At 33.6% G+C, this 69943-nt stretch overlaps 10 protein-coding genes and 1 non-coding gene across 15 annotated transcripts in view; 4 read left to right on the top strand and 7 right to left on the bottom strand.

Annotated features, from left to right (window-relative positions):
- LOC8280500 overlaps positions 1-2135 on the bottom strand; it is a 5284-nt gene extending 3149 nt beyond the window's left edge. Inside the window, exons 1-5 of the mRNA XM_048380346.1 lie at positions 2131-2135; positions 1972-2037; positions 937-1061; positions 759-853; positions 65-270 (exon numbers count right to left, since the gene is read on the bottom strand). Of these exons, the coding sequence (XP_048236303.1) occupies positions 65-270; positions 759-853; positions 937-1061; positions 1972-2037; positions 2131-2135 (497 nt within the window). The remainder of the gene's footprint in view (positions 1-64; positions 271-758; positions 854-936; positions 1062-1971; positions 2038-2130) is intronic.
- Positions 2136-2939: 804 nt separating this feature from the next.
- LOC8280499 (transducin beta-like protein 3) lies at positions 2940-10920 on the bottom strand. Its single transcript, XM_002520018.4, has 14 exons — positions 10403-10920; positions 9939-10121; positions 8902-9051; positions 8406-8623; positions 7942-8227; positions 7071-7205; positions 6831-6949; positions 5698-5854; positions 5370-5616; positions 5216-5292; positions 4242-4361; positions 3886-4016; positions 3633-3807; positions 2940-3538 (listed from the first exon to the last, which is right to left on the bottom strand). Exons 1-14 carry the CDS (start codon positions 10697-10699, stop codon positions 3188-3190), a joined length of 2646 nt encoding a protein of 881 aa, XP_002520064.2. The 5' UTR covers positions 10700-10920; the 3' UTR covers positions 2940-3187.
- A 2862-nt stretch (positions 10921-13782) lies between these two features.
- On the top strand, positions 13783-18612 carry LOC8280498 (inositol-tetrakisphosphate 1-kinase 1). 5 transcript variants are annotated; one of them, XM_048369872.1, is made up of 3 exons: positions 13785-15214; positions 17039-17110; positions 18289-18612. In XM_048369872.1, exon 1 carries the CDS (start codon positions 14031-14033, stop codon positions 15060-15062), a length of 1032 nt encoding a protein of 343 aa, XP_048225829.1. In that variant the 5' UTR covers positions 13785-14030; the 3' UTR covers positions 15063-15214; positions 17039-17110; positions 18289-18612. The 5 variants fall into 5 exon arrangements, with proteins under 5 accessions (XP_015575228.1, XP_048225829.1, XP_048225827.1 ...); XM_048369870.1 differs by lacking the exon at positions 18289-18612 and adding an exon at positions 17222-17550 and having other exon boundaries at positions 17039-17115; XM_015719742.3 differs by lacking the exons at positions 17039-17110; positions 18289-18612 and having other exon boundaries at positions 13783-14878; positions 14979-15421.
- Positions 18613-20307: 1695 nt separating this feature from the next.
- LOC8280497 (transcription factor MYB53) lies at positions 20308-22244 on the bottom strand. Its single transcript, XM_025157496.2, has 4 exons — positions 22162-22244; positions 21691-21969; positions 20844-21590; positions 20308-20713 (listed from the first exon to the last, which is right to left on the bottom strand). Exons 2-4 carry the CDS (start codon positions 21954-21956, stop codon positions 20677-20679), a joined length of 1050 nt encoding a protein of 349 aa, XP_025013264.1. The 5' UTR covers positions 21957-21969; positions 22162-22244; the 3' UTR covers positions 20308-20676.
- A 15917-nt stretch (positions 22245-38161) lies between these two features.
- LOC8280495 (norbelladine synthase) lies at positions 38162-39798 on the top strand. The gene is made up of 2 exons (XM_002520014.4): positions 38162-38500; positions 39375-39798. Exons 1-2 carry the CDS (start codon positions 38317-38319, stop codon positions 39683-39685), a joined length of 495 nt encoding a protein of 164 aa, XP_002520060.1. The 5' UTR covers positions 38162-38316; the 3' UTR covers positions 39686-39798.
- Positions 39799-41727: 1929 nt separating this feature from the next.
- Positions 41728-43048, top strand: LOC8280494 (norbelladine synthase). The gene is made up of 2 exons (XM_002520013.4): positions 41728-42147; positions 42532-43048. Exons 1-2 carry the CDS (start codon positions 41853-41855, stop codon positions 42834-42836), a joined length of 600 nt encoding a protein of 199 aa, XP_002520059.2. The 5' UTR covers positions 41728-41852; the 3' UTR covers positions 42837-43048.
- Positions 43049-43987: 939 nt separating this feature from the next.
- LOC8280493 (THO complex subunit 7A) lies at positions 43988-46195 on the bottom strand. Its single transcript, XM_002520012.3, has 3 exons — positions 46016-46195; positions 45089-45712; positions 43988-44378 (listed from the first exon to the last, which is right to left on the bottom strand). The coding sequence occupies exons 2-3, from the start codon at positions 45680-45682 to the stop codon at positions 44244-44246; spliced, it is 729 nt and encodes a 242-aa protein (XP_002520058.1). The 5' UTR covers positions 45683-45712; positions 46016-46195; the 3' UTR covers positions 43988-44243.
- A 1478-nt stretch (positions 46196-47673) lies between these two features.
- LOC8280491 (protein EXORDIUM-like 6) lies at positions 47674-49282 on the bottom strand. Its single transcript, XM_002520010.3, has 2 exons — positions 48616-49282; positions 47674-48268 (listed from the first exon to the last, which is right to left on the bottom strand). The coding sequence occupies exons 1-2, from the start codon at positions 49112-49114 to the stop codon at positions 47862-47864; spliced, it is 906 nt and encodes a 301-aa protein (XP_002520056.2). The 5' UTR covers positions 49115-49282; the 3' UTR covers positions 47674-47861.
- Positions 49283-49826: 544 nt separating this feature from the next.
- On the bottom strand, positions 49827-55534 carry LOC8280525 (histone acetyltransferase MCC1). Its single transcript, XM_002520009.4, has 7 exons — positions 55303-55534; positions 52768-52852; positions 51940-52160; positions 51687-51831; positions 51188-51287; positions 50858-51086; positions 49827-50216 (listed from the first exon to the last, which is right to left on the bottom strand). The coding sequence occupies exons 3-7, from the start codon at positions 52044-52046 to the stop codon at positions 50039-50041; spliced, it is 759 nt and encodes a 252-aa protein (XP_002520055.1). The 5' UTR covers positions 52047-52160; positions 52768-52852; positions 55303-55534; the 3' UTR covers positions 49827-50038.
- A 757-nt stretch (positions 55535-56291) lies between these two features.
- TRNAH-GUG lies at positions 56292-56363 on the top strand. Its single transcript has one exon. It is a non-coding gene; the product is annotated as a tRNA-His (tRNA).
- A 45-nt stretch (positions 56364-56408) lies between these two features.
- On the bottom strand, positions 56409-60501 carry LOC8280489. Its single transcript, XM_002520008.4, has 12 exons — positions 60173-60501; positions 59974-60081; positions 59795-59852; positions 59187-59267; positions 58969-59040; positions 58625-58869; positions 58446-58517; positions 58027-58146; positions 57857-57938; positions 57676-57722; positions 56806-56887; positions 56409-56679 (listed from the first exon to the last, which is right to left on the bottom strand). Exons 1-12 carry the CDS (start codon positions 60391-60393, stop codon positions 56596-56598), a joined length of 1272 nt encoding a protein of 423 aa, XP_002520054.1. The 5' UTR covers positions 60394-60501; the 3' UTR covers positions 56409-56595.
- Between the last annotated feature and the right edge of the window lie 9442 nt (positions 60502-69943).

The following is a 69943-nucleotide window of genomic DNA, read 5'->3' as shown; positions in this document are numbered from 1 at the left end:
TTGAGCTTGTAAAGATGAGTTACTCGAGGCAACCAACCAATAAATTTAAGAAAGGTGAGACTACCTTACTGATGTAGCAACATAAACTGTCAACGGACAAGAATCATGGGAAATGGCACGAGAGGGAACTTCCCAGAGAATATTGGATAAACTCAATATGGCAGAAGGACTGTCACTTATTACACGAACTTTTGTGCCACATTTTGATGATGAACCAATAGCCCCATCATGGACATAAACATCTGAGACAGATGATAGGTGTGTTGTGACCTAAGAATGAAAATAAAGATGGCGTTAGCTGTAGCAGAAAAGTAAGCATTGAAATTCTAAACTATGGCTGCAAGAGTCCTCGTGCAGCATCTTAAACTATAATCTAATTGGTATGTTTCAGCATAGATATTTATGAAGACTCTTCAGGGTTATCCTCCTTCGGTAGGGTTTACAGAATGTTGGCAAAAGAACACTAACTCCAACTTATGGGAATTAATGGTGGGAGATTTTCATAATTAGCAAATTGATGAAGACATTTTTAGAACTCAAAATTTTCTAACGATACTGGACCTCCCTAACTAAATTATTTTAAGAAGAAAAGCATTGTTCTGCCTCAAATTCACCCAAAAATATTAGACACAGAAAAATCTTAACAAGGCACCGAGTAAATTTCATGGTGGGAGACACCAGAAGTGCTAAATAATAGGTGAAAGCAGATACTAGGACCACTTGGATAAAATGTTAAAGCTACAGAGTATAACACATGCCTGTTTTAGCAGTTTACCAAATTGCTGCTTTGAAATTTCAGAAGTTCCTCCAAGGACATTTCCTCTAATATGAACTGGAAGTCCTGACAAAGATTCTGATAGGAGACCAAAAAAGATCACAAGAAATACAATGGTGGTTTTGAATAGTAATACAAAACGAAATTGTGCAAAAGTTCACCTGAAATGGTTGCACCTTTCTGGTGTAGTTGAGAAGAGTTCAAGTTTTTAAATGCTTTATCTTTGACAATTACACCTTTGACAGCTAGAGCCCAATTAAGACCATATGAAAATCCAGAGCCCTCCCTGCAATAGAAGAGAAACATTTATGAAGCATGCAACTCCGAAGTACAAACATGTAGGGTATCATTAATTATACACAATTAGTTTGCTAACGTTCCCATTCACAGAAAAGACTTCATCATAAATAGAACAAGATAAACAGATTCATAACTTTATGCCGTCAGTGAAGTTATAGCACATCTGCAGTCTTACCCTGCATCTACCATAATCCACACAAGAATGGAAAAAAAAAAAAATTGTCATCAATTTAAGTAATGAATAAAGATAGAGATCTTTCCATTCAAGTTTTGATATCCTCCTCTATCAGATCAAATTCAGGCATAACAATTTAAAACATTCTAGGGTTTTGGATAGTTAGGACCAGAAGGCAACATTAAATGATAGTCACTATCAGAGAAATGCAAATAATCAATCACAAACAGACTATGTTTGACACTGGGAAGATCTTGATTAATAGCTTCTTCTACTATTAAAGGTTATCACAATTCTGCCAAACTTTTCATTTTCTTCCTTTCCTTTGAATAAGGGCAAATTTTAGCCTGGCATGGTCATCAATAATCATAACATCCAAAGAGGAAAACAAAAACGACACTCTTGATATCAAATGCCATACCTTATTACAATAAAAAAATTAAGGAACAGAAATGCAAAATAGTGAACTGGTACAGAATCCTGTAAAAGTGATATCATACACGAATAACATTCAATTATAAGCAGTGCCAAGAAACTAACTTTTTAAGTATACTAGGAAAAGCTAGCCAGACCATACCTAAACACATCAACACTTCCCATGAGCAGAAATTTATAAACAGGATTGTTGGAACTATTACAAAAAATAAATAAACATTTCCAGACAGATTCTGAGACAAGATTCTATCATTTTTATTTGTAGCGTCAACAAAAGAAGATTCACCTACAAAAAGTGACTGCTTCACCTTCCTGCTGCACCAGTTGAGCCGAAACTGTATTCTCCAACACCCTGAAACGAGGGAGAGAGAGAGAACAACATTAAACGCAAGCACTGTTGATCAAGAATTAACAAATATAGATGATAAACTGGTGCACACCCCACGACATTTAAAATTTATTTCTATTGTTTCACTGATTAGAAATTACAGTTAATCAATACCCATTTACTGGTGCACACCCCACCACATTTAAAATTTACTTCTATTGTTTCACTGATTAGAAATTACAGTTAATCAATACCCATTTACAGGTAAAATTAAAAGAAAGAAAGATTCATATCATGAGGTTTAATAAGTACTAAAACCCTAGAAAGATATTAAACATACTGATACAGGAACAGATAAGCAATTAAAACATGGTTAGGAACTACTCTCCCCAGTATTACACTAAAGAAGAGAGTAAGAGTGTATTAATCCTCCTATTATTCAACAAAAAGATGTCAACTACAATTATTAGCATCTGTATAGAGAGGAGTAACTCACGCGTCTTGAGGAGAGCAAGAAAGGAAGAGAACCAAAGGATCTTGAAGAGATTGAGCTCTCAAAATATCGTTTCAACATCCTCATTTTCTTTTGTGAACTCCGGGACAATGAAGTCCAAGCTGAAATATCAATTCAATACAGAGACCCGAACCGGAACCGACCAAAAAAAAAAAGAAAGGAAAAGGAAATTTTCGAAACTGAACGAACAGCAAGTATTGATCATCTTTTACCAAAATAGGAATCTTATTATTGCCTTCTTTAGCTTTTATTTTTATTGATAATTTTCCTTAACGTAGATCATGTGAGACCTAGTCTTTAATCAATTCGCTGATAATAGTTGCCTCCAATCACAAGAAAGTCATTGATCATTAACCCAGCCAGAAAAAGAAAAAAAGTCATTTACGGAAAATCTGCCAAAGGGAAACCGAAATTAATGGCTTCTGCCGATCAAATCAATATCTTTTACAAATAGAAATTGCCAAACCGTACAATGTTTATGTTACAAAATGTTTCAGAAAAAAAAAAAATATTGAGCTGTATGGTGAATTCTCCAACGGAGAAATGGATATTAGTTTCTACAATTTACACTGTCAAAATTGCTTTCTCCTCAATAGCAGGAGGCGAATTCTCCAAAATAAAGTAAGCAGGCTGCAGGAGCAAAAGTATCTTTCAACTCTTTTATGCCTGTAATGGAATAGCAGCTACGCTTGTGTAAGCTGTGCCCTTGACTTTCTTATGTGAACCGTCTTTAGCTTTGTTTGATTTCCGCTTCTTTGAACGAGTTTTCTCTTTCAACACTTCAGGTTGTTGCTCCTCTTCCTCAGCTTCTTCTGCTAAAAGCATGGTTTCCTCATTCGTAACATTGGTGGGTATATCTGTTTGTGCAGCTTCAGTGTTCGGCTCAATAACTGACATTCCTATCAGTGTATAGTCCACCAAAAATGTGCTTCTTAGTAATCGGTCTATCCTGCTGAAATGCCTCAGGGAATATGGGATTAGACCTTCAAGAAGTTCCCCGACCCCCTTTATCTGACAGACAATATCATTGAACCACCTCATCATCAAATGCTTTCTCTTGTAACCTTGAAAAATCAAAAACAAAATATAATCTACAGGTAATCACCTCAAGAATCTCTGTTGGAGGAAGGATGTTGAAAACTTGAAAGAGAACATATTGTGCAACATGGCATAGTTTTGGCTTTGTATTCCATTCCCGAACATACTCGAAAAGTAGACGGAATTCCTCTTTGCCAAGAGCACGAAGCGCATTCTCTATCTGATTGACAGCGCCTCTCTTCCTGCAGGCATTTGGTAAGATACCACGGATACACAACAAATATACATATGTTTAGAAGTGCCATCAAATCCTGGCTAACCTGCAAATTTGGGAAAATAACTCAAAAAGTTTATGAGGTCTGCGAAGTTCAAATGCTATTTGGATAGCTCTAGTGTAATCAGCATATAACAAAGCATTTTCCAATTCCTGACCTTTTAAAACCCCTTCCTCCTGCACATAAATATCAAGGTGGAAAAGAGAAGACAGTGAGAAATGTTCTCTTGAGTAATAAAGATTCATTTCTCAGCATATATCCAACATAGATATGAATCTGCTATATCATGTCCAAGCAGTGAGACAACATGATACAACCCACAGAAACATTAGGCTCGCACTTTTTTCTCTTTTGCTAAATACAAGCTCAAATAAGGCACTGACAAAATTGGAGACAATTACCTCTTTACGGAAGGCTTCTTCTTTATCAGAGGCAGTTGAATCATACCACAGATTGACCAATGCATCACCACCACCAGTGGCAAACATTTCTGTCTGTTTTCCTACGGCCAAGGCCCAAACCTGCAAAGAGGACAACAACCTTTCAACTCTATGAATTAATTGTGCCAGGAAACAAACAAACTTTAGAATATTTATTTGAGAAAATGTAAACCAAATAAATAAATTGGAAAAAGAAAACAAGCTTACATTATATATATATATATATACACACACACACACACACATATATAATAAAAAATGAGTTGGTAGTTTAGTGCATCCCAAACCTGACTTCAGGTGTTTATAAATTAATTAGCACATCTACTTGGAAATCGCTTGTCTTTACATGAGTTTATAAATGGACAATATATTCCATATCACCTTTTGTTAGGGAATTTTGGCCTTCCAATACACTGTGGAAACAACTCAGTTTTATTGTGTTTTTATACCTACTTTTTCTAACTCCATCCCTTCTTTTACCTTTCCGGTTTTATAGGGGACTTTTTACCAAAGAGTATTTAGCCAATATACATAAATTTACCGATTTGAATAAGAACTGTTCTTAAAAAAAGATCATGGTAGTGGTGGCTGTTTCAGTTCGATACCATTGCACCATTTCAATAAGCATTCAATTGACAATACTGTTACTTAAAACCTTAATCAAATCAAATGGAATTCAGGTTAAAATCAAGATTACTGTGCTGTCTACCCAAACAAATTGATAGGCACTACTCTTGCAAGATGGTAAATGCCATGTATCTTTTAACTTTTGCTAGCAAGCAAAATGACAATGCACAAACGAATACAATTTATAGTGTTCCAGAAACACATATCCTATGATATCTGAAACTGGGGATGTCACAAACCAGATTCATTTGACCAAAGATAAGAATACATAGGGGAGAAAAGTTCAAAAAAAAAAAATGATCCATCACCTTATCCTCATGTTGATCATATGTGGCTATGCATTCATTTGTTTTTACAGTCCACAGCTTTACTAAACCATCAGCACCTAAAATCAGTCATCAAAAGATTTAATATTACCTCAACAAATACAAGAAGTCTGACAAGGCAAGTAAGAGTCATTACCACATGAAACAAATTGGGTCCCGCGAGTCAAAAATGAAGCTCTTAATACGCTTGATGTATGCCCTTCAAATGTTTTTAAGCAAGACCCATCAGCTATAGCCCATATCTTTATTGTTTTGTCGCCAGATGCTGTAATGACACATTGGTCAACTGGTGAGAACTCAACAGACCAAATTCCTCTTTTATGCCCTTTGAGTACAACTACAGATACTAGATCTGGAAGCCTCCATACACAGGCAGTCCGGTCCTGAACAAAAAGAAAACGATTTGTCAATTAAAAATAAAAGAAAACTAGAGAACTATGTGCACTGATTTATGTCATACTGACTTGAGAACCACTACAGACTAAACTATCATTTGGTGCAATGGCCAGAGAATTTATATCTTTATCATGAGCTGCTACAACTGCCTTTGCTTTCAAATTAACAAACTGGTCTGCATCTTCGGAGATACCATCCAAACTCCACACCTTGATGGTACGATCACTACAAAAGGATGTTATATGTTAGTCAAGACAATTCTATTGACTAAAGCAAAATGAGAATGAAAAAGTTTTGAAGGATTTAAGAAGACAAAAAAGAAATTGAAAAATTAAAGCATACACGTATTCTGAAACAGCATTAATTTCACAAGCTGGAGAAAAAGGCAGGAATCACATAAAGCAAATGATGAATTATGGCTACCTAAGGATTATAAAAGTGACCAAAAGGTATGAGAGAGGGTATTAACTATCCAATATTTTAAAACTAAGATCTAGTTATGAACCCATAAAGTGCTCGTCACTGAATATTTAAGCACCCTAAAAGCAAACTATAATCTCTGACCTTAACTGAAGATTCTGCACTCTATTCTTGTAGTAATCCACAAAAGAAATATTTACGGGAAAGTTACAAAAAGAGCTACAAGTTTCATTATAAAGTTGATCCTTAGTTTTCTAATACAAAACAGTAACAGACAATTATTTTTGCAAGGGCAATTACTGTTGCCAGTGAAATGGCTGCTGTTGCAAGTGAAATGGCTGGCAGCCCTAATTTTTAATCCCACTCTTACAATTAGTAAGGCTTTATCATTAATCTCTATTTTGTTTTAAGCTAGTTAATGAAGTTGACTGATGATAATGAACATGAATCATGGATCTGATATCTTTATTTGATGTATTTATGATCATTAGTTAGTTGTTTAACTCCCTGAATATCTAGTCATTTAAAGCATGCTGAAAATTTTCATAGACGAGATTGCACAGTGGCAGGCCACGACTATTATGTGATGGCCCGTTCACAGCACACAAGACCATGAATTAAATCTATGATCATGACTTCTTAAAACCACCGGTATACTAGTTCTGTAAAATTCCCTAAAGTAGTTATTTGTAAAATTTATGTGCAGTTTACATCAGATTATATGAACTGTAAGATAATACTATAGTAATTGGAAAATACATTTTCCAGAAGAAGTGCTCACCTGCTACCACTAACAAAGAAATTTTTCAACTTCTTTGAAAATGCAACAGCTCCAACACCTCCCATGTGACCTGTTCCAACACCAACACAATTTCTACTTTCTGAATCCCACAACCTTACCTATATAGAGATGAAAACAAGTTCAGAGGAAATGAGAGATTACTATAGTCTCGTAGAACATACTAAGGTCAAAAAAATATTGCAAATTATAGCACTCATCCTAAAGCATTATAGAACTTACAGTGTGGTCCTTGCTTCCTGTTACTATAAGTGCCCTTCCAGATCTTGACACGCAGGTGTCAAGGCACAAAACAATTTCAGTATGACCAGGCAATACATAAGAGCACGACATAGATTCCAAGTCATACACCCGGATCTGTATGGAGCAAGTTGTGACACATGTTATGAAAGAGAACTTCAGAAAGAAACTAACAATTGATAGCTTTTATGCAAAAGTACCATTGTGATATTTCATGACGAAAATTGAATATTAAATACTCAAATAAAATAATGGACACAAGAAATTAGGAAAATCACATTAGATCAAAGAATAAAGAGATCCTTTTCTTTTTTATAAGCAGTTATACTATAAGTGCCCTTCGAGATCTTGACACACAGATGATTAGGCACAAAACACTACCAGTATGACCAGGCAATACATAAGAGCACGACGTAGATTCCAAGTCATACACCCGAATCCGTTTTGAGCAAATCGATATACATGTTAGGAAACAGAACTTTAGAAAGAAACTGTACAACTGATAGCTTTTATGCATAAATAGAATTACTCAATTCTGACATTTCATGATCAAAACTGAATACAGAATAGTCGAGAAAATTCATGGATGCCAGAAATTTGGAAAATGATGGTACAATTCTCAAGAAGAAGAAACCACATTAGATCAAAAGAATAAAGAGTTCTTTTTCTTTCTTATAAGCAATTAGATCATCCTAACCTTATTGCAAACAATAGAGTAACTGATGCCTAACATTAACCAGATACAACATAGATTGACCAGTACCAACTTTTATAGCTAAAGTTTGTTCCTCCATACATCAGAGGACAAAAAAAATTTTAAGAATTCGGTTAAACAAATTGCCCAACAACTTACCTGTTCAATATTTGTGGCAACAGCAAGACACTTTTCCTCCTCACCCAGAAACCTCATATCCAGAATCTCCTCATTATACCCAATAAGTCTCCTGTTCAATTCTAACTTAAACTTCTCTTCAGGGTGTCCCACTGCCAAATAGAGTAAAAACTGCTGATCAGCAGTCACACACAGCACTCCCTGATCTGAAGGAAGGATCACAGAAGCAGTGAAGCCTCTTTTTGACTCATCTGTGTCTGAGGTGACGGTAATATCCGAGGAGTTTTGCTCATAAAGGCAAACTGCACTGTCAGTACAGTCAACGAATAAGACTCAAGTAATAGAACACATTTCAATCAGAAGACAACCCTTTATAAAGAATAATTAAGGAGAGAACACTGCCAAGCAGTCTCAATGAACTCCCAAGTGCTGGTAATTAGTATAGATCTCATAAAAATTACTTGAGAAGCATCTTTATATTATACCGTTCGGAGGTCCATATTCGTACAATGCCACGCTCACCAACTGTAATGAAATAAATTGCTGATGATCCATTTCTGCTCTTTCCACTAAGCTGACTGTATGAACCTATCAATGAAGAAAACTGAGTCCCAGAGTGGATTACACACAAATCTTCCACAATCTCATAAGTTGGAATCGTAATCTTGCAGGTATAGTCATGAAGGTCCCACAAGTTTACCACCTGAATTTATAAAATATCAGTACCTGTTGAAAACTAATGCAATGGCTGAGAAGAAACCCTAATTAAACATGATAAAACAGAGCAAGAATTCACATTCATCCTTCCCTCTATACTCAGATTAACCCAACTACCCAACTTCTTGTACTTGAAAAAATTTGTGGATCTTTTAAATTATATTATTGTTCAATTCCACTACGGAATAAGATTCAGATAAATTGAGCATTTTGAGCATCAATTCATATATTTTACCTCTTTGCAGTGACATTAACCAAAGTTACCTTATCTCTTCCAGCACTGAGTAATGTCCATCCGTCTTCAGACACTTCCAAAGAGGTCACAGTTGTAAAATGTCTCTCTAATGTTGCTATGCACTTCTTCGATGCAAGATTCCAAACTCGTACAGTTGCATCATCACTTCCAGAGAAAAGCTATTAAAAGTACACAAATAATGAATCAACGACTGAAAAAGAACAAGGGAGAAGGAAAACTCACAATTCGTTTGCAGGGATTTAACCAAGTACAATTCAAAAATTCATTAGAAACATAGTGAAGATGAACAGATATAGGAGGTTTCTATTGCAGTCATCCAACATTAGAACTCCACAAGATTCAACGAAAAATAAAAATCTAAGGACAATATAGAGATAGACAAAAGATCTGGGCTTCCACATTTAAAAATATAAATTACCTTCTTACAGGCACCCACCTTTTCTTGACTTCTTCACTCTCTTGTTTTTTCCTAGAACAACATTTCATGAATGCACAAATATTGGTGTTTTGAGATAAAACCTGTTTACTATTGCCATCTGAAATATAGCATTAAACATTTAACCTTTCCTTTCTCTCATCAATTTCCACTGGCTAAGTTTTCACCAGTAAGGTTTGCTCTTTCAGCAATATCTTTTCCTCAATGAATTTGTTGGTAAATGTATAATCTTTTAGCATGTTTTTCTCAAGCAGTATGTGCAGGGACTGCAGCAGAGCGTTATTATATTTTGCCCAAAACTGATTCTTCAAGATCCACTTTTAGAAATTGTGTTCATAAGAAATAAGATTGGATGCATTGCCAGGCATTGAACAAATACGTGCTAGTCACTTTCTTTCTTCGTATAATTCAAACCATGTCACCACAAGATAATGTATTTTTAAAATCAATAATTAAATCCAAATTTCAAATTAAGTGTAAGAACTTACTATCCACTCATACAGCAGCACTTGCATGACAAACAGTAACAAGCAGAAAATAAATAAATAAATAAATAAAAACATTTTAACTGTATAAGACACAATTTTAACTTGAAAGTAAAAAACTTACAAGCATTTTATTTGCATCAGGATGAAACATAACACTCGAAACAACACCTTTATGACCTTTAAAGAAATGAGTACAGAAGCCACCATCAACATCCCAAACAAGAACTTTTCTATCAGCTCCTGCTGTTGCAAGCAAGCCCCCTGATGCATGGCATGCCATGCCCATTACTGGACCTTCATGTCCCTGCAGAATAAACAAAACTTATTGCAACTCTACCCCAAATAACCCCAAATCTAAGAGTTTTATCAATTTTAATCCCAAGCAGAAAATAATAAAAACTGTTCTTTTCCAACTTCCTTTGAAAAAATTAATAAAATGATAGTTCTCAATTTCTTGTAAACCTAAATTTATTCCAGTTTTACTGACACTCATGACCCTGCACAATTTACATATTCCAATTTTACCACTCGGTTGAGAGTTCTTTTAGTTCTTGTACAACTAAATTTAATCTAATTTTACTGTACCTTCCAAGAGCGCACACATTTCATAGTGGACAAGTCCCAAACCCTAATTTGTCTACTGTGGCCAGCAGAGAACATCAATTTATCATCAGGACTAAGTGTCAAAGCCGTGGCGGCCTCTGTATCGCCTTCAATAGTTGCTCTTACTGCACCGTTGGCCGAATCAACGATCTTGATTGCTTCACCGCAAGCACAGGCGATGAAGGAACCGTCTGACGAAACTGCGAATGGCCCACCGCTGTAAAATTGCTGTATAGACGGCACGCACCGGTAATTCTTCTTCATTTGTGTTGATGCCATGAAGATTATCAGTTTACGTTTTGATTGATAGTTTTAAAGTGTGATGTATTGATGATGATAGTGGTCAATTAGAGTATTAAATTTTTGAAAGAGTAGAAAGAATTTAGTTGAAAGGAAGGAGCTAGGGTTTTTTGAGAAGAAAGGCGACGTTTAGGGTTTAAGGGTGGTGGGAATCGTCTATGGGCGATTCCTTTTTACGATTTTTGTATCTCCCGTTAAAATTTCATGTCGGTCCAATATATATATCTCTTTTAATTTAGCTGCCTAACCGGTCATTTGATAGAACCATTTTTTCCGAAAAACAGTTGTTGTATTCCAATAAAGCAAAGTAATTTGAAGGACAGATGTGAGGAACATTAAAAGTAGCCACTACGGTTGGGCTTTCTCACTCCAAGCCGGCAATTCGGATTGGCGATCATGATATAGGCACGAGACAGAAATTTTAAATTTGAATACCATTTGTTTAATTAATTATATTAAGACTTTAAATATTAATGTGAATGTATTTACTAAATTAGTCATATGTCTGTATCTATTTAATGATGTGTAAGGCTCAACGTTTTCTAATGTGTTATACTAAAAAGACTAGCAATTTATTTGTGTTAATGCCCCATTATTGATCATTTGATTTAAATTTTTAGTTTTAAATATTTTATTTTAAGTACAAATATATTATATATTAAAAATAATTACATTTTATTTTAATAAATTTTTAATATTATATTTTACTTTAATAATTTTAAAATTTAAATAGTCATAAAAAAATAAAAAGTTATACATACAGCAAATCAGTATCATTATATAATTATTATTTTTTATATTTAGCTATTATTTTATTTTAATAAACATGTAATTATATTATTTTATTTGATTAATATTTAATATTATCATTTTATTCTTTTAATATTTAATTTTATAGAAAATTATTATAATCTTATCAAAATCATGTATATTTTTTTTATAGAAATTATATATGTTGTGGTTTTATAAAATATTATCAAATGGAGCTTCCAATTGCCTATATATATAGATTAGAGTATTTCCAATACATTCTTTATATATGTCAAACTTTATATTTTAAAAAATTTAATGGTAAAATGATGTTCCAATATACTCTTTATTTTTTAAATATGAAATAGATAATTTTATAAGAAAACTATAGCTACTGCGAATGTACTGCGAGCGCGTAGTTATGTTTGAATTTATCTTAAAACAACCAATAAAAAGGGGTTTAATTAAGCATTAATCATTCCACAATGTGCTAATTGTGTTATTTAACCTTACGAAAAGAAGAGAAGCATGGGATGGTTGTGACAAGCTCAGTTCTGGGTTAGAAAAAGCTAAAATTTTAATTAATCTTTTTTAACAAAATATTCTTGAAAGGTATTATTGCATGGTTAGGCTCTTTTAGATAAAACATTGAGAAGAAAGTATTGTTTTCCAAGCCATACTTGGCAGAGCATTTTAATTAACAAAAACTCATAATTAAGAAAGGAACTAGATGAGCTGCCGGGAGATGTGCAAAGAATAAGATTTGAGATGATCCTTGATTAGGCCCGCAGTTGGGGCTGCTAATTCTCCTGCTCCTGCTCCTCTTTTGCTTTTTCTAATGTTCCTGATTTACTTCTTATTTGCTCAAGTTGTCTGTTTAGAATCAATTCCTTCTCAAACAATCAGCCATGGGAGAACATAATCGCATGCTTTTGGGGTTGAGTTATTGACTTAATTAGTCTGTTTAATAATAAGGGGGAACCTATTATATAATAAATGAGAAAAAAGCTTACCTTTGACCATTCCTGACCGTTTATTGTTATAATTTAGCACGTGGGAATCTCTTATTCGCGGGATATATTAGCGCGTGTGATGTAACTCTAGTGGGTATACCGTAGTCCCCACATTTCCCCATTACAGAATCAATGCTGCCTTACCTTTTCTATCGAATTTCTTTTGACCAAATTACTTTAAAGTCCAACTCGTAATATAAATAACACTTACGTCCTTACTATTTGGACATGTTACCCTCTCCGTCGCTTCACATTTTTCCGCTACAAATTAGAAAAGATTAGGCTTAATCATAGATAGGGTTAGCATTGGCTTTACTCTTTTGGACTCAAATGTGTAAATTTGTAGAGAAAAATATTTGTTTAAATAAGATTGAATAAGATTTTTATTTTTTTCTCACAGTTTTATTACAAAACTAAAAAATATTAATACTGTTAGCTACTTTTTCTAAATAAAGGAATCTTAAGTGTTAAAAATTCCACTTTAAATGATACTAAATTAGTAAGTTTGTTTTAGCAAATATTTAACTTTATTCTCAAGAAATTAATAAATAGAAAAACACCTATTTTGTTTGTAAAATTAAAAATTTTGAAAGAAAAAAATTAAGAGTATAATTAGATTGAGTTAAATAAAAGTAAGATCAACAATTGTAAAACAAATAGTCAAGAGCTAACAATTAGATTTACAATCATTAATTTATTAATCACGTTTTATAATATTTATAATATAATAATTAATATATTAGTGACTGTATAAAATTAATATATTATGAAACTTAGATTTAATATAAATATTTTTAGTAATATTTTTATTTAAAATTAAAACTATTTAAATAATAAATATTAAATAAATAAGAAGAAAAAAGTGTTAATAGATACCAAACTAATAGATGATTGACACATATTTTTATTAGTTTTAAATGATGAAATATGTGTCACTCTATTATCAAAATGTAAATACTTATATATATGTGTCACCCTTTTATTAGTTATAGTGTATACATCAAGTTTAGGTAATAATCTTCTATTTTTAATAAAATATATTAAATAAGAATAATAGAATCACATATTAATTAACTATCAATTCTTTGAAACCTCAACCAATCAAGTATTTACAAAAATCAAATAGTGTGTCTTTTTCCTAAACTAAAAGTAAATATATATTGAAAAAAGATGGATATAAGTGTAAATATAATTAAAGTGAGGGAAGTTTGAATAATTTGCTAAAATTTATTCTCTCCTTTATCCTTTCTGAAATCGCTACCGTTGGCTGTCTATATTATCAATCCATAATTAAAACCTCAAGAGTCTCGTATCCCCATGTTATATTTCGATATCCCCCACGCGCTCACTGTCACGCTCCATCCCTCACCCTCAAACCCTCGCGCTGTCTGTCTATCTCCATTTATAGAGCTGTCAAGCAAAAGCCTCTCCATTAATACTTACTTCTCTCGTCTTTTCTATAATACTGCTCTGTGCAGATTCTCGGTTCTTTAATTTATATCTAATTCTAGTTCTTGCTCAATTTTCTTGCCAGCCAAACGGCAACTATGTCGACAACAACAGAGGGGAAACGACACCGTATAGGCTATGCGTTAGCACCAAAGAAAGTTCAAAGCTTTATCCAACCATCACTAATTAACCATGCGAGTAGTCACAACATCGATCTAATCCCAATTAACCCTTCAGAGTCACTAATCGAACAAGGACCGTTCGATTCCATCATCCACAAATTGTACGGTACTGATTGGAAAAAACAACTGGAGAAATTCTCTTTACAATACCCTAATGTCCCAATTATCGATTCTCCAGAAGCAATTGAGAGGCTTCATAATAGAATTTCTATGCTTGAAGTAGTGAATCGGTTGAAAATTCCTAAAAGAAGTGAAATTTTGGAAGTGCCTAAACAAGTTGTTGTTTTGGATTCAGAGAATTTAAAAGAAAATGGTTTAGTTGGGGAATTAGGGTTTCCTTTGGTCGCGAAACCCTTAGTTGCTGATGGGAGTGCAACCTCTCATAAAATGTATCAAATATTTGATACTGATGGTTTACAGAGGCTAGATGCACCTATTATCTTGCAAGATTTTGTTAATCACGGGGGTGTTATTTTCAAAATTTATGTAGCTGGTGATTATGTTCAGTGTGTAAAGAGGAAATCTTTACCTGATATTTCACGTGAGAAATTGGCTACACTAAAGGGTTCTTTATCTTTTTCTCAAATATCGAATCTGAATGCTAGAGAGAAGAGTAAGGGTGGTCAGGATGATGTAGTTGATCTCGAGAAAGTTGAAATGCCACCGTTGGGTTTTGTAGAGGAGATAGCTAGGGCAATGAGGGAGGAAACTGGGCTCAGTTTGTTCAACTTTGATGTAATTAGGGATGCTAAAGTTGGGAATAGGTATCTTGTTATTGATATTAACTATTTTCCGGGTTATGCTAAGATGCCAAATTATGAGTCTGTTTTGACTGATTTTTTCTTGGATCTTGTTCGCAATAAGGAGAGAGAGCTGATAGCTGGTAGTATTGAGGATGGCGAGCAGGCAAGCAATACTGGTGGCGAGCAAAAGGGGAACAATGATTGAATTTGCTTGAAGAACAGAATGCACTGCTTCAGAAGTTTGGATAAATGGATGTTTTCATGACTGGAAGGAATCAGTCACCTTCTGCCTTTCAAAAAACCTCATTTGGCATTTCATGCTTAATTTTGTAAATCCAGCCAATCTGCCAAATATAGGTACTTTTAAATCCTTGAAGTTTGAGGAAGGATAAAGGTTGAGGAAAAGTTTTATTGCCATAGTTGCAACTTGTCGTTGTGTGTGCAAATGTTTCGACCTTTGATGGAATTACCATTTCTTCCATATTATTTTTCCTTTGCTTTTGTGGTGATTAATTCACTATTGACTGTTCTTTTAAATGTCAATCTTCATTAGTTCTGCTTTTTCTTTTTTCTTTTTTCTTTTTATTCTTTAATAACTGCAAGAGCAATGCTGTAGAAATCACTTTCTTGACGTACTTTGGTTAAATATCAGTTAACTGACTAGCTCCAGAAAATAATTTTCATGTGATAGTCACTAGTACTAATATTTGGCTAGGTGATTTTTTATTGTGTAATGGATGTATCTTTCGATGTAACTTCGTGAATTTTGAATGATTATTTTTTGTTATTTCTGTATTTGGCATGTGTCATCTGATAAGACATTCCAAATCTAGAATTCATGATTCGTCGGACCGTCTTCTTCTGCTGTAGACATTTCTTGTATCTGCACATGTCAATATAATGATTCGTGAACTGCAACGTGGTTTAGGGATTTTGCACTTTTAATGTGTTGCACTAATGCTATAATTGTGGAGCGCAACAATGATATGAATTATACTCTTCATATCCCTAGGTCCTTGTATTGGCTACAATTTGAATGATTATTTATGATTTTTATCCATTTAGCACTTTTATATACAAGTAAACATTCTGAATCTAGAATATGGGATTCTTGGGACCCTCCTTTCCTGCTTTTTGTTTAGGGGGCGCACTTGTCAATAAAGGCCCCTTTCCATATCTATGTATGTTAATATGGTGAGTTGTGAGCTGCAACGTGGCTTCATGACGAATTTTGCATTTTAAATGTGTTGATCTAATTATGGAGTATAATGATATTGTACATAGTTTTGTCTGCTTTATGAGAAGAAATATCTTTGATAGTCTAGACTTAGTTGGAAAAGTGTTAGTTGTGTTTATGCTATCAGTCTAGGAGTGTAGTAGAATTAAGCATGGTATAAATGATTTTTCTTAGATTTATCTTATGCTACATTGGCATATCTAAATCATTTGGCACACCAATTCAGAAATAGGGGGTTTAGTGTGAATAAGCATTGCATAATGGTTTGTGCTAAGAATTATACTATGATACATAGACTGTATTAAAATTTCATGTACCAAATTGGGAGAAACTTCTTCATCATTTGGGACTTGATCGAAAACTCTGCAAATATTTGGACAAGAATTCATTGTCTATATGCTATCATCGTAGTTCAATATTTTGGGAGATGAAACATTCTATTTTCTGCATGATCTTTGATGTGTGCTTGGTCACATCCCTTGGCTCAAGATTGTTTTGGTAAAGCATCATCAGTATACATGATTATTATTTATAGAAGATAGTTAGAAAGATGGCAGCTGATGTTGTAAACACTTTGGACTTCTTATACTGGTGTCTAATTCTCGTGAAGGTCGGGATATTAATCGTCAAACTTAACTGCATTTTGGCTAAAAGGTATTCTTTGGGACAAAGATGTTATCCCACCCATCAATAATGCATACGCCCTGTAAATTCTTGTTAATTCTATGGAACTCGTATAGATTCTACATAATAGGGTTCATTTAATCTACATTAGCTAGAAACAGTTTTGGATGAGAGTCCCCTTTTGAGATTTGGTGAGTTCTTTTTCTTCCCCATAGGAGTATAGTTGCTTTCAAGTTCACATTGGCATTTGGACCGTTAATCTTAACATTGACTTCTCTGTTGTTAGATTGCTTTTCACATCCATTCTAAATTTTCTGTAGATGTAGGAAATCTGTCTTCAGGCTGATGCATTTATGTTGCAGAGGGATAGATATAGCAAATTCAAAGTTGGAGTAAGGTGATTATGAGGGTTAATATTCGAGGGGCTATTTATATTTGTACTTTTATGCTTTTTAAAATATAAAGTGTCTGTTATACTAATACAACTTCTCTCCGTTTCGCAGATACTCTTGGAATTTGGTCATAATCGCTGTGTACTCAGTGAATTTATCATTTCTTTTTCTAAATGTTTTCATCAGGCTATCTTTCATAAACGCCCTTCTTTATAAAATGGGGTCTGTCATAGAGTGCTTTAGAAAAGTCTTTTCTTTAGAAGAGGGGAAAATTTCCTACATGCTAGTGAAGTTATTCTATTTATTCAAATAATTATAAAAGAAACTAGAGGCTTAATTCCCCCTCTTAAAACTTGATTCCGCCTTTCATGTGTATAAAAAGCCGTTTGGCTTTCTTCTGACGTTGGAACTAAAGGTGCATCTGAAATTCTTTTCATGAATTCTTATGCAAAGCATTTGGCTTTCTGTCCATGGGGCATGCACCACTTTCTCCAAAAACTTCGGTATGCACCATCAGTGCAGCACGCGATGAGCCCCAGGGATAGGACGCATAATTAACTGAAGTGGAATGCTTCATTTTCTTGAAGTAGCCATATTAGTGAATTGATTGTTAAGGTAATGAAATGGGGTCGACTATGGCGTGCAGGATGAGACTTGCTGTGGGACTTTGGTTGACTAAAGTTTTCGAGGTTGAGATCTTATTCATTTCTGGGGTCTCTTAAAACTTAGTTCGTAGATGAGGAAATGTATTTCCTCGTTAGATTTTAATTAGGAGGAAGAGAGCAAAGAAAGAGAAATCATTTAACAATAAAATGAGTGAGATGCATATACACTTTTCTTAATCTGAACTGACTGAACACTGGACTTGGGTTGCTCAAGAATTTGATCATAAAACTTCAATTTTTTACTTAATCTATTTAATTAGGTCAATTGTATGCTAATTACTGAGAAACAAAGTTAATGCTCGGGGACTAAACTGTACCATTTTCTGATTGTTGATCCCTGGTTGTAGCTCTAGAGATTTCTTAGTAATTTGGCGAATGTAATTTTAGAGAATGTGCAAAAAGGAAATGACATGATAAATAGCCTAGGAGCAGGAGATCTGAGATTGCGGCCTTGTAATATGAATTGTGAAACTACAGGAGTCAATGGGGTAAAAAATATGTTGGAATTTTCAGGCATTTGCATGGACTAAGAAGACCTTATTTAACCTGGAGAGTCGGAAGAGCAGGGGAATCGTAATGCCAATTAGTTGGCAGGCACTGAGGTTGGTGGTTGAGATGATAATTCACCACTCCAGAAGATCAAATGAATCCAATGCCCCTTAACGGATTGTTTGCCTTATCTTGCTACATGTCTAGGACTAAGAGGAGTTCTCTCGGTTGGAGGTGGCAGCTTCAGTATCAGAATGTAAAGTAACAGCTTTATGAGTATATGCTGTGAGATCTTTTCCAGCTCTTGAGTAATTGGGATTTGTTTTGGCAATAAAATTTGCTTTTTCATTTCTTTTGTTATACAATAACTTATTACGCCAATGATTCTTTTATCACGCTGTTAAAAGTATTCTTAAAAATTTTGGTTTATTTATTCAATTATAATTACTTCTACTAAATAATATAAATCTCTATTTTTCTAAAAATAAAATTTCTATTGTGCTTTCTCATTTCAATTACTGTCATCAACTTCTTTTCTAAATGGCAACAAATACATAATATATGCTGCCAAAATACTCGAACTCAAGGGTTTAGTACATAATTTTTTTTTTATTGGTAAAAACAGACATAAAAATAAATCTTAGTATGCTTGGCTGGGAAACACAATACTGCTTAAGGAAAGTAATTATGCTGCACATGTTACAAAGAATCTAACATAAGCAGGAAATGTGTTGTTTTTGGGCAAGCCTTTTTCATAACTAACAATTGAGTGAAGTGCTGTTATGTTATGCAACAATGAGAAAAATATCTATTCTTTAATTATTACACAAATATAGACATCAAGAAACATGCAAGCTACATTTACATTATATAATTAAATTTATACCATAATGGAAACACTACATTTGGCATGAAAATGAATCCTTAAATATATATATATAGGTGAGAATATTTGCATATATTTGGCAAGGTAGGTAGGTTAGTTGTTTTTCAAAAGGTCAATAGAAACACCTACTATATATAATGAATTCCCTTCTTGGAGAAGGTTAGCTTGCAAAGTTAGGATTTCTCTCCTAATTAAGCCTATATAATTTTGATGGGTTAAATGTTTCAACAAAATTCTTACAGACTTTTAAACTTTTCCACTTTGCCTTCTACCTCAGGACAAACTTATGAGAAAATGTTGAGTTATTGAAATTACTCTTAGAACAATATTTTCAAAGATATTAGCTAATTTTTGTGCCAGGAAGCTACGTAGAGAAAGAGAGAGGACTTATGGGTTTTTCATTATTTGGGTTGCTTTAAATTTTGCATCATTTGCTTGTAACTAAAGGAAATTAATATTTTCTTTACCTAATTAGTAACAAATAGTCTTGACTTTTGATGGAAAAGGAAAATACAAGTAGTTAACTATCTCTTAGTTAATTAACGAAGAACTATTTTCTGTTCACTTTAATTTTTCTATTCCCTTTTTAAAATCAAAAAAAAAAAATGTTAATTGATCACCTTCCACAGTCAACATCAGAGAGAGAGAGACATAATCCAAACATATTAGAAAATATGATTAAGGATCTCATGTCTTTGGCTTTCAAACTGTCCACGTTATTATTGTGCACTTATCGATAGTCAAATCACCTTCTAAATTAAGGAACATTGGTCTTTTTCACTCATTAATTTCGTGTCTTAAACTCTCCACACCTAAATTGTTTCATATTCCTTTTCTTTTTGCATTTTAATTTTCTCTCTTTATATATATATTATTAATTTTGATTGTGTATGAATATCACTTTACTAATTGGTATTTTTTAAGTAGACTCAATCTACTGCACTGGCAATAGACAAATAAAATTAAATATAAATATGTGACATTATTTATTAAGTAATATATTTATATTTATTTATTACCACTAACCACCCATGATTAAAATTAACCATAAATAATGACACATGTTATTATACAATCAGTTCTGTTTATGAATGATATGGTAGACTCTACCTAAGAAATTATTTATATATCAAACAATAAAACATTCTCAAACATTATTTCCTAAGTTGAGAAATGTCCTCATGATATTTTTCTGCATGATTATACATATTGTAATTACATAGCTAATTATAATAATACATAAATAAATGCAAACAAGTTTAATTGATACATATATAAAACAAATCCAAAGAAGTATAACTAAAAAATGGAAAAAAAAAAAAAGAAAAGAAAAGAAGAAGCTCACATGAATAGTCTTGTTTGTGGTATTGATCTTTACACACAATTATGGCACCCTTTGTATATCTATATCCTACTTAATCCACACTGAGATTTAAAAAAATTAAAAAAAAAAAAGCCTCATATATGATTAAACAACACATGTACACTAGCCAGCTCGTAACGTACTCCATCCGGAAGCTGCCATTCTACTCTGACATTGGCCATGGTTGAGAAGTTGCTTGGCTGCGAACAAACATATATATATAACATTTATTAATTATTCATGGCCAATGACATAAGCAATGATTTATTTGAAACAGTATTATGAATCCATATTAAACAAATTAAAAGGCTATATTATGTAGATACTTACTCAATTAAATCTTTCCAGTAAGTGTCACTTGCCTCATCATCCATGAGATCTCCCCAAGCTTCAAAAGTGGTTGAAGTGGAAGAAGGGTTAGAAATATCATCGGGGTTGATCTTAGTTTCTGCTTGGTTCATTAATGTTTGACAATGATCTTCAGGTGAAGCAGAAACCAATGGAGGAAGTGGGTTTGAAGTTGGTATACAATATAATGAAGAATCCATTTGACCATTATTGCTGTTGGTGCTAGCTTTAATGTCACTTAACAATGGCGGTTGAAAAATTGTTTCTAAATTTGGAAAATTGGGCAGAAAATGAGCTTGGCTAGTACTGCTAAGTAGTAATCCTTCTAGTTGAGAGTTCAAGGTAGGATATTCATACAGTTGATGGTCTCTAATACTTGATCCAAGAAGATTAATTGCTGCTGCAGTTTCCATGTTTGGGAGTGGACCGGAATTGCTTAAGACTTGTAGTATATTGTTCAATAATTGGAGTTTGGCTAGCTGTGTAGGATCTGTTTGTAGTGACCTGAGACCATTGATGTCCCAAGTAATATTGTTACTCATAAGATTGCTGAGGTTAGCAGCAGCAAGCAATTGTGGCAGGTTTGCAAGGATATTGAGGTCAGGTCTTGGCCTGTGAGTGACTGGGTCTATTCCCATTTGCAGAAGCTTTTTCTTTAGATGAGTATTCCAAAAATTTTTGATTTCATTATCGGTCCGCCCTGGAAGATGTTGTGCTATTGCTGACCACCTGAAAAAGAAAAAACAAATCAATAAAACCTTACACAGTTTTTATGTAAATAAAATGATTGATCGAGTGGAGATGTTAGAATCTTTCAATGTATGCATACTTGTTCCCAAGAACTGCATGGAGGTTGATGATAATTTGCTCTTCTTCTTCAGAGAACTTTCCTCTCTTGATATCAGGCCTGAGATAATTAGTCCATCTAAGTCTGCAACTCTTTCCACATCTATTTAACCCAGCAAGCCTTGGAAGTGCTCTCCAACTTCCATGGCCATGTTCCTGAATGTAGTCGACAAGCTTCTTGTCCTCTTCTGGCGTCCACGGACCTTTCTTGAGGCCATTTTCGTCCTGGAATGGTGATATCCCCGTCATTCCTGCACCAAAACTGAAATAAGAAAAAAAGAAACTGATCAATCAATGATGTATTTCTACACTTTCTTGAAGTTCTTATTAATTAAGCCAAGATATAGCAAAAAGAAAAAAAAAAAAAGAATCTTATGGAGTTGCTAATTTAGTTATTTAGTTGTAATATTTGATCTAGGATTTATTAAAATGAAGAAAGTGAAGCAACACAAACCTTAAACAAGATTAATTATGATCGATCTTGAGAAAAAGAGGAGAAGCTCTGGTTATATATAGTGTCTGAGTGGGTCTTTGAATATCCATGGAAGTACACCAAGCTTAAATATATAAGTGTAACCTTGAAGCCTTTTTCTCCATGGTAGATGTCACCTTGACATGTTTTCTATGACATTACTTGAAATTCCAAATATACCCTTATCTTTTCTTAATTTGGCTTGTAAATTAGAACTAGGTATCAATTAATAAACAAAATCTTTGTATAAGAGTTTAGTATCACGGTAAAGTTCAATACGATAACACTAATAAATTGATACTATATATATATATATATATATATTGTCAATCTATTTTTATGTATAATAGATGTATGTCATGTAAATGTAAAAACCAACTATTATATAGGCTTAATTGCCAAAAAAAATCCTATACTTTGCATTTGTTATTAAATCTAGTATATACTATTTAAATTTTTAATTTTAACATCAAACTTTAATATTGATTTCGATTTTAACATTCGGTGAAATTATCAATAAAATTTGTTGACGTAGGGTGAGTTCCGATAACAACAATAAAAAAGAAGAATTTAGTCAACAATCTCATTTAAGCATATAAGATTAATGAAACTCCAAAATTAAAAAAAGAAAAAATTAATTTATATACTTAAATGATAATATTTTAGTAACGGAATGAATCAATAATTCTAATGTTAGACTTGGTTTTTCTTTTTGTTGCCAGATTTCACACAAAGGTAGCAGTTGACAGATAATTTTATTAAATGCTAAAATTGAAATTAATGTTAAAGTATGATGTTATAATTGTAAATTTAAAAACTATGTGCTAAATTTGATAACAAATGAAACATTAAGGATTTTTTTGATAATTAAACCTATTATATATTAAAATTTTCAAAGTTGAAAGTACTCAATGTCATAAAAATTTCTCTAGATATATATCATTTTAATGCACACTATGTTTCATATATTTAGAAATATGAGATAATTATATATATATATATATCTTATTAATTTTTTACAAAGAAAAGGCATGCTTTTAATAATAATAATATGATTTTCTAAACTGAGAGATTAAGGTCTCAAATTGTCTTATCATCCTCCACAACATTCAACATAGACATGCAAGTCAAAGAGAGCAGGTGTCAAATGTTCATAGTTAATAAATAATTAAAAGGATTAAGGTGTTTATGATCTAGAAACAACGGGGTATTTTGGGTAAGCATGCAAAAGACGTAGTTCAAAATTAAACCTAAAATAGAAAACCCATACGTATGGTTGTGTGTTGAACAAGGCAAACAAATAATATGTAGGCTTTGCTTGCCGCACCCTTCTTTGTTACACTATGCCACTTTACGCTGAGAGAGAGGACATATCAGCAATTAAGTTACACCAATATTACGGTTAGGTCGTACACGTGTCACGCATCCAGCGGGTCGCATTGACTAACTTTCTTGTATCAGATAGAAAAGAAATCATCCTTAATTAAAGAAGCTAGCCCTGGAGGATTAGGGTTGGTTTTAGAAATTAATTTCTTGGGAAGTATTTGTTTTAAACCGATTTGAAGAATTAAGATCTTAATATCATTTAAAGAGAGAGTCGTTAGATGCTAATCTTCTGAATTATTCTGATTATCCTTATATCATATAATTAGTAAGAACGCTTAACTAAACGCATAATGGGCTACATTCAATAAATAGTAACATATACACTGTATATCTTAATTTGATTATTTATTAAATATAGTCAATTATTTCTCAAATATTTTAATTTTAATTATAGAATATATTTTTGTTTGGTTTGGTTAGTTATAATCTATTAATTTCAAAAGTTTATTTATATATTATAACAACAGACGCATAACGGTTCAACAATTATGAAGCCTACTAAGCCCTAACTTATCTTTAACGACTGATCATGACTTCTTACTGTAAGATTTCGAGATTCAATATGGACTCTTGTACATATGTTAATTATTTCTGTGTGTTTTAATTTTTTTATTTACATATTATTCCCAAGTTGCTGCAAAGTCTAAATTATTATATATCAAGTGGCTATATATTAAACTTGTGGCCTCTTACTTTTGAATATATTATGAACTCATGATTTGGAAAATACAATTAATGCTAAGAGTTAGGTTGAAAATTTTGATTGGAAGAGAGTTGACATATTATGTTTTTTTTTTTTAATACATTAAGGATATATGAAATTTCCATTTTATTTGATTCTTTTTTTGGGATGTTGGCATCGTATTTTTCTGAGCGATTTTTTATTGCGTATTCCTTTGCATCATTCTACTACATTTTTAAATATTTATCATCGGGAGATACATTTTTTTAAGACATATTGTTACTATAATGTGTAATTTTAAGATATATATATATATATATATATATATAAGCTAAACTGAAATTTTCTTATATCATACTAATTGTTTCATCTTTACAAAAATAAATATCTGCCACAAAACTATAAGATTTACAAGTTCATAAAAATATGTTTTGTTATGACTCAATTGCAATTGAAATGGGGATGGATAGTCTCACAAATAGATCACTTCTTGTGGATAAATTAATATTGTAGAAAGATTAGATAAACAATTATAAAATATTCCTTCAGCTTGATGAATTTAATTAAGTACAAATAAAAATGTCAAAGTGGCCCCTTTTCTGGAAGAAAAAAAAAAAATCATTTGGTACTCATATTATCTGGAAAAACTGAGATTACAGAATTTGTTAATTATGATTGTTTTCTGGCTTATATCTCATCAAGTTCGTGGCCTTTATCAGATGGCAATTTAAGGTTAATTATTCTGACGAATTTAAGAATTATTAATATTTTTGTACCCTTTGCCTTTAACTAAAATTCATTTTTCTAGAAAGAGAAGCTTTTCTCCATTTCCTTTGCATAATTAGAAGCTTCTAATCTATTGCAGGAGAGGGTTTAGATACTAGAACTTGTCTTTGTTTTAGTGTCATCTAATTATGTATTTGATGCATGCAATTGCAACGTAAAGTACGCTTTGCAAAGAAACAAAGGATATGAATAGATTATAACCCATGTTAATTGCCTCAATCACTGGCTCCCACAAACTCCTTCAAGATTCTATGATTAGATTTTTATTAGTGCCTCTAATCATAGAAAATATAAGAGATACCATTCTAAATTAATGTTTCTTTTGTAATTTGTTCTTCTCTATGGGGTAAGAAAAAAAAAAAAACAAAAAGACATAATGTCCAAATTCCCCTTGATCATACTGAAATATTTTGATTTTTATCATATATCATTAATATACCTGAAATATACCGTCCAAAAGTAGTTTACTAATATTTACTAATATTAGTAAGAATTTATTACTGTTTACAGTAAATGTAAGGAGTTTGTTACCTATAACATATGTTTGACGTATAATCCACTGAAGTTCAATGAATTAAAAAGAAACCTGAAATGTTAAGACCATTTGTTTTTGTTTCTGGGTTTCTTCGGTCAGCATATGCAATTTTTAATTGAAGCAATTTATCCAACTAATCCTCATTAAATCTGTTAATGTTGCACAGTTCATCTCCCTTTCACCAAACAAATCTTTTAAACTTTTGTATTTTATTTTATTTTTTTATAAAAAAATATATGTAATGTTTTTATCACCAGATGTAAGATGTTCACTTAAAGGAAACAAGCAATCATAATTATGTATAAAAAAAATCAAAATGATGAGAGAGGGGGTAAGCCATAATTGGGAAATAATCAATTGCTTACTCTGCATCAGCAATGATATAATATCTGCATGTTGAATATAACCATACGTGATTCACTTTGTCTGAAAAAGATACGGACGCTGATACATAAATAATTAAATATATTTAGGAGAAATTATAAAATATGTATATTCTGAATTAATTCTATATATATATATATACTGAAAATATATATTTAAAAAGAATTTAGATCTATACGTGAATTTAATTCATTCCTATCGTATCTGAGTACTGTTTTGTTTTTAATATCCAATTAGTAACTGAAATTATTCATTAATGCGGACACATCCTTAGTTTATAGCAAATTCAAATTCTTGTTATCTTGTGTTTAGGGCTTAGCCTACTTTAGAATTAGAAGGAGTTTTAAGACTCGAGTCTCTTGAAGCTCGAAGAAAGAATATGTTTCATAAATTATTAAAAAAATTGAATTATATGAATTATAAAAAGAGTTCTTATATAACGGGGAAAGCCTATTTTTTACTGCGATAAGTACGTATATATTGACAATAGAAACATGCATTTATAATTACCATTTTCTTTTCTTTTTCAGTAATGTTGTAATTTTATCTAATTCGAATGCAAATTAGATTGAAATATGAAATTAAATGTATAAAAGATTTAAATAGTTTGAGTTTGACTCTTTTTTAATCTGGTCGAATTTGTTCAATAAATATAATAATTTGAATATAATTTTATTACTAAACTCATTAAAAATTTAAATTGAATTTCAAATGACAAATATTGGCTTGGTATTCATTATAGATAATATGTTATTAATAATAATACATAAGATATATACCTTTTGTTATTAATAATAAAAATAAAAATTAAGTTTCTTTTAATTTTCTTATGTTTAGATAATGATAATAGTTTTAAATTTTTTTATTAAAAAATGATATTTTCTATTTTAGTTTCGGTGAAATAAGGTATTTTATCTAATTTTATGTTTAAATATCTGATAATAGTTTTATGTATCTATTTTATTAAAAAAAAAAGTATTTTTATTTTATTTTCAATAAAGTAAAGCATTTCTATCCAGTTTCTTTTTTTTTTTTTGTGTGCTTAAATATATGATAATAGTTTTAATTTTTTATTAGAAAAAAGATATTATTAGAAAAACTAAAATATTTTGTTTAATTTATTACTTTTTTTGGTATATTTTCAATTAGTTTCAAATATTAGTAATTTTTTATTTTTACTTATTTTAATTTGTATAATAAACATAAGAAAAATAAAATAAAATAAATATTAATGCAAACTCAGACTTAAATTCGTTCAAAATATCTAACACTCAAACTTATTTCAAATGAATAATATAATTTTAATGGAGTTGTCCAATTTAATGCTTCATAAGAAACAGATAGCACCATGAATTAATGACTGTACGTAACATCAAAAAGCTTAATTAATGTCTTCATCCAAATTCAAAATCAGGTTTACTAATTATTATTTTCTTCATTTCATTATAATAATTATTTTTTAAATAAAAAATTTAATTATTAATTATTTTTATAAATTATAAATCTAATATAATATTTTTTTTATTTTATTCTTATATTGAAATAAATATAATAAATTCTAAAATGTCTATAGAATAAAAAATTAATCTAATTTAACTATTTTTCTTATAATTAATTCTGTTAAATATTTTTTAATTTAAATAAATTATTAAAAGGTAACCGTTATAATAAAATAAAAAAAAAATTATCAATTAATTCATTTCAGCCGCAAGTTGCAATAATCAGTCCATAAAATTAATAATATATGATGTCTTAATCAAATATCAGAATAATAGAAGAGAAAAAGAATGCATATATAAAATATTTGGTAAGCAGCCAATTGACTTAAATTAATTAAAGATAATTAGATTTTGGCAGTGAATTAGAAGGGGGACCAAAATTAGATTTATTTTTTCTTAGTTTATTAGAAGAACGTCAACGAGAATCCGGTGCAGGTCATCTTCGTATCATTGCCTTCTACTTACGTGTGGAGATTTTCAATTACCTGTTCACCTGTAACGTGCAACTCTTTTTTGTTTAAATTTGAACCATTTGTTTTTATCAGGATTCACGGATCCGTGCCGTTGAAGAATCGAGAATAGGGATCAAAATGAAAATAGAAAAATTCAAATTAGAATAATTATATATTTTATTTAATAAATAGCCTCTTTATTATTCAAATCTTTTTTAACCATTTATAATGAATTTCACTTAACATTTGTGAGTGGATTTTTCATTCTTTACAGAAGAAGGAAAATGAGTGGTTTCTACATATAGAATAATTTCATTCTGATTCTGGATTTAATTTTTAATGAATCAAACAGCAGAAACGAAAATTTTTTATTTTCACTCTATTTTTTAAAAAACTGAATGATCCATTTTGTAAAATAGTTCATTCTTTTTTCTTAAAATATTATATTTCACCATATTAATTTATTTTATTTTTCTTAGTTTAGATTATAAAATTTCTCTCTTAAATTTTAAATAAAAATTTTATAGAATATAAAATATTTTATATTTATCTATACATATTTAGAACATCTCTACAAAAACTCTTTATATAAGCTAAACTTTTTATTATACAGAGCTATTCAATAAAATAAGACTCCAATACATACTTTTTATTTTTAAATATAAAATAGAGGGTGAATTTAGCTCTCTACATATGTAGAGCCAAATTGACTCTTTATTTTTACTATAATTAGTACATACAAGTTTATAATACATTTTATTAATTAATAGCTACTTGTTTTTCTTAAAAAAAAAATTTTTTTTCTAAAAAAAATAAAATATTAATATTTATTGAATAAAGTACAATAAATATAGGAATAAAGAAAATATTGAAAAATAATTTATAATATTTAAAAGTAAAGAGGCTATTTATTAAATAAAATATATTTTTTAAATAAAGAGTATCATTAAATATTTTTATAATACTATTACTGGTCATACACTAAAAGGTTAGTTTAAAGGATAAAAATATTTGCTCTTTTAAATGGAAATTTAAGATTTATTTAAATAAACATAAAAAATGGTTATTCTTAAAATATATATATATTATAAATGCTCCATCCTAAAAAGGTTTAAAAAAATAATATTAATGAGATAAATATGATGGATATGATGTAAGATTAGGATTAAATGTTATTTTTCATATAATAAAACAATATATAATTAATGATGGATATTGATTGTGTTGAAAAGTTTTATCCAAACAGCCGACTTTCCATTTCTTTTTCTGGGCTATTAAATACGATAACACTTATGAATTGGCGTAAACCTTTGATGTTCGAGATAAGGAAAACATTGACTAAATAGTGGCTATTAAAATTATTTATGGATGAAAATCTATGCAATTATAACTCTTCATTGTTAAACTCTATTTTTCTTTCTTCTTTTACCCTTTTTCGCTTCTTTTTGTTTCTCTTCCTAGAAATCATATGAAAATTAACTTTTCCTTTTCGTCCAATGATAACATTCACTTTCAATTTATATATGCTATAGAAATATAGGTCTTTTTCTTCAATGTTATAATTTCAAAAATATGGAACTAATTGTATTTGATTAATTAATGAAGGATAGCTTTAAGGATTCTATTTTTAAATTTCATGAATACTTTGAAGTAGTAAAGGAGTAGAAATGGTGTTCTCCATTCTAAGGAAAATACCAGACAAAGGGTTTCCCCTTTGAAGGAAACCAAGTTGAAGAAGAAATCTTTTTAGAGAAAATAAATATGAAATCCCTATTGCAGTTTAATATAAAATTAATTGACTTGTGGGTGTAATATAATGAGGTAAGATTTAGTGGAAAACTCAGGCCAAGCTCTACTGCCCTTTTAACCCCCACATTGACTTCGGTAGCCAATGAGAATTCCTCAGAATGGACAACCTTATTAGTTAACAGTTTAATAAAAAAAAAAATTGGGCATTCTTAGAAACTTATTTTGTTTTTATTTACTTCTTTTATTTCACTTTTTATATATATATACGTTCAATATAGGGTGTCAAAGCATAAGATTTTGCAGGAATATAGTCTTATGTTTTTGCTATTCCTTTTTATATTTTACCAATTACCTTTGACTAGACTATCCTAAAAGAACAGTGAAACTATTAATGTAATTTTGTACATTTTTCATAGGCCAAGACAGAAATTATATATCTGGTCATCTAAAGTGTGAAGTTCATGCATCCTTTGAATGTTGAAACCATCTGCCTTTCTATTTGCCTCCACATTTTTTTTTAATTAAATATTTAAGCCCACTGAGTGAGGCTGCTAATTATGTTGACAAGCTATACATAATAGTTTAAGAAATGATGCTATAGCTGCCTTAATTTGCTTGACTTTTGATTACAGGCCTAGACATCATTGTTGATGCTATTTCTTTTCCCCATATAGAGATGTTTATTGTATGTTGAACAAGTAAAATTAATGTAGTTATCTATTCATGCAATATTATTGTTCAAGGCCATTTAAACATACAATTAATCATCTATATATGATTAAATTTGATAAATTTTTTTAAGTTGATTAATTAATACACTTTTTTTGAGGTGAGAAAAGGGTGATTACTTAATTACCCGATGAAATTAGCAATGACTGGATAATATATAGTTCCCTATTTGAGACTAAAAAATCAGTTTAATCTTTGAGCAGTAGTAATATTTTTTATATATAGGTGAGTGTAATTTCTGCAAGGTAAGCCTGTTTTAGGTATGTTTAACATGTCTAATTGCATATTAAGTTGAAGATATTTATTATACAGAAAAAATGATTTATTCTTATTCAATTTTTTTTGTAGCTACTACAGTATAATAAATTCTGCTATGAAATGATTTTTTTTTTTATATAAAATTTATAATATATGTCGGTCACTTAATACTTAGAGGTGTTGCTTATTCAATAATCGAGCATAATATACTTCCCTTATATCATTATGGAAACAGCTGGTTTATAATTGTAAAAGAAAAAAGCTAAACCTCTAGTATTATACTCTGCATTGAGGTAATGGGAAAAGGATTTTGTAGCTAGAAATGGAAAATTATCTGGAAGTACTCTTTGTATCTACTTTGTTGGCTGCCCCATGGCAAGAGGTAGGTTTATTGTCTGCTAATTTATGACTTTATAAAGTAGTTTCTGATAAGAATTGTCTTTGATTTGGAGCTATTGATAAGTATATGACTTTCATGGTCGAAGTTTATGATTTACAATTTTTATTTGGAGACTTTAGACTTTCTTTTTTATTTTTATTGAACCATTAAATTGCCATTTGATTAAAATCCTCAAATTAAAGTATAAAAAGGTATTAAGGAGGGTAGAAATAAGATAAAGAAATCCAATCTGCCACTCTATAAGAATTTATATACAAAAAGATTGCACCAGGCAAACCAAAAAACAGCAAAAAATGAGTAATATTAGGAAAAATTGCCTGCCTTAATCTCAGGAGGGCAATGCTCTAGAGAATTTACACTAGTCACAAGCCAGAGAAGACTATATCAAATTAAAAAAATAAAAAAGAAAAGAAAAAAAAAAAGAAACACTCCTGAAGATTCATTTTTCACAGCAAGCTTAACTGCCAAGAGCAAAGCTTGCGTTTTTGTGAAGAGGGGAGACGAAGCTGAAAACCCTTTCCCTTTTCTTCATTTACGAACTGCCCTTTTCGGGTTTCTTCATACTACTGGTGTATGTATCCCAGTTGTGCCACTCCTTTCATCGTAAGCAGCATCAGAGTTAGAAAACCTGAGAAGACATTTGTCTACGGGAATCCATGGCCTGTAGGGTTTAGCTAAGGTAGGATGTGAATCTGCTTTTCCATCCTCTTAAAACTCCTGCAGAATCAGATACACCTGAGCTCTGAACATTGGCCTTCTTCAGACTTTAACTAGAGTTGTTTTTAACTTTTCAAATTGACATCCATGATGTTCAAGCAATTTTAAAGAACAAATTTTTTTTTTAAATTTTTCTATGGTTACTCCGATTGTTTTGTACTAATTAATTACATCAGATAATACACATAAAATAATTATAAAATTTAAAATGTGGGTCATTTTCTATTATCAGAATATAAAATTCGCAATGTAAGTTTTACATATATATAATGATAAATGCTATCCTAGGAGCAAACAAGTCACTTCCTAAAACTTTAAACAGACGAAGAGAAATTTTGATAACGTATTAAAAATGGGCTTTCTCTATGGGCTACAAATTCTTAAGATAAATCTGTAACGCCACACTTTGTTTGTGGATGTTTATGGGCTTTTCCTCCATATAGGGTAGTTGATCCGCCTGCCTAATTATCACATTAGTTTTCCAAAAAAGGTTAGTTACTTTTGCGAATTTAAAAATTAATGTTTTTCTTAACAAAAAAAGTAAATTTAAGAAAAATAATTTAAAGAACAGAAAAATTAATTAAATGAAGAAATGTTAATTTTACTTTCTTAAGACTTAATAACAAATCCAAATGGACCCTTAAAAATGTTTAACACTCAATTCGGTCCTTTCAATTTATATTATATGTTGTAAATTTTTTATATGTATTATACATAGCACGGATAATACATGTTACCCATAACAGTTTAGTGCAATACACCAAAAACAGCCAAAGTCATTCCTATATATTATTATGTAAAATTTATACTACAAGTATATAAATAAATTACCAAAAGAAAGACATAAATTATTAGTCCAGATATGATTGTTTATATCGTCAATTTATCATTTGGACAAATTAAAAATGCAAATTTCCGAATTCAACCTACTTGATTCCTTTTCTAATTCGGTGGATTCGGACTAAATGAAAGCAAACTAAGAAATTTAGGACAAAATATTTCTTATGTTTTCACGAGCTCTTATCATCTACTACCGAGGAGCACACCCTTCACTTGATAGGACAAAGTAATCAACCATGTCAAACGGTAGAGTTCAGTATTACACATCAGCTGAAGCGGTTAAAACTCTACAATCAAACATCTATGTCCGAACAGCCAAAAGAAGTAACGTAAAATCCTATGATGATATCATCAATTCATATACGGTTGTAAGAGAATTGATGAGCTGAAAATATATATATATTTTTTTTCCAAATTAGAACGCCGGACAGTCAGATGTATATATTCTGTGGAGATTTTCCTGTATCATAGATGTTTCTATTTTAGACATTCCTAGTTTTAGTTTTATTTCTTATCCTTCTTGCTTTTTATTTGCTTCCTATTCTTTAGGAGCAAGTTTAGTTTTTTTTCTATATTGGATGTACAGATGCTTGTATACATAGCACACATTATAAAAATTATTTTTTTCCCATTAATATTTTCTCATGGTATCAAAGCCTGGTTCAAACAAATTGAACTAGAATTCATCTTGTCAATAATATCAATGGGAAATCAAGAAGGAAATTCAGAAAAGTCACAAAACTCAATGAAAGGGGGAGAAATCATAATGCAGAATTATGATGATTCACCGTATATTCTTCACCCTTCAGATCATCTAGGACTTGTGTTTGTCACCACACCTTCCACAAGAGAAAATTTTGCTTCATGGAAAAACTCCATGGAAACAGCCTTGTATGCAAAAAGCAAGGGTGGATTCATTGACGGAAGTCTACAACTGCCGAAAATAGACTCATCAGATTTTGGGCGATGGAAAATGAGTGATGCCATGGTTAAAGCTTGGCTAAGAAATTCTCTAGCTAAAGACATACAGGAAAGTGTTATGTATGCAGACACAACAGAAGAGATATGGAATGAACTTTGCGAGAGATATGGGCAAAGTAATGCACCTTGTCTTTACAAAATAAAAAAGGAATTCTCTAACCTCAGTCAAGAAGATGGACAACCCTTAACCCAATACTATACCAAATTCAAAACCTTGTGGCAGGAATTACAAATTTGTGATCCTTTGCCCCATTGCAAGTGTAAAGCAACAAAGGGATTTCAAGAACACCGAGAAAGGGAAAAAGCTCATCAGTTCTTACTGGGTTTGAACAGCAGTTTTGATAGGCTAAGGTCTCATGTGTTATCAATATAGCCAACACCACAGTTCAACAAAATTTTCTCTTTGGCATTGCAAGAAGAACAACAATTTCTTATGCAAAAGAACACAGATCAGCCATCAACTATAGAAGGTGTAGCATTCACAACAAAGCTAAATGGTGATGAAAAGAACTACTCAAACAGAGGCCAGAACTCAGCAAATCGGTCTAAAAAAAAGTGTGCATTGTGGCAAAAATGGACATCTTAAAGAAGAATGTTTTGAGATCATAGGTATCCTCCCAATTGGAAAATCAATCAACAAAACCGTGGAAGCAATGGAAAATGTGCCTTGAGGCAGCGACAAGGCTACAAGAATATAGCCACAACAGGATCCCGATCATCAAGTCCTGGTGAACAGCAATGACGTAATTCAGAACCAGGAAATCATGAACTTAATGTCGCGCAACATCAAGTTCAACAAACTCTGGGACTAATAGCAGATCAATGCTCCAAATTACTGTCCTTTGTCATATCCTCTGCCAACTAGAATAATGGTAATGAAGGTTTAGCAAACTTTGCAGGTAAAAGTTCCATGACTAATGATCCTTGGATTGTTGATAGTGGTGCGTTCGATCATATGATTAGAGATAAGAGGCAATTTGATCAATATGTGCATGTTTTGACACACCCAAATGTAAAAATACCAGATGGTTCTTCCCTTTCAGTCACTCATGTTGGTGATGTACGTATTATACCAAACATTGAGTTAAAGAAAGTCCTCTGCATACCTAGTTTTAAATATAACCTCCTCTCAATTTCTAAGATAACCAATGACCTGAATTGCTCGGCTACATTCTTTCCTAATTTTTGTTTCTTTCAGGACCTACATACGAGGATGCTGATTAGAGCGGGTAAGCTGAAAGATGGCGTTTATCAAATGGAAGGAAGATATGGAATGGCAAGTTGAAGTGTTCTTGAAACAGATTATGTTTTGTGGCACATGCGATTAAGACATTATCCCTTTAGCAAGTTTAAATTTATTTTTGAGAAATCCCCCTCTAATGATTTTAATGAAGTTTGTGATGCATGTCATAAAGTAAAACAAACTCATTTACCTTTTTCTATCAGCAGTAAAAAAAGCATCAATTGTTTTGACCTCATTCATGTGGATGTTTGGGGTCCTTATTCAATTCCTTCATTAAATGGTGCTAATTTTTTCTTGACCATAGTGGATGATTGTTCTAGATGTACTTGAGTTTATCTTATGAAAAACATATCACAAACCTATGATTACCTAACCATGTTTTACCATCCTGTGCAAAACCAATTTCATTCCAGGATCAAGGTGATAAGAAGTGATAATGGGGGAGAGTTTGTTTCAAACAGAATGAGAGATTTCCTTACTAATTATAGGATAGAACACTAAACTACATGTGTCTACACACCACAAAAAAATGTGAGAGTGGAACGAAAGCACCGTCATATATTTAAGGTAGCACGTCCTTTATGTTTCCATACACATTTGCCATTAAAATTTTAGGGAGAATGTGTTCTTACTGCAGTTTATCTCATAAATTTAATGCCCACTCCCATCCTTGCCAATAAGAGTCCCTATGAAGTTTTGTTTCATAAGAAACCTGATTATGACCACTTAAGAGTTTTTGGCTCTCTATGTTATATCCATGATAAACCAAAAGATAAATTCTCAGCTAGAGCACATCGTTGTATCTTCTTAGGATATCCAAATGGAAAAAGGGGATATAAGGTTTATAATCTTGAAAAACAGAAATTGCTTATGTCTAGAGATGTGATATTCCATGAAAAGATTTTTCCTTTCCAAAATAACACAAACCTGAATACACCCGTTCCATCACCGTTGGTTAACTAACCACCTGATCTCATTTACCAATCGGCACATTCTTCAGATCCTGCTGCCTCAGACCAAATCGAGCCTATTCAGATTGACAATTATCCAAATGATGAAGCAAGCAAAGAAACTACCACAACGATCTCACAAGTCAAACCTCTATATGTCAAACAAAACACACCTGACCAAACCAATAACCCCACATAACTTGAACCAATCAGCAATAACAAAAATAGCTCTTCTCTCTTTCAACGACCAGTCAGTTCCCGATGTGTGTACACAAAACTTTCTGGTTTCGACTATAAGCTATTCCATCCTTAGCGCCATCACAAGGCTCCTCTCCATCAGCGAACTTAGGTATGTCCTATCCTTTTTCAAATAGTCTCTCTTATTCTCGTTTTACTAATAGCCACAAAGCTTTCTTGGCATCTATTTCTTCACTAGATGAACCTAAATTTTTCCATCAAGCTGTCAAAGACCCTAGATGGCAACATGTGATGCAGCAAGAAATTCGTGCATTGGAGGAGAACCATACATGGACTTTAGAACCTTTACTGCCAGGCAAACATGCCATTGACTCTAAATGGGTCTATAAAATTAAATATCGATCTGATGGTACTGTTGAGCACTTTAAGGCACGTTTGGTTGCTAAGGGATTCACGCAGATTGAAGGGTTAGACTATCATGATACATTTGCGCCAGTTGCCAAGATTACAACCTTGTGATGTTTGCTTTCAGTTGCTGCCATACATCATTGGGAATTGCACCAACTAGACGTAAACAATGCCTTCCTTCATAGAGACTTGCATGATTAGGTATACATGAAAGTCCCACAAGGTTTTGCTAATCCAGGTGATAATCGTGTTTGCAGGTTAAGAAAATCCCTTTATGGACTTAAACAAGCATCACGAAATTGGTTTCAAACACTCTCTAAGTCTCTCCAAAGGTTTGGTTTTCAACAAAGTGCAACAGAAAACTCCTTGTTTACATTGGTATGAGATAATCATTTTATAGCTTTGCTGGTTTACGTTGATGATGTTGTTATAACAGGAAATTATTTACATATTATAAGTCAAGTAAAGGACTATTTGAACTCGGCTTTTCGCATCAAAGATCTTGGGACCCTCAAATATTTCCTCGGCATTGAAGTGGCATGCAACAAAGAAAGGATAACTCTTAGCCAATGAAAACATACACTAGATCTTCTTGAAGAGGTGGGCTTATTATATGCTAAACCAGCAAGCTTTCCCATGGAATCACGACACGATCTTGCTGCAGTATCAGATGTGGGACAATATCACCGGCTCATTGGTAAACTGTTGTATTTGACCATTACATGCCCTGACATCACTTACCCTATATAGGTTCGGACTCAATTCATGCAAGACCCTCGAGTGCTTCATTTGAATGCAGCATTTTGCATTCTTCGTTACTTAAAGTCTGTGCCAGGCCAAGACATTTTTCTTTCTTCTTCAAACTCATTACATTTGACAGCCTATTGTGATTCGAATTGGGCAAGTTGCCCTACAACTAGACGATCGACCACTGGCAACATAGTCTTCCTTGGACAGAGTCCCATATCTTGGAAATCAAAGAAGCAAATTACGTTTCCCGCTCTTCAGCTGAAGCAGAATATCGGGCAATGGCAAATGCCACAAGTGAATTATTGTGGTTACGCTCCTTGTTTCTGGAACTCAAAGTCATATTATCCTCGCCTATGTCTCTCATATGTGACAACCAAGCTGCTCTTCATATTGCTGCCAATCCGGTTTTCCACGAACAAACAAAACACATCGAGATTGATTGCCACTTCGTACGTGATCGTTTGATTAGTAATGAGATACGCACTTCTCATGTTCGTTCAAGTGACCAAGTTGGAGATCTTTTCACAAAAGCATTGGGATTCAAACAGTTCCATCACTTGTTAGGCAAGTTGGGCATATGTAATCTTCATACTCCAACTTGAGGGGGAGTGTAGAGATTTTCCTATATCATAGACGTTCCTATTTTAGATGTTCCTAGTTTTAGTTTTATTTCCTATCCTTCTTGCTTCCTATTTGCTTCCTATTCTTTAGGGGCAAGCTTAGTTTTCTTTCTATATTGGATGTACAGATGGTTGTATACATAGCACACATTATAATCAATAAATATTATCTTTTTCCATTAATATTTTCTCATATCCCTACCTTGTAAGCATAATTCAATTTTTTTCAGATATTCAATACTGTTACTTTTTCAAAATTACCTCATGATTTAACAGAAAATCCAAAAATATATCCAACAAGCTTTACACGAGGGAATCCGACCCGTTTGTGCTGGCCTGGATAAATACAAGCAAGGAAACAGACAAACAAACAAAAATCATTACACAAAGGTGCCGTAGGTATCACGAAATAGTAATTGTGCCGGCCATAAAATGATAACGTTTTAGTGCTTTGGAGGCTCTCATCCAAGACTCTGTACGAGTGTGCGTTAAAAAACAAAGAGGCCTCAAATTAAGCATCACATATAAGCTTCGATAATCCAGAATCAAGAATCTAAATCAAGAAAAACAATGCGGGATCAAGTATCAGCAGAGACTCCGGTAGGAGCTCCGGCTCGTATTGTATGGGATGCTTACCGTGGAGTTGAACTTGGAAGACTTGTTGATGAGCTACTAGGCGATGTTCTTGGTAAAGTGGAAGTTGTAGAAGGTGATGGAGGGGTGGGGACTATAATGAAACTTACATTTCCTCCTGGTAAATTACTTCCACAAACTTTTCTTCTTACTTAATTTAATATTTAACTATGGGGTATTGGATATATTTTACTCCTGACTTCCCCTGTCTTGTTATTATTTGATTAACTGACTGTCAAATTTTAGGCTTTGCAAATGCTTGATGGAATTAGTTAGGGTATTTTGTACTTTAATTAATGTCTTAGGAAGCTTGGTGTCCAAGCTGGGCTTCCTCCAATTCAATGGCGCCAGACGTGACGGTGGTCTGGTGAGATCACTCAGATGATTAAGTTAGGTAGTTCATTGAGAGAAGAGAGAGTTGTTAGTTAAGGAAGTTTCGTTGAAAGATTTTTTAAAGGTTTAGGTTACCTTCTTCTTCTAGTTCTGATCTTTTGTTTATACATGTAGCAGGGATAAGTCTGTCATACCTATTGCAATAGCTATTTGACATGTGTTCTGACTTTTCTTAAGCCTCATTCTTGTAACTTGGTCCTAATTATTAATTTTATGCTTTACTAAGCTTGGGTTCCTAAAGAACTTCATTAAGAGTCTTCATAGTTACTTATATTCGTTGTAAGGATATTTCAGTTATTCTGTTATGACTCTTTATAAACGTATTTTTAAAAAAATAAAATTGTCCAAAGCAATTTTTATTTAGACTAATTCTTATTGATTATGACCAGAAATTAATAAATTTCATATTAATGGATTTGGATTATTGTTTGTTTAGGATTCTGACGTCTATGCCATCATGTAAGAATGTAATCAATATCATCATTTCATTAAATACATGATGCGATGGATCATAGTCATGTAATAACTTCTCCAATCTCCTAAATGAACTGTGTCATTCATTTGTTAAATTGATGTATATATATATGTTGATGGTCTATTAGGAACACCCGGAACTGGTTACATGAAGGAAATATTCACAAAGATGGACGATGATAAGCGCGTGAAAGAAACAGAAATCATCGAAGGAGGCTACAAAGATCTTGGGTTTGATCATGTTCGTATTCGCTTGGAGATCATTGAGAAGGATGATGATGATGCTGCTGGTGAATCGAGTATAATCAGATCCACAATAGAGTATGAGATGGATGAGACCAAACCCGAGCTTGCTTCTTTTGTCTCTACCAAGCAACTTGAGATTATGGCTGAAACCATTGCGAAGTATCTCACCCACAACAAGTCCACTACCACATAAAGCAACTTAGAAAAAAGAATTTTTATTTATTATTTATGATGCTAAAACTTTAAAAGGTATGGACGAGAATTAATGTCGACATATTTTTAGTCCATAGAATTATTTTTTCTTTATTTTGTTATTGTTATCTTTTATTTATATATGACTTTTTTTTATTAAAAAACATAAAAAAATTAATTCATGAGTTTATAATTATTAGCTTTACCTCTTCACATCCGTTACAAGTAAATATTTATTAAGAATTCGTGATACAAAGATATTTATTATTTGTTATATCATATATCAATTCTCAGTGGATTGTTGATCTTTTTGTATAAATTAAGATATATAATATCAAATATTTAAGAATTAATAATATTATTTTAAGTTGGAATAATTATTATTTGTCTCTTGCATTTTTATATATATTATATTAGCATCTCTTTTACATTTAAAAATTATAATTTTTATTTTATAAATTCATATTATAAAGTCATTCCATTACAATTTTTATTATTCAATAATTAAGTAGATTATGTTAATTACAAGCACTTACATTTAGTAACATATTGAGAATTCATAAACTTTAATTTTAAATCGTCATAGACTTTAAATTTGAAGTATTAAAATTAATTAAATAAAAAAATGTTATAAATTATAAAATAAAAGAATATTTTTTATTTTTTGTAATTCAGAATTGTTAATTAATAATTTAGTTAGGTACTATAGTTGTAATTTTAATAAAAGAATTAAAGACCAAATTATATTTTATTTGTTAATTTCGTCCTTTGATTTCATTGATTTTCAAAATGTAAGGAGATTCTAGCCCAATAAATTAAGTATAAAAGGCAACTTATATATTAGACAAAAGTTAAGAGATAAATATTATAAATTAAAGAAAATGAAAGAATGAAAAATATTATAAATAATGTAAATATGAAAAAATAATGTGGTATATAGTAATGAGATATTTGAAATTTGAGGTTTATGATCTTGAATTAGGATTAGAAATGTGAAAAAGTATTAAACTAATGACCCTAATCTTTTATTGGTATATTAAATCATAATAAAATTATAAAAATATTAAAGGACAGATATGAGTTATACAAAAAACCCAACTCATGCATACCAAAAAAACAAGAACAAAAATGATAGGCTTCATAGTACAGATTCTACAAATGGAACTCATTTCTTTCATTCGTAGTGAAAATGAAAACTAAATGCTTTCGTCCTGAACTGAAGAAAATTTCCAGTCCCTGCCGACAAAATTTAGCAACTTGATAATCTTGATTTATACAATTCAACTTTCTTTTTAACTTCCATCAAAATTATGATATTGACTTTTCTTTACATATCAGAATTCAATGATATTCTTCTTTCCTTTTTCTTTTCTTTCTTTGGTGCTTTCAGATAATGGAAGTATGAAATACCTATCGAAATGGAACACATGCACTTTAAAAAATAAATTTAACATATATTTTATATAAAAAATTGTTATTTCATGTATTATAAGTTTATCTTTTAAACTTAAAATATTATTTAAATAAAAGAATACTTTTTCTCTTATATAATAATAAGTAGATATGTTTTAGAAATTTTCTATTTAAATGATTCTTTTTATTTTTTTTTAATTTTAAAAATAAAAATTAAAAAAAAATTATTTTTAAGCAAACACACCCTAAAATTCATATTTCTTTTGCAATTAAATAAAAGTGTGAGTTTTGATTCGTCATGTTTGTGAAATAGCTCAATTTCAACAATATATCAATTAAAAGTATACTGAATTCTTAACTGATGTATTTAATAAGAAATTAAAGATTTATGCCTAATATAGATAAAATTGAAATATAATATTAAATTAAGAAAGAGTGAAAAGGCTCACAATTTCCTTTTCTAATTAACTCTTATTATTATTATTATTATTATTACTAATTTTTATTATATGTTCCATCAGAAAGCACATCTTCCATTTTCTAACTACGCAACTTTCAGCAATAACTGTAAGGTGCTTAAGCAAAAAAGCAACTGGCCATGAATAGAATTATTTATGCTTGCCTGTATAGGTAAAAGGGATCACATTATTCACGGTGACGCAGATATCAGGAAATATAATATTGTGCGGGTCACAAAAATTGATTCTCTCCGCAGATTTATGGACAATTTATGAGGGCACGAAGTATGGTCACAAATGGCTTTCCAGTGCATTGTAGATAATTCTTATCCAAGACTTTGTATGTATATATGTGTTTTAAAACCCAAAAAAAAAAAAAAAAAAAAAAGAACAAGAATCAAGAAAGCAATGCGAGGCCAGGAATCAGTGGAGACTCCGGTGGGAGTTCCGGCGAGTATTGCATGGGATGCTTACCGAGGACTTGAGTTTGGAAGACTTGTTGATGAGCTACTTGGTAACGTTGTTGGTAAAGTAGAGGTTGTAGAAGGTGATGGTGGTGTTGGTACTATTATGAAACTTACATTTCCTCCTGGTAATCAATTCATGGACCAATTGTTTAATTTGGCGCGTTTATATTTTCGCTTTCACGTATATTTTGGTTTGGTTTTTTGAGCTAAATTGACTACTAGCTAGTCAATGGAACTGTAAGATTTTGTCAATTAGTTTTTTTTAGCCATAATGGGGTATTGGGTACATATCACACTTGATTTTAACTATGATTTCTGCATAGAAAAGCTGCTGCATGATCAGCTTGTCTTGGCCCTCCTGTTCTGGCTATTTCATTATCTAATTGTTAGGTTCTATGCTTTAGAAATGCTTGATGGAATTAGTTAGGGTACTGTTCACTTTAATGTGCGATGAAGCTAGATGTTAAACTCATTTGTTAAATTGATGTATTATGTGGATGATCTGTCAGGAACGCCTGGAAGTGGTTACATGAAGGAAATATATACAAAGATGGACGACGACAACCGTGTGAAGGAAACAGAAATCATCGAAGGAGGCTACAAAGATCTTGGGTTTGATCATGTTCGTATTCGCTTGGAGATCATTGAGAAGGATGATGCTGCTGCTGAATCAAGTATTATCAGATCCACAATAGAGTATGAGATGGATGAGACCAAACCCGAGCTTGCTTCTTTCGTCTCTACCAAGCAGCTTGAGATCATGGCTGAAACCATTGGGAAGTATCTCATTGACAAGAATTCCAGTACCGCATAGAGTGTTTGTATTAATATTCCTCATGGACTTTCTCTATTTTTCATTACAGAATACATCAGAGTAAAAAACATTATACAATTTAAATTAATTAGTCCATGCTACTAATAATTTAAGAAGCTAAAGTATCTGTAAAAGAAAAGAAAAATATCAGTGTACGTCTGTTGTGATGTAATTTGCTCGTTTTGGTTTTGAAATTGTTGGCTTTGCTTCAATTGAGATGGGAACAACAAAGTAGCGGATGGTTACAAAGAGAAGTTCATAAAGATCCATGATGAAATGCTATCTAAAAAGAAGCAAATTTTTGTGGAAGGTGGATATCTGATATGGGATTTTACATTACTATAGTTCTAACTGTGAAAATAAAAGCGAATGGATAAATTAAATATTAGAACTTTTGAAAAGAAATTATTATACAATCACATGGACTCATAATAAATTAAAAATTGCTTCTGCTGTTTAGCTTGGAACTTTGAGAATTATACAGGAACGTGCTAGAAGGAATTTCGCATTGAGAATGTAGACACAACTGATGATTTATGCATCATAAAACCAATATGAAGTCTTATGGGGGCATCTCATTGCCAGAAAAGGAAAAATGAACTACCTGCTACAATGAAGCACATCAATCAGTATGCAATTCTAACCCAAGGGCAAATGTTGTAAGGATGTATTTTAACTAATTAACTAGCTACAAAAAATAAGAAAAAACACCAACAAAATTGAGAAACAAATGGTAATACATTTTTTGTATTTATACGACTCAATATCATTATTTGAAAAATTAATTTTATGGCTTATGCCCAGAATAAGATTTTCTTTTCTTATTTTTTCCTGATCTGCTCCGGCAGGTTTTATTTTTCCTCCTTAAGCAACTTTAACCACAGTCGCAGAAATAAGAAACTTCTCTGACTTTAGCACTCGACCTTAACTTTTCAACTTTATGGCGTAGGGCCTTTTATATTCAATTTAGCTCCTCTTGAGGACTTTGAATGCTTAATTTGTAGCTAAAATGATAAACTTATAATGACACTCCTAAAGAAGTTGGTGCCAGCCTACTGATTAGCTTGTATTCATGGAGGCTCCACAATTACACATATACCAACAGAGTTGAGCGTTATAGAGTTAGTAGAAAGAAAATTTTAGACCCTAACTGAATAATAATGGATCAAGAAATTTGGTGGGAATTAAAGGAGATGAGAATTTTCTCACAACACAATGTGGAAATATGCAGGACAACAACAGCTACAGAAAATTTTCAATTTCAAGTTGTTGCCTATATATTACAACAGAAGAGCAAAGCTACATTTCCAATTTTTTACTACAAAAGAAATTTATGCAATCTGGCTAGAGAACATATAAGGTCTTGAAAAGCACAGCACCACCAAATCGCAGGATGGATAGAGTATGTCACTGATCAACAGCCATTGCTTCTGAGCCACCATCTGCATCCTCCATCCCATTTTTCTGATCCTCAGTTGCCATTCTCATCTCCTCAATCAAATTCTTTTGATCTTCCTCTATACTGTTTTGCAACTCATCTACCTGCAGAGATGTTAAAGACAACACTGATGGAAACAGGCAAGCAGATTGATCACATAATACAGAATCTATGATAGCACCCAGCCTGTCCAATGCAAATACAGCATTCTAAAACGTTAATGCCATATTACTTCAATAGAAAGAGATTTAATTATCTGTCAGACAGCTCTGGCAACTTCTAATCATATGAAAAAGTCACGGAGTAGCAACCACATACAAGTATATTAACAATCTTGTAAGACAAAGATTAAAGCTAAGTCGAGAATGAAGAAAGAGAAAACAAAGGGCGAATGTCAGTTGGATTACTTCTATATTTTCCTTCCTTGATATCTAACCTAATGCATTTATACCAGTGGCATTGGTTCAAAAAGATGCAATGATGCATGCACATTTTAAAACACAGCCAATTAAGAGTTCAGATAAAACCAGAAGCATCAATCTATTTTCAACTCAATTCCGAAGTTACATTAGACCCCTCTGAAATTCAGCAGTTGTTCTACCTTTTATCAACTACCTTTTCATTTTGTAGATGCTAAATTTTGATATATATGGCCAGAACAAGTGATAATCTGACACGATAAGGCCTCCCAAGAGAAGTCTCAGTCAATAAAACATAGCAGAAAAAAAAAATCACAACATAGAAAATCACCAGAGTATATGAACAAAGCACAGCTTAAGAAAAAAATAAACAAATAAATAAAACTGCAGCATACCACATGCAACAAAAGGGCAAACTGTTTCTTTCGAAGCTCCAGCAACCTCGAACCAGCGATATTCTCTGCCTCCAAACCAGCAATCTCTTTCTCCAAATCTTCTATAAGCTTCTGTGTCTCCGACCTTGGTGGTTGCATAGCAATCAATTTCCTGATAGCCTCACACTCCTCCTTATGTTGCCTTTCAATTTTACTCTCCTCAAGCTGCTTCTTCAAATCCTCAATATCATCTTGCGCCTGTGAAATCTGCCTAGTGATCTCATCAATCAACTCGGTAAAATTCTCCTTCTCTCTCAAATTGGCATCGATCACAGCTTTACTTTTAAGAAGTGGAATCTCAAAAGTCGATAACTCTTGCAAGAATGCTTTTGAAAGCCGAACACAGTCATTGTAGTTATCCTCATCATTCTTTTCAACTTCAACAACAAAAGAAGTGAACTTTTTTTGAAGCTTTTTCAATGGAGGTTCACCACGAGTAGTTGTTGTACGGGTAAGTAACCTATGTTTTATTACAATATCATCTTCTAAAGGCCCAAAAGCATAGTTTGCTGCTACTGTTTCTCCTCTTCCTGAAATTTTCCTCCCTTTCAACATCTGATATATTGCTCACTTTTATCTCAAACCCTATCGAATTAATTAAAAGAAAAACAAAAAGCATTAAGAGTGTGTTTGGAAAGTCTAAAATCAAGACAACAATTACAATAAAAAAAAAATAAAAAAATTCATGAAAATTGGATTCTTGCACATGATCTAATCCGAGCAAGGGCAGCTGATCGCACAACGACAAAATCAAGATAAAATGGAAGCAATTAAAGTTAAAGACGATCAAATTCAACACTGAAGCAATATAAAGAGTTGTAATTTCGCACTAAGAAGATCAAAATACATCATAAATATGTAGAGAGTGAGAGAGAGAAATTTCGGTACCTTACAAGCGAGGAAGACAGAGGCCTAGCGCGAATGCCACTTAGTTAACTCGGAATCAGCTCGGATTGGAAAGGATGCTCTCTGAGATTCTGATTATTGTTGATCTGAGTAGAGCCCTAAGGTCGACATGTTTGATCTCTCTAATTGGATTACTTCGGCTCATCAAGTATCCGTTTTAACCCATTGGTTGTTTTATATTGGGCCTCTTGGGCTTGACAGCAACTTTTTATTCTTAACGCCATTGACTGCTTTGACTAACGGTCTTTCAGTTAGAATTTTAATGGATCTAACCAATCATATTTTAAAAGTAATTCATTTTAATAAATAAAAAAATAAGCAAACATTATAATTGGCTAACTTTATTTCTTGAAAAAAAAAAGAAGCTAACCTTTTCTTTTCTTTTATGAAATTATAATTAGCAAACTAGTGAGTGATTTCTTGATCATAAATATGTTGATATAAACTTATTAATATTCGTAGTTTCTTGGTTAATAATATTGCTAAGTTATTTGATATTACCACCATGATCATATAGTCTATGTATTTATGAATAGTAAAACCCAACATTGATCCAAGATTAATATTTAATATTAATTAATCTGGTAGCTTGATTAGTCTCAGCTTTTAGTTATAACTTGAGATTTCATACAGTCCAAGATAGAACCCACACATGAGAGTAGGATTAGAATTAGCCTAAACCAGATTAAGCTCGCTGGTTGGTACCTCGATTTTCTTATTTTGCAAAAGAGCCCACAAACATAAAACGACTTGTTTTGCTGCTTAAAACGACAATTAATAAAAGGAAAACGAACCACCGCCAAGCTGAAAATCCTATTCATGTCAGGATTCCAAACTTATATAAACCGCTCTATTCTCTGTCTACAAGCAGCATCAGCCAAATCTCCATCAAGTTTCCGCTTTCTTACTAGACTCTTCTTTCTATCAGTCGAGAGAGTTTCACAATGGCAAGAAGAAGAACAAAGCGTGCTGCTAAGAAGCCAATGCGAGTGGAGAAACTCGCAACTGCCTTCACTTGCCCATTCTGCAACCATCCCGACAGTGTCACTTGCGACATTGACAAGAAGGTGTGGGTCGGTGAAGCTGAATGCCATATCTGCACAGAAAGCTTCGGGACTAAAATCAATCGTTTAACTGAACCTATCGACATCTACAGCGAATGGATTGACGAGTGTGAGCGAGTCAACAAACATTGAAGATGTTTCTTGGTTTTGTTCTTATGATTCTCTAACAGTTTCTCGATTGATTCTCGGAGGGTAGTTTAGGGCTCTGTTTTGATGTTTATCTTAAAGCTTGCGATTATGTTAATTAGTTCTTAATTATGGAAACTTCTTCTGGTTATGTAGTTATTGATTTGTAGTCGTGTTTCGAAGTCGATTTTTTTGCATGTGGTGGAGAGACATATTATGTCCTTTACAATGTAATTAGAAAGAAAGCAATATAACTGATCCTTCCTTTTCTTTTTCCATTTAAAGAATGTATCACCCATATGTTTATTGGGTTTTAAACCAGAAGATTACTTGTAAGAAAGTTATTGATTGTAAAATTATGCTTATTCAGAAAAGAAAAAGAAGTATAATAAAACTGTTCTTAGTAAATCACATCATAAGATAAATGCTCACTAGAACATACTCCATATGTACAGAAGAATTATTTTATCTTGGTAAAAATTTTGTCAATAAGTGAGACCTATACAAATTCAGATTCTCAGAATATTTTCTATTTTTTTCCTCTCGTCCTGGGAAAAAAAGAAGGAAAAATGACAAGCCAAAAGAAATTTACTTCTCTCCTCTGCCTATGTATGATACAAGATACATACATTAGGAAGTTACATTAGGGTAAAGCATGACTTTGTTTTAGGATTCCATATAGCAGGGAGTAAGAACTTGTTCCCATTTGATCCATGTGCATTAAAAGCGCCACCAGTTGCGGGGTCGATTCTTATCTTTCCGGCGTTCCCAACCAGTGCTCCACTTCCAAAAATGCCACGGCAAGCTTCACTAGCCTCAACAGGGTCCCTGATATTATCGTGGAAAAATCCTGTCTTAAATGGGTTGGTAACAAGATCAACTAGTCCCTGTGCAAAGGCAATGACCATAGCATCTCCGGCCACATGGCCATTTGGCGGCTTCAATACAGCACCTACTGGACCTGTGTCTGCCTTGTGGAATGGCCATGCACATTCCCCTGGACATTCAATTTCTGGGTTGCCAACTATAAGAAATGGTTGATCATCTGCAATTTCCAAAAAGAGAATTAAGACTGTGCCTTATCTCAAATCGACCAAACAAGGAGCATCATTTTTGGGTTTAAACCAAATGTCAGCAATGTTGACGTCAACTTCTTCCAAATGCTCACTAAAGAGTCTATCTTCCTATTAGGTGAACTAACAGGAGCACTCCATATATGTTCGGCCTATGCATTCAGAAATTACCTCCGGAATTCTGTTAGCCATGGAGCAAATTGTAATTGCCACTTTGAACTAATCCTTATGCTTTCCGTGGACTGATTAGAACTTATATGACAATATTTCTTATTTATTTATAAATAGAAGACAATAGAAAGGAAAAATCTCAAGTTACCACTAATTCCGTGGGATGCACATTTGCCCATGCACAAGCCTTGCACTGAAACATCCTTGGCAGTGAAAATAACAGGAATACCAGCACCAGCCACCTTCTGTTTTAGAATCTTAACATATTCAGCAGTAATGACATTTCCCATTGCGTAACTGGTATCAGTTACTTGCTTCGCCACACGGACCTTAATAGGGCCTTTACCTTTACCAGCAGCCTCTTGAAACCCCTCAACAACATTCCACCATTGAGACACTTGAGGCTCTAAGTTGGCAGCCCCATTATAATTCAAAGATTTAATAAATCTTCTAAGTAATTTCTTGTGTTTATGGCCAAATTGACCGTACCATATGATTGCGAGATTCAGATTTCCGGTCAGGAGAGGGCCGCCGTGGTGGGTTAGGACGGGGGTGGCGGGGGGAGCGGTGATGCTGAGACATGAAGGGAGGAGGAAGCAGAGAGATAGAACAATAATAGGGGAAAGATTTTGGAGAGAAGACGCCATTGACAAGAATTTATGTATCGTTTTGAATTAGGATTAGTGCATGGAAGATAAAAAAAATTTATAGGGAGGTATAGGATTTGCATGGATGCATGATATTGATGCACTAGAATTAGAGTAGTCTAATTTAGAGGATCAAAATGGCTATATTAGTGGAACATCAATCCTTAAAAGCAATATGATTTAGGATAGAATATATTTACAAATACAATTAATTGACACCACAGAAGAAGCTAATTGAATTTCTTTAAAATTCAGGCAGATTTATGGGTTCCAAACAGTGATTCTTATTATCCTGGTGAACAATGGACCTGATTCTTATTCTATTTCCAGTTTCGAGAGGCTAGGAATGTTTAGGGTCTTCAATCTCGAAACTATGAAAAATTTAGACCAATTATCAAATATATATGGAATGTCATCTGAGCAGCTTGATTGATATTCTTAAAAAAAAAACAATGGAAAACTTATTAAATCTCTTTCTCTCCATCCATCCACTAATATTAATAATAAGAAAAGTAATCATCTTAATTCAAATTTTGAAAAAATTGCAAGTTCACGCATGGATATTAATATAAAGAGGTTATTATCGTATAATCTTTTTATAATTATAACTGCCTTTCACGATAATTTTATTATCAAATTACTTGAACTTTACTTTATTCTTCCTAGCATTTGATGAACTGTTTAGATACAAGGACATGAATGGGAACAAGGGTTAGAAGTAGTTTTGTGTTTGTATATGAAATCAACATAATGAATTACAAGGACATGTCAGTATCAATATATATAAATAATTACAGAGCATGGTGATTTTATGAGGGAAATAAAAAACAAATAGAGACTACAGTGTCGGGGCAGGAGTAAAAGACAACTCTGTAACACAGTCCCAAATTCATGGAAGTCGGGTAATGAAATAAGCTTAGCTTATTACACGCATTCGTAACTCGTACATTCAGTTGTGTGGTTTCTCTTGTTCTGGATAGATATAAGAGAATGGGTTTCTCTGCATTTTGGCCATTTTGGCTTCTCTTCGCTCTTACATAGCCTTGCAGTTACTGACCTAAGACCATTCCTCATGTAACTCACCACGGCTGTGACCAGCTCCCTGCAGACAAGTCAACCGCCAGTAGTCAATATTTGTTAATTCTAGAAACAATTCTTGCCCCAACATAACAGATCAAAGGATATTCTCCAAAGAAAAAAAAAAGTGAAGATGGACACTGTAATTGCTAAAGCATATATTTAAGCAAAAGCTCTACATATCAGGTTAAGTTCATCCGCCAAAAGGATGTCTGCATGCACCCATGTCGTAATGTACCTGTTAGACCACAAACAAAAGCCAGACCCAGCATTTTGGAGTCAAGAACAAGTCTTCCAACAAATAAAGCCTCAACATTAAGGCTTCCCTGAACTTTATGTTGGAGAACAAGTTCCAATACAAAACAAGTTGAACTTCATCATTAGCAAATCTAACTACCTAACTGCCACCAATATTTTTGAGTGCTTTCAGATATATGTCTAGTTAATGTCAATCTTACAGCACATAAGAACTAAAAAGCTAATTAATAATAACAGTTCTGAAAAACAGGTTAGTACGGCGCATAAATAAGCTTGGACACAACAAAAGATGGAAACAGAGGAAAATAAAGCAACCATGCCTGTTAATTCTTGTGGCCGTCAATAGAGGAGTATATTTAACGCAAGTTATAACTGGAAAGATGGAATATAAAACTGTTGTCTACTTACAATGGAGAGCAAGGAGAACGACCGCCATTTACATAGTAAACAAACAAGTACGAGTCATAATGCTGGCTGTTGATCAGATAAAAGCCTTGCAACCTTCGTATACATTTGAATGCCATTTTTCTGTATAAATGTATGGCAGGATTATTGTATGAGATCACATGCAAGTAAACAGCACGGCACATATGAATACTTGAAGCATATTTGATAACCTCACGAATAAGAGCAGTTGCTGCAAATCAAACAACCAAATAATTAATAATAGAGCTTGAGAATTTTCAAAATATATGTCAAACAAGAAAATTGCCTGCCCAAGAGAGTGAAACTCCATACCTATACCAAGATTTCTGTAAGTATCTACCACTCCAAGTGTCAGAATGTAGACTAGTGTTTGATCTGGTTTTAAGGGGTCATACCTGAGCAAATCCCCTATCTGCAGGTAGATACCCTTTTTGGTTAGAAATACACCCTAGATGCACAATGAAAAATATAACTCACAAGCACCCAACATAGCTTGCATGCAGCAAATGATAAATATGTTAAGGACAAATATAATCCAATTCCAATCATGAGTTAACATTAGGATACCATGAACATTTTATTAGTTTAAAACATTTCTCTTGGTGCTATCATAAAAGGTATAGAAAGAATAATGCATGAGCTCAATCAAGTTATAGTCATAAATAGTTCAATTTCTCAAGACACATATTTAGTATTAAATGCTCATTAAACATAGCACAATTTGCAATGCAGCCAATAATTCTGTATCCAATACTATAGTTTAAATGAAAGATAGATTCAAGTCATACCCTTAAAAATGTAGAAGACCCACCTCACTGTCTTTTGCCATCACAATTCTTGCAGTGACAAATCCAATAAGCTCATCATTGTGACCATTAGGCCGACTACGATCAACAGCTGCCCAGGACACAATATCACGTGCATTGACAACATTTTGGAAAAACTCTGACTCATACCTAAAAAGATTATGCATTTTTCATAAAGCAACTAAAACATATAAAGGTCTTTACTTGCAATAAAGAAAGAAAAGGGAAAAGTGAGGGTTAACAGATTGTGCAACCCACCTTATAGGAAATACATCTGCATGGAGTTGCTCTAAAATTTCCAAATCAGAAGGCCGTATTGGCCTGTAGCATATAATTGGGCGGTGGGAGATTTTTGGGTTTACCATTTACAATTTTGCTATTAATCCCCGGCAAAGATATGGTAAAATTGGAGAAACTGTACATGAAATTCTTCCATTTATGCCACATCAGTCACCATCTCCATGCAGCAGCTGCAGAAGCTGAGAATATTTTTCTTTCATCAGACTTACTTACAATTGAAACTTAAATTATGTGCACATCACAGGCATGAAGAATCATAACAATCTGAAAGACATAATGTGTGGAGATGCTACAGCGGAAAGTAGAAAGACTAACAGCTTAAATTAGCTCTGGAAGATTGGAAAATTTCAGAGATTACATTCTTTCAGATACTATACAACTAGTCACACTTATCCAACATATTTGCAACCTATATTCATATCACATTCAACTCATTTAAAAACTCATACTGGAAGGGAACCCATCATTAATAAATTAGTGTGATAAAATCAACCATAAAGGAAAATTTTATGAGAAACTTTGAAGTAGAAAACTCCAAGTTTGAATCCTTTGCCAAATCCTCCGAGCAAATAAAAGAAAATAAAATTCTTTGTAGCAAACATAGCACAAGTTGTAAATCTTTCATAGAATGAAGTAATACTGAGAAACTATTTATCCATGGCATGCTTTCCAAAAACCTCTCTTGAACTTAAGCCCCTTAGTAGCTGACAAGTAATGTTTTCCATGGTCAAAGAATTACTCATTTCAAAGCTCAAACACAGAAGTTAAAATAGTGACATTGCTTACATCGAAAAATTTCCTTCACTGGCTCTTTCAGATGGTAATTAAGGTGCTGATCAAAGTATCAGTACTAAGGGTTCTTTGGTATGATCTGCAAAAGTCAACCAACCAGATAACCAATCAGTATGTAGCAGATTCTTCACCTGATAGATCTTAAAGTAGTATTGGATGCCATGCAAAACTGGTAAAATTTTAATAGAAAAAGAGTTGAACATAATAAAGTAAGTCACACAATAAAGTTAATTAACTTTAATGTCCACATATCAATAGCCCCCAATCTGAGAAGATAAAATAAAAAGAGATCAACTTTGAAATGCAGCAGCTTCACTGCAGCAATTATTTTAGTACTACAAGTGAAACAGAAGACAAACATTCAGAGGAATTGAAATATAAAGCAGCAAAACCTCAACCAAGCAGGAAACTGTATCCCTGTCTATTTACGACATTTGCCTTATCAACTAACAAAAAACCAAATGTATATCCCACTTCACTTGGAGAGGTTATAATGTTTTGTGACATTCTTACAACATGAATGTAGGCCAATGAATAACAAATTAGTTAAACCTAAATGCTCTAGAAGGAAAAAGTCAATAAGCATCCGCACCATGTCAATATCAGATAAATCAGGATTGGATATAAAGAGAAGAAAGAAGATAACATATATGAGCAATGTAGACTGATAATGAGCTAATGTTGGACATAAGGATGGAGCTTTCTTTGTCTTCAGCCTAATTGGTTAATTAAATAACCTCGGCCACAAAGCTATACGAAGTCTCAACTATATATTTTTCAAGATATAACCATATATTAAACAAAATATGGAATGGTTTTTACAAAGAAGAAAAATGTGCCAATTATCATGATAGCTAACCACATACCACGAGCATTGAAACTACCGATTTTCCAGGTATATGTTAATACACGAAATATCTACTGCTATACCAATACCAGCTATAAATCTGTTGTAAGATAGTTTTAGAAAGTGTTTTATTTGTATGTCATTAGCATGGCCGCTCATTTGCACCTCACGAGCTCCCACCAAAGGATAAACTAAGTCAGTCCATCTGTCATTATGAGTTATAATGTAGGACAGTAATAACACAGAAATTTCAGACAAAGATGTATAGATTCGGAGAAGAACCTTACCTAAAATTGTCTACTAGAATCCACATTTATACTAGTTAAGATAAATCCTAATCCTAGATGGAAAACTATCCTACCAATTAAATAAAAGACCTTTTAAACAAGAATCCTAAATGAAGATAAAAAAAAAGAAAAAAAAAGAAAAAAAAAAACTAAATAGGAAAGCTTAATAAAGTTCTAAAGCAAACAAAATAACAAAAATTAAATAGTGCCCTAATTTGACTAGTACGCTCCTGCATCAAATTATCTGTGTTATTAAAAAAAAAAAAATGATCTCTCTGTGTTTCTCTCAGTCTTAAAAGAAAAGCCAAGCTCAAACGTGCGATATTGGCTTATTATGCTCCTTATGTGCAAAAGTATGTGGGATGAAGACATCAATTAACTAATGGAGATAAGTTGTCCTTATCTAAAACTGTAAAGCTGTTGACAGAACCAAAGTGGTAAACAAGAATCGCCAACAATTACTGATCATTCACCAAATGGAAATAAACTCCAAAACTCTTCATTTCATTCCATCATATCTAAATTCCAGTAATAAGCATTTGATAATTCCTAGAACTATTCAGGTTCCATAAAGCCTAAATTCTCATCTTTGATCAATTTGCCCTACTCTAGCCAACTGTTGTATTTAACTTTTGTCCGCCACTCACTAATTTCCATTAACAACAAGGAAATATGGTTCCTTCATGAAACGAAACCTTAACCTGAACAGATAATTGGAAAAGAAAAAAAAAAAAAGCCTTTATGAGCACAAACTAAAATCATAAGAGAAGTGCAGACTTTAAGCAGATATTCGGCAGGTATGGTTTACTAAGACAAGTGACATCCTAAACTCCTAACAGTCTTTCTATTTGATGCGTATGTGTAAGCAGAGGTACAGGAAAAATGAGTAGAAAATAGGCAATTAGAAAATGTCTATAACAATCATTCAAGTTCAAGAAAATAAGCCTTATCAAGACCTCGAGAAGAAGAACTTGCAGATAACAAGAAGGAAAAAAAGAAAAGAAAAGACAAACTCTATCAAAGTTATAATAATTCAACGATCCTAAATTGCATTTCTATTTTTCACCATCTAAAAGGACAGTCCAGAAAGTCCTAATACATCATCCAAGACCAAGCTTTGCATACTATACTCAATTCAAGCACTGCCCAATTTCCCAAAAGTATTTCTCTTTCAAAACAAGCTCAACCCAAACAGTAATTTTTAAAGTTCTTGCTAATTTCTTTAACTCAAATAAGATATTAACCATTATCTCAATCAGCAGAAATAAAAAGAAACCAAAAGAAGCAAACATACTGAATCCATAGAATACCAATTCCATAGCTAATCAGAACGAAATTAATATTCAAAATTTGTAATCAATTAGAAACAAACAAAACAAAGAGATCTAAACATACCTCATCCAGTGGTCTTTGGAGAGTAAAATCTAGAGAGGGAGTGTGTAAAGAATGAAAATAAATATGGGAAAAGGGGAGTTGTGAGGGAATTATTGATGGGTAGTTTGTTATATTTTGTTTTCTAAAAGGAAAGCTACTTAATTTTGCAAGGAATCAAATGCTTCGGCTTCTCTTTGCTTTCCTGGAAACAAACCGACTTGGAGGAGCTTTTTGTATAGTTTTTTCCTTCTTTGGGTTAGACTTGACTTTGTGTATACTCTTTTACCAATATTAACAAAAATACCCTTCATAGAATTTTGCTATGGAGTCCTTTTAATTTAGATTAGTAGTATTTAGAGTTCGTTTTCTAGTAGTATTTAGATTTTGTTTTTTAAAAAGACAAAAGAAAAAAGCTTTGCGGTATTGGCATTGCTTCTAACATTATGGCATTATAAATTTATACTCATATATATATATAACTATTTTTCTCCTTTTCGTAAGATTTAATATTTTAAATCAATTTTCCTAATAAGATATTATAGATAATATTAACTATTTTGCTAAATTTTACTTTTATTATATACAGTTAAGAAATTAAGAAAAAAAAAATTTATTAAATCAACGTGAAATTTTCGAACTCTTCAGAAATTAAAAAAAAAAATTCGTTTAAGAAAATGCAATTTAAAAAGAAAAAAAGGACTTATCAACTTAAATCTTGATTAATAATGTTGGAACACATTTATTTGTGAATTAAGTAATTTTTCAAATCACTTTTCAAATTCAAGAGGAAAATAATTTAAGCGCATTATTAATATTAGAAAAATGCTCATATTAGTCAAAGTCGCTCTAGATTGGGTGACAGTTGGGATCAAGAGACCACCTCTATTCATAATGTTTTTGGATATTTTCTTCTTCAAATATTCAGTAAAATAAATCCATTTTAGCAACTAAGTTCATTTATGGCTATACTAACTTTTTTAGATATTTTGGTCTCCGACCTTAAGCATAAAGTGGCTGTAGTTTAGTGGTAAGAATTCTACGTTGTGGCCGTAGAGACCTGGGCTCGAATCCCAGCAGCCACATTACCCTTTTTGGTTCCTAATGCATCACATTAATACATCAGATCAAGAAAGAAACAAGGAAATTTCCCCTCTTGCCAAATCTGTGCAATTGTTCTTAAATCAAGGAAAGACATTATTGAGCTATATTCTGCCTCTTAAATTTTTATTATGTACACCCATCAACACATCTCTGCATCTTTTGCCATTCGAAAGTGCAGCCAGCTAAACACTAAAACATCTCTGCCTCTGTCAATTAAAGTGCAGCACCGGTCATGAATCGATGGTTGAGTACTGCCTCTGCCATAGGCCGTTTTCTGAAGTCAGCATTTAGCATTGCCTGCACATATAGGGAAAAGAAACAAAAAGAAAAAAGTTAAAATATTGATGCAGAACAGTGTACAATGGACTAGGCTGATTGAGTAACCATGTCGGTCTTAATTTCAAAAGAATATATAAAATAGACCTGAAGTAATTGCCAACCAGCTCCATCACCAAGATCCAGAAACTTGACAGCTTCTTCCAAGCGGTCATCTGCTAAACAATACCTGAATCATGAAAAGAAAAGGGAAGGAGGGAAACATTAGAAGTTGAGCATATAACAACATCAACACCACAAGGTTACTAGAAAGTCTTAGCCTCTGTAAAGCATGATCAGAATACCTGGGAACTGTCTTAAATCTTGTCTACAAATTATCCCACTAACTTTAGTTCTAACACGCAAAGCACAAGCCAAGGGGTATGTATAAAAATGCATGTCTACTTTCATACAACCAGATGAGTGTGATAGTTTATACTATTATAGGGAACATGGCGATTAGACAAAATATCAATCACTTAAATTATATTGCATATTGCAGGTTTGTTCAAACAATTTTAGAGGATTTCACTGTTCTGTGAGCATTATTGATATCGACTATGCACTGCTCAGTTTACGTGCACCAACTACTTTCGTCTAAACTTACTCCTAGGCTCACATATAATATTTGTTCCCAGCTTAAGATATAGGAAATATCTGCTTAGTTTTATAAAATTTATAAAAATCCAAAAAGCATGTAGCTTCCTTTAATGAGCATTCTTTGTACGAAAACAATGAGTGAGAAAAGACCGGACATGCTGTCATAAGTCTCAAGGACTCCAAGAGTAAGGAGCCTAATTAAACTTTTCAAGATATGGAAATTAAAGCATAATGCTGAAAGTCAAACAAGCCAAGGAATTTTAAATAATTAATTACTCCATCTAATGAGGCATCCCAACTCCTGCAATCTAATTTTCATTTTATGCATGCACCAAACCAGAATTTTACTCAAGTTAAAAGTTATACAAGTCATCTTACTCTCTTGCAGCTTCAATATCAAGTTTGAAAGTGCTTTCTAAGAGCCTCTGCAAGTTCATGCACAAAAAATTAGGGTCAATAATAGACCAGCAAAAGCATGTATATGCATTGGGTACATATAATGAGGAGGAAAACATGTCTAGCAAGAATGAAATAGAGGAGAAGCAAAGTTGTAGCTTACTTGCAAAGAAAGACCATCCATTATGCCTGCTTCACAAAATGGAACAAAAGCGAAGTATGCAAAAAGGAGACCTGCTTCATATCTATGCAGGATCAAAAAGAAAATAGTCAAAGGAATAAAGCATTGAGATCCCCCATGTATAAAGACAATCCACACTATAAAAAAATTACATGTCATCTGCAATTCCAAAGGCCCTTTTCTGAATAGGGGTGAAGGCACCAGCAGCAGTTGCTCTTCTCCAAAGTCCTTCTGAGAGTGTCCCAAGGCCTTCTTCTTCTAGACTTGAAATACTGGGAAACCATGTCTAGTGGTTATAAAGATCTAGAAACTAATGTATCTTTAGCAGAGACATTATTGTGAAGTACTATTATGAAGATCTACAAAAGGTTTAACTATTTGATTAGCCAAATATGAAACTGGTGCACCTCAGCAAGGTTGGAAGTACACAATTTTTGATAAAATAACAGAATGGATCACAAACAATTTCTAGATAATATAGTCATTTTTGCATTAATCCATTAGCATCAAACAGCATACATGTCTAGAGCAGAAAAATTTAAGTAGAATAAGCGGAGGAATGTTGCAGTACCGAATATCAACAGAAAATGCTAGATCCCGAAGTCGTGGAACTACATAAGCAACATCTTTTTCTTTTACGGTACTGCCATTAGTCAAAAAACATTTTGTGTAAGATATTAAGAAAGTAAACACGTGAACTCTAATAGGAGAATTTAGAAGAGCTGATAAAGTGAAAATTTTCCAACTTACTTGAGAACAATAGAAGACGGTCCAAGACTCTGGTGCAATCTGTCATGGTCATGCATGTAAGCTAAGCCATTAATAGCACCCCTAAGAAGTTTGATTACAAAGTATCTTCTGCGTTTCATTATTTGCTCTTGTTCAAAACGATTCCAAGAGTTATCTCCACCAGAACGGATTTTCGATATTTTTTCACTCACGATTTTTGCATAGTCCGCGGCACTATATTTCCCATCATTCCGGAAAGCAAGCCACTGAGTGTGTATTAAATTTAATCAAAATGATTGCACCTAAAGAAACACCAACTGATTTTATAATTGAAAATGAATATATACCTGGTCTTACATACTAACCTGTTCCCCAGTTTTGGTCTCAAACCCTCCAACAAGTATCAGGAGATTCTGACATATACCTTTTGAACTGCTCTGCGAAAGAGAGACATGGTAAAGATCAATCAATCAACATAATAGCTTAAGCCTCGAAAACTCATAAATTCTACAACAAAAGGAATTGATAAAGCTGCAAATATTTTTGTTTTTAGAAAAAGCAACTACTTCAGGTTTCATCCTACCTGAAGTACAGCATGAGTATTGAGCTCATTTGCTGCCATCATATCAGCTTCAAAACCACCAGCTCGTTGTCCGGGATAAACCTTCACATACAAATCACAATATGATACAGTGCACTAAAATTTTTTTAATGCATCCTGAAACAAAGATGGATGACTCTGCAGCAGGACAGATGAAAAAAGAAAAGGTGGTGTTTGAACATTTACATATGAAATATGTCCATATATAATCTTTCTGGTTCATTGACAATTATAAGACGCTTAATTTGCAAGTAAAGCTAATTAGACTTAAGCAACAAAAACTATCTTTCAACCAAATAGTGGTAAGTTTCTAGTACAAACACATGCTATATTGCAGCCTTTCTTCGGAATAAATCATGTGCAATAATTCAATTCAATGAAATTCGTACAAAATCTTTGTCAATTATGGCATGATTTTATTTCTTTCAAGATGCATTGCTTTTTCAAAATGAAAATATCGAATTCTAGCAGCTATAATCTTGCCAAACATGAGAATTGACTAAGTCGAATTCAAATTGAATTGAATTCTTGCATCTAATTTTGACATTCCAAACACTCTGATAAGGTTCAATATAAAGGCAATGAATTACCTTAAAAATAACTTGAGTTCCTTTAAATGGACCTTGAGCTATTCTACCTTCATAAAGCCTGCAAAATAACTGCCATGAAATAGCATCACCATCACTATCAGTAATCTAAACTAAAAAGTTAAGAATAAATAAGAAAATAATAAAAGTTTGCTAATCTATTCATTTAACACACAACTTACCTGATCTTTACACCTCCTTCACCCACATCCTGAAATTTCAATTGCCCCATATTGCCACCTGGCAATGAGTAATATTCCATATCTATCCCTGATTGATACCCTGAGTAACTGCCACAATTTGAACAAAACATTACCCAAATTTCTTTTTTAAAAAAAAAAAAAAAAACTAGAACTGATAATAAGAAAGAGGGTACAATACCTAGTAACATTCATGAAGCCGTAGCTACCAATGAGTCTGCCAACCTCGAAGGAGTCAGGGGTAGTAATCAGACTCGCCTTACAGAGTTGAGTTCGGATGGGCGAGTTGACTGAAATCGGGGGTTTTGAGAATTTGCGATTGTGAGAGAAGGAATAAGAGCGAGTTGAAGTTGAAGAAGAAGAAGGAGAAGGAGAGAAACAATGGAGTGAAGCGAGAAGCATGATTTTAATAGTTACTGGTAGTGTTTGTGAGCGTGTTCTTCGTGTTTTCCTCCTGGTTAATAGAAATGGCGCCAAGTGAGTAAAACGATAAGGCGTCTGACGTGATCTAATCATCCACAGATAATTCGCCACGTCATACTGTTGAAATTGTTCGAACCAATATATAGGATTACTTTTTTGCTTTTTATATTTTTTACTTTAAATTAATAATATACGGAACATTTGATAGAGACATATTTTAACCATGGATTTTCTCCTTTTTTATATAATTAATATATATTGTGTAGTTAGCTGCAGAAAAATAATTAGTTATTAGTAAAACGTTAACACAGTGTTGATGGGCTTATGACTCATGTTATATGTAAATACAGGCAGAACATTTAAAATTTAATTATTTAATAACTTTAAAATTATCATTTTTAATTTGATATGATATTATATATAAATTTTATTTTTAACATTTTAAATATTTTATATTTTATGTTTTGTTGGATGTCTGAGTTTTTTGAGTAAAGGTGAGAGAATGTGCCAAAGGGCTGATAAAATTAAGGACAGCTAATGTCTCTGCTCCATTAGTCTGCACTTTCAATGGACATCAATCAACTGGACGGGGATAAAGTGCTTGTCAAGTTATACTGGCATGGCAAAGACGACGGACTTCAACACTGCCCGTGTTTACCAACACGCCCGTGTTGGTTGAATACAAATGCGAAAGATACAAGACTGCATTTTGTATCCCTAATGCCCAATACCAGTGGACTGTTATGCCCTTTGGGCTCAAGACGGCCCCATGACATAATAGAGTTTGGACATAGCCGAATCATCTCCTTCTACCCTCATACTTCTACCCTTCAATTATCTCCTTCTTGTAAGAAAACCATATCCAACAAGATAGACCACCTTGTTGAGATCTCCCATATCCCTAAAAACATACAGATAGAAGATACTCTAGTACCTATCATCAACCCTTATAATATATTCAAGAAGCAGAACTTTGTCAGAAAAACCTTTAACCAAATCATCCACAAAAAACCCCTCACTATAAAAGAATATGTTCAATCTTCCTCACTTTCTCAGTGTTCACTTACTGCTACTTCTCAAGAGCAGTATGTTACTCTAGAAATCCCCACCTCTTTCATAGAACAATGGCGGAAACAAGGCTATTCTCATCTCCATCTTGGAGCCGTGAGACTTGTCCTTTTCTATCATGGAAGGATGGGATTGTCTGTTACAGCACGGATGTCGCTTCTGGACACTCGTTATCTCAAGTACGAGCATGCAGTGATTAGGACAATAGTCACAACACTTAACACTAGTAGTGTTGTTTTGACTTTCTTCCCAAACTTTAACCTCTCTCTGAGTGATCCTTATCTATCCACTGCCTTGAAAGTACAAGTCCAAATCACGGGAGCTAGTCAAGTTGAAAATGCTCTCTCAGCGACTCTTCACCATCAGATCGTTTATCGATTGCAGGATCATGCACTTAACTTGCAGATCCCAGGCTTTCAAGCCTCATCTGATGCTTTGTACATCATGGCTGATTCTGGTCAAACCCCTACAATAGTTCAAGCTCCTCGACAGCTTGAAAAGGAAGATCTACAGAAAATAATTCCTATTGAGTGGGTAACAAATTATGAGAAGCTTCAAGCATCTCAATCAAAACCAGTACAAGCCACAGATCCCCTCTTCATTCAGCAAAAGGATGGGACTGTTAAGACGGTCTTTACAAGAACTGAGGAATCTTCCTCAGCACTATCAATTTTCCAAGCATCAATGATACAACCTGTATCACGGCCTAGGGAGAAGATCCCTATTCACTCCTTTCAAGCATCTGGCAACCAAATCTATGCTGCACAAGTCAGAAGACACTTTGTCTGGGATGTAGCCCCAGAAATGTGCAAGCCAGAATGCCTATGTCATGATGATATGGATTATGCTGAACCCTGCTTTCAGCATCCACAGAAGAATCCAAAGAAGATGTCTCTGGATACTTCTTGTTCAGAGATTCATCCTAAGCCAGATGATCGGGATCCAGATGGTTCCCAGAGAAAGAATAAAAAGCCACTACCAATGTTCGATGAGGCAATTGAGTTTCTTGCCAAAGAAGGAAAAACAGTCATTGATGTTTCTTATGATGAGTTCAAGGAAATTATGGCACAACTCAACATTGAATATGGCAAACCCCTCCTTGCAGCGGAGATTCGATCGATCCAAGGTTTATAGGTGAACCCGGTGCCGTCGATTTAGTGGAGGTACAAAACGTTGGGCCAGGTATAACAATGCCACGAACTTTTGGACCTACTTTATCTCTGTCACCTGTATCAGCGGTACAACCCTTGGTTCAAGAATATTTTATGTTACAATCAGAGGATTTTCCTCCCTTGGAAAAAACAGAGAACAAAAGATCTGAAATCCTTCCTACACGGATTTCACCCTCTGAAACTTAAGAGTCACTGACACCCCCCCAAGAAGTACTCAATTGGCAAACATCTAATTCTATTGTCCAAAACACTTATTTGAAGAAGATAGATGGAAAATTAGATCAAGCACTACACTTGGTTCAAAACATAGATCACAAGCTAGATACTTTTTCACAAGAAGTCCTACAACTGTACTCATCCCTGACAGCAAAGTATCAAGCTTTGGACGAAGAACTCCGGATACCTCAGCCGATCACCCCCTCTTTTCTGCAAAAGCAAAAGGAAATTTCCCGGCTGAAGAAGCAGATAGATCAAATTGAAAATGATCTCCGGAAAAATCAGTCTGCTGCAATTCCAACTTTCATATCAGCAGCATCAACCTCATCGGCTATTGCTCCTTCGTACTTTTCTTCTTTCCCTTTTCTTTCACAACCAGAGCAACCACAAGAAACCCTTTATCAGCCATTTGGCACATTCTCTCACCTTTACCCAAAAAACTCAGAAATCCAACAAAAGAAAACCTCTCCTCCTCTAGCCTCTAAAGACAAACTTCCAGAGCAATCTCTCATCAGTCCGTATGATTCAGAATCCTCTTCAGATATTTCAGAGATGGCGGGCATCACTGAGATCCTCATGAACACTTCTGCTACTGATCCCAGTCCAGAAATAGTGGAACCTGAAGAAGAGGATGCTCAGTCCTTCTTTGCTCCCACTAGAGCTCCTAACCCAAGGTCAAAACCAGCTAGTACAGGACCTTGGTTCACTTTTGACGACTTACCACCATCAAAATGTAAGGACAAGCTTTCTGAATTCTTGGCATGGATTGATCTTCAGATGACCCTTGAAGGGGCCACACTCAAAAAGGTCCTTGCCGAATTTGTCACAAGATTTACCGGAAGCTTAAGAGATTAGTTTCAGTCTCAGCCTGAATACACTAGGCTTCAATTTGTCACCCTGCCAACTCCATCAGCAGCGGTAACAATCCTCCATAATCAGTTCCTTGGAAGTTATGACCTTGTCATAAGACAGCAGAAACAGGAGTTCTTTGATCGAAAATGCTGTTCATTAAAAATGAAGGATTTGAAAAAGCACTATTCGGCTATGTCCAAACTCTATTATGTCATTGGAGGACATGATGGTGACGATACACTAAAGTACACCTTTATCACCTCTCTGCCGGATGAAATACAACCTGAGGTCAACAATATGATTGCAGCTACAAAGAGACCAGTCACCTCCATTACACTTGGCGAAATCTGGCAATTCACACTCTCTTCCATTAAGAGACTGTGTGATCAACAAGAGTTATTCAAAAGATTATCTCAAAGGGACTTGATAGTTCAAAAGGCTTGCAACAAAAACCACCTCAATATTAAGTGCAAAGCCGCCAACTGCGTCTGTACAAATTATAAGAAGAAATCTGGACAACATTTCCAGAAATATACGCGCAGCAACAAGAAGTTCAGGGAAAAGAACCCAAATAGATTCAAATATTTCCGTAAAAAATGGAACCAGGGGTACAAGTCTGACAGATGTTTCATCTGCAAAAGGAAGGGACACTATGCAAAAAATTGTCCTAGGAATCCAGAAAAGTCAGCAAAGATGATTCAACAAGTCAGCATGTCTTTATCTCTTGCAGACTCTTTTGAAGAGGAAATAGAATCTCTACTTTCGGAGCAAGAAGATCTTACCCCAGAAAGCTTATTTGGGTTAGAAATAGAATTCTCAGACTCCACAGAGTCCTCACAAGAATCTTCTTCAGACTCAGACGATAGTGAAATACCAATCTTGATGATTGGTCTGCATGAAGAAAGTCAGGAGAATATTCTGAAAGATGTAATACAATATCCTCTCTCTCCAGCCTTACTATCTTCTTTCTTTGTTTCTTCTCCACCTCCTGAAACTTTTCAATTTACTATAAAATCTCCTCCAGTCCCATATATTCCCATACAAATATTATCCTCAAAATACTCCAAGCCTGTACCAGTAATAGCTTTCTTTGACACTGGAGCACAAAGAAGCATGATGAACCCAATGGTTCTCCCATCACAGTATTGGAAGCCCATGATCAGTTCTTGGAGCGGCGGTAATGGTCAAACCTTCAAAACCACTCGATCACAAGCGATGAAGATCGAATACAGTTCTTTCCTGATTGCGTTGTATGGACGCACATCATTGGTTCAGATCTTCCAAACAAGGATATCCTGATAGGATTTGATGTTTATCATCAAGCTCAAAAGCTCCAAATTCTTCCAACCGGCATAAAGTTCAAAGAGCAGTTTGCCATACTGTTCGAAACTTTAAATCCGCTTTCGTGCGGATACTATTCCTCCATTCCTTCCATATACAGAAAAATTCCTTCAGTTCTGTCCGGAATCTCATTCACATTTCCAACATCCTCTTCCTTTGTGGAAAAATCCACAATTCTATATCAGCCTCCCCTTTAAACTTAATGAAGACATTAACCCTACTAAAGCCACACACATGGGAATGTCTCCCACAGACCTAGCCCTTGCCCGATCGAATGCGACACATGTGCGAAGGTCTAATTGAACCCACTACTTCACAATGGGCTTGCCAAGCCTTTTATGTGGAAAAAAGGTCCGAAAAGATTCGAGAAAAAAAGAGGCTTGTCATAGACTACAAGCCCTTAAACCATTTCCTTCAAGATAACAAATTTCCTCTCCCTCGGATCTCAAATCTCAAGGTCCACATCCAAAAGGCCCAATACTATTCCAAATTTGACCTAAAGGCGGGCTTTTGGCAACTCGGTATCCGACGGAGAGATACAAGACTGCATTTTGTATCCCTAATGCCCAATACCAGTGGACTGTTATGCCCTTTGGGCTCAAGACGGCCCCATCTCAATTCCAGAAAACAATGATTGAGATTTTTGGGCCTATCCTTTACTCTTCTTTGATCTACATCGACGACATCCTTCTATTCTCAGAAACAGCAGAGGACCATCACCAACTGTCACATAACAGTTTCCTTGCCATCATCCGGAAATATGGCATTATGTCACGTGAAAGAAGAGCACTATTGGCCAACGAAATTGAATTTCTCGGAATGCATTTCAAAAATGGCCAGTACACATATGGTCCCCACCTGACAAAGGAACTTGATAATTTTCCAGAAGAGAATTTATCAATAAAACAAATTCAACAGTTCCTTGGAATCCTGAACTATGTTCGAGAGGCCATTCCACACCTGTCTAGTTACACGTGCCACCTCTCAAAGATGCTCAAGAAGAACCCTCCTCTATAGGGAGCGGAACAAACAACAAATTTGTCAAAAATTAAAAGAGCTCGACTCACAATCCGCCACCTCTTACAATCCCGCCGGGCAGGGAGAACTTATTCTCCAAACGGATGCATCTGACTATGCATGGGGGGCCATCCTCCTAGAAAAGCTCCACGACAAGGAACAATTGTGTGGATATGCATCGGGTCAGTTTTCCTCTTCAGAAAAATATTATCACACGACCTACAAGGAAATTTTGGCGGTCAAGTACGGGATAAAAAGTTTGAATTCTTCCCGATTGACAGATGACTTCCTGGTTCGGATGGACAACTCTTCCTTCCCAAAAATTCTTGAATCCAACCAGAAGACCTTGCCTGAGCCCCAACTATTACGATTAAAATCATGGTTTAGCAGGTATGACTTTAAGGTTGAGCATATAAAAGGGATAAGAAACCTAATCCCGGATTTCTTATCCAGACTTTCCAAACCTCAAAATCAGCCTATAGTTCTTCTCACCTCTACAATAAATCTTCCCATAATCTTTATGGCTTCTTCATCTTCCAGATCCAACCTGCAACCTCCTTCACCACCAGATCTTCCCAACAACCTTACAACCAAACAAGTCACAGACTTTGCCCGGAACATGATGTTCCATTATTTGGCAACTTTTCAACAAACCTTCTCACTCCCAATACAACCCAACTTCTTCTTTCCAGACTACCCTTGGTGTCTGATTTACCACTTATCTCCTGAACATCCAAAGCATGAAAGTGAGTTATGGTTTCTATGGTGCTTATCTACAGTCTGTCATCATGCTATAGAAGTGCCCATTATGAATCTCTTACACTTCTTCAACAATGAAGCAAACTCGGGGTCATATCCATGGAGATTCCTTACCTGGTTTAAAACTCCATATCAATGGACAGGAGATCTCCTTAAACTTATTCATGAGCACCAGTTATTCTCAGACAACAATTCCAGAGCTTCAGTATACCATGCCATTTTCATATTGCACAGGCCTTATCTCCGACTGTCAAAAGACACATATGCAACTCAAAATATCTGTCACTATTGGAGAACACTTGATAGTCCTTTACATCTTGCTCCTCCAGCAATCACAGAAGAACTAAAGCGAGCCCTGCAATACAGGAATGAATTAAGGACAGCTAATGTCTATGCTCCATTAGTCTGCACTTTCAATGGACATCAATCAACTGGACAATCCATTGAACATTTTTGTTCCTCTGATCTTCCAACTCCACTAGATGACCCTACCTTAACCAGGGCACAGCAAAAAGCTCTCATGCAAGACTCCCAGCCAATGGATGATGACTCATATGATGACGTCTTCTGATCACATGCAACTGTCGGCCACTCTTCTGTATTATTGTGTTTGTCTTTATTATGAATTATTATCCACTCAGTAAGTGGAGTGTATTATTGATAGTGGTGGGCCGCCATAGGTCGCTATAGTTGTGGTGTATTATTAGCCTTAGTGGAATATCCACTAACTTTTGTTTGTTAGTATTAGTGGGATATCCACGCTATAGTTGTGGTGTATTATTAGCCTTAGTGGAATATCCACTAACTTTTGTTTGTTAGTATTAGTGGGATATCCACTAACTTTTGTATGTTTCTACCGACTCTCCACTCTATATAAGGAGAAGTCTTTGGTAATAAAATTCAAGCAAGTTTCTCTAAGTAAGCTTCCCTCTCTTCTATAATCTCTTACTCTCTCATGGCTTTCTAACTTCCTCCTTTCTCTTTTCTTGATCCAATGGCAATGTTCTAATAGTTGCTACGATCTGTTTCTGGTGTAATCCAAAAGAGCTAACTCAGCTATCTAAAGATCCAAAAGAGTAGAAAGACCCCCATGGCAAGAGGCCGCTTGTGTCTTAACTTGAGGATATGTCCTTGCTTAATTTTTATTTTTTAATAATATTTAAATATTTATGAGCAATACATATTGGCATTGTCACGACCCCACCCGTGGGCCCGTGACCGGCACTAGGGAATGGGTAGGCTTAAGGCCACCGAAACCCGTAGTAAGCCTGACACTCACTTATTTAAACAAATCTCATCTCAAATTAATATTATTAAAACCACAAATTATCTTAATAGCTACATTCTACATAAATACTTCGGTCTGCCAGAAAAATTAGGCGAGACCCGAAACTCATAAAATTTACAACTGATACATCTACTAATTACTACTGCGGAGAATCTAAGATTTACCAATTTACATACCAAATCAAATACATCACCCGATGATGAAGGAGTCGGGTTACTGAATAAGAGTCGCGAGAGGACTAACAGTCACGAATCTGAAAAACAGTAAAAATGAGACTGTCAGTCTCGAGAGTGAGTTAAAATCAAATAATCTAGAGACTATTGCTTCTTCTCAGAAAACATAGATTATTCAAATCAGTATATCAAATCATGCAAGTAAATACAATCCACATTATAATCATACCATAATAAATAAATAAAAATATATATTTACTTTTACGGGACGAGTGGCTCAGTAGAACCCTAACCCCAAATTCTAATAGCCTTTCGGCTCTCTTAATCCAACAGTCCGGGCGCCCCAGAGAGCAAGCTCGATCAGGGTCCTTACCTCCAGCCTGAACACTTGAATTCCAAATAAGCCGGCGCCCAGAGAGCATCGCTCGATCAGGGACCTTAACTCCGACAATCAATTGAACTCAGCCCAGAGAGCAATGCTCGATCAGGGCAAACAAATTCATAATAACCTTATATCCAGGATCATTACCTGTGCGCACGCGGTCCTAATGCAACCCACCAGGTGGCATGTTCTACGAAAGCCACATTTCCCAAAACGCAATCATCACATTTAATAAATATCATTGTTTAATGAAATCATTCAACACATATCGAAATAAAGATTAAAAATTTAGGATAAGGCAACGTGCAATTCGTGTCGATAAAATAATAATATATGTATTATTATAACATTACTAATAATAATATTTATATTATTTTCAATAATTAATAGTCCAGTGAAATTATTTACGTTGCGATACTAATAACCATATTATGCATAAACTTTCAAAATAGCATATTAAATCAGACTTAGCAATAGTGCAATGATTAAATGACTTTAACTCACAAGATTGGGCAACCTCCTAGCTCTGCTCCGGTGCCTCGGTTGGAGCGAGCCGAATAGACAGATCATCTAATCACGGAAAACAATTTATCAAAACGCTGAAATAATCGATCATTAATCCTAGGTCTAGACTCCCAGGACTGACTGTCTAAGAATCTCGACTCGGGAGAATTCTACTGAAAATCCGGCAAAACCTCCCCTACAACACGGACATTACCCCCCGTAAAAACGGGTCCAGGACCTGCCAGAAAAACACTCCAAATATCCAACAATTTAAACAACGGGAGTCGGGTCCCTAAACTTCACTATTTTTCGACTCCGCCACACAGCATAAAACACAAGGCAGACAAACTGACAGACAATTATTTTTGACTCACAAATATCATCAAGTACTCAATATAAACCATTAGACAAAAATTTAAAATCAAAGGATTTCTAAAATCAACGGCCAGAGAAAATTACTCAGACGCTTGGTCGACTCGCCTCCGGCCGCCGGAGTCCGATCAACGATCTGGACACACCATCGGACTCACAACGACGCGCTGATGACAATCTCTGCTTCCGGTTTTTCGATCTGACACCCGATCATCCGGAAAAATTTGCGGACGATCACGGCCGTTGATTTGCAAACGAAGCCCGATCGCCACGAAACCAGTGCCATTTCGAAGCTTGAGCTGAAGAGTGGATACGCTCGATCGTCCATCCTCCGGCCGGATCTCGCCGGAAAAACCCAAAAACGCCGGCCGCCACCATTTTCTCT

The sequence above is a fragment of the Ricinus communis genome, chromosome 10 (genome assembly GCF_019578655.1).
Source record: "Ricinus communis isolate WT05 ecotype wild-type chromosome 10, ASM1957865v1, whole genome shotgun sequence".
Taxonomy (NCBI): domain Eukaryota; kingdom Viridiplantae; phylum Streptophyta; class Magnoliopsida; order Malpighiales; family Euphorbiaceae; genus Ricinus; species Ricinus communis.
Note: the sequence above shows the minus strand (reverse complement) of the source record. Positions and strands in the feature narration are given on the sequence as shown.

Excerpts from the sequence above, each read along its gene's own strand:
- LOC8280499 (XM_002520018.4), bottom strand. The coding sequence starts at position 10,699 with ATGGCATCAACACAAATGAAGAAGAATTACCGGTGCGTGCCGTCTATA. Across the intron at positions 8,228-8,405 it reads CGAATATGGACCTCCGAACG|TGCAGTTTGCCTTTATGAGC; the intron begins GTATAATATAAA and ends CTGTACTGACAG. Across the intron at positions 7,206-7,941 it reads TTGCCACAAATATTGAACAG|ATCCGGGTGTATGACTTGGA; the intron begins GTAAGTTGTTGG and ends TGCTCCATACAG.
- LOC8280498 (XM_048369873.1), top strand. The coding sequence starts at position 14,031 with ATGTCGACAACAACAGAGGGGAAACGACACCGTATAGGCTATGCGTTA.
- LOC8280497 (XM_025157496.2), bottom strand. The coding sequence starts at position 21,956 with ATGACGGGGATATCACCATTCCAGGACGAAAATGGCCTCAAGAAAGGT. Across the intron at positions 21,591-21,690 it reads CATGCAGTTCTTGGGAACAA|GTGGTCAGCAATAGCACAAC; the intron begins GTATGCATACAT and ends TTTCTTTTTCAG. Across the intron at positions 20,714-20,843 it reads TACTGGAAAGATTTAATTGA|CCAAGCAACTTCTCAACCAT; the intron begins GTAAGTATCTAC and ends GTTTGTTCGCAG.
- LOC8280495 (XM_002520014.4), top strand. The coding sequence starts at position 38,317 with ATGCGGGATCAAGTATCAGCAGAGACTCCGGTAGGAGCTCCGGCTCGT. Across the intron at positions 38,501-39,374 it reads GAAACTTACATTTCCTCCTG|GAACACCCGGAACTGGTTAC; the intron begins GTAAATTACTTC and ends ATGGTCTATTAG.
- LOC8280494 (XM_002520013.4), top strand. The coding sequence starts at position 41,853 with ATGGCTTTCCAGTGCATTGTAGATAATTCTTATCCAAGACTTTGTATG. Across the intron at positions 42,148-42,531 it reads GAAACTTACATTTCCTCCTG|GAACGCCTGGAAGTGGTTAC; the intron begins GTAATCAATTCA and ends ATGATCTGTCAG.
- LOC8280493 (XM_002520012.3), bottom strand. The coding sequence starts at position 45,682 with ATGTTGAAAGGGAGGAAAATTTCAGGAAGAGGAGAAACAGTAGCAGCA. Across the intron at positions 44,379-45,088 it reads TTGCCCTTTTGTTGCATGTG|GTAGATGAGTTGCAAAACAG; the intron begins GTATGCTGCAGT and ends ACATCTCTGCAG.
- LOC8280491 (XM_002520010.3), bottom strand. The coding sequence starts at position 49,114 with ATGGCGTCTTCTCTCCAAAATCTTTCCCCTATTATTGTTCTATCTCTC. Across the intron at positions 48,269-48,615 it reads TGCATCCCACGGAATTAGTG|ATGATCAACCATTTCTTATA; the intron begins GTAACTTGAGAT and ends TGGAAATTGCAG.
- LOC8280525 (XM_002520009.4), bottom strand. The coding sequence starts at position 52,046 with ATGGTAAACCCAAAAATCTCCCACCGCCCAATTATATGCTACAGGCCA. Across the intron at positions 51,832-51,939 it reads GCAGATGTATTTCCTATAAG|GTATGAGTCAGAGTTTTTCC; the intron begins GTGGGTTGCACA and ends TAATCTTTTTAG. Across the intron at positions 51,288-51,686 it reads TGATGGCAAAAGACAGTGAG|ATAGGGGATTTGCTCAGGTA; the intron begins GTGGGTCTTCTA and ends ATCTACCTGCAG.
- LOC8280489 (XM_002520008.4), bottom strand. The coding sequence starts at position 60,393 with ATGCTTCTCGCTTCACTCCATTGTTTCTCTCCTTCTCCTTCTTCTTCT. Across the intron at positions 60,082-60,172 it reads GGCTTCATGAATGTTACTAG|TTACTCAGGGTATCAATCAG; the intron begins GTATTGTACCCT and ends AAATTGTGGCAG. Across the intron at positions 57,723-57,856 it reads TGGATGGTCTTTCTTTGCAA|AGGCTCTTAGAAAGCACTTT; the intron begins GTAAGCTACAAC and ends ATGAACTTGCAG.